General features: G+C 38.2%; 1 protein-coding gene across 2 annotated transcripts; it reads left to right on the top strand.

Annotated features, from left to right (window-relative positions):
- Positions 1-17,170: 17,170 nt before the first annotated feature.
- CRISPLD1 (cysteine rich secretory protein LCCL domain containing 1) lies at positions 17,171-63,357 on the top strand. 2 transcript variants are annotated; one of them, XM_080381104.1, is made up of 15 exons: positions 17,171-17,406; positions 18,306-18,628; positions 40,764-40,882; positions 41,022-41,154; positions 42,655-42,770; positions 43,656-43,756; positions 44,871-45,050; positions 45,143-45,203; positions 45,328-45,394; positions 46,025-46,155; positions 49,103-49,146; positions 49,236-49,308; positions 51,453-51,528; positions 59,743-59,873; positions 61,759-63,357. In XM_080381104.1, exons 2-15 carry the CDS (start codon positions 18,371-18,373, stop codon positions 61,808-61,810), a joined length of 1,542 nt encoding a protein of 513 aa, XP_080237230.1. In that variant the 5' UTR covers positions 17,171-17,406; positions 18,306-18,370; the 3' UTR covers positions 61,811-63,357. The 2 variants fall into 2 exon arrangements, with proteins under 2 accessions (XP_080237230.1, XP_080237231.1); XM_080381105.1 differs by lacking the exon at positions 17,171-17,406 and having other exon boundaries at positions 18,367-18,500.
- The last annotated feature ends 8,732 nt before the right edge of the window (positions 63,358-72,089 follow it).

Raw genomic sequence — 72,089 nt, 5'->3', positions numbered from 1 at the left:
GAAACCATTACTCAGTGAAGGCAAATTTACAAGAAATGTAGCAGTCAGGAAGAAATGTGGACGGAGTTTGCAGGTAACAGAAGTTTGGAGGTATCGCCAGGAAACTGTCCCATGGGGAATCTGGCTAAAACAAGAACTACAGTTAAAATGTCTTTGTGAATACTCTGTTTAAGGAGATCTGGCTATTTGTAGAGACATGAAGAGGTTATTCACGCTGCCTAACTTCAGGCACCTAAACTAGGAGTCTGAGCTCCTGTATAGTCAGTGCAGGCTTCTTTAGAACACTGGTCAAGATGAGGAGGTTAACTTTGATGTTCAAAGTCATCTTCATAATAGATGTATTTGTCATAACTGGTGAAATAGGGAAATTTAGCCTTATTTAGCTACCTGTCTCAAGTGTTCTCAGTTAGTTGTGAATAATCTCTATCAGATGCTGTCACATGAACAGTCAGCCCATTTGCGCATGAAGCAGAAACCACATTCCAGCTGTGACCATTTGACATAGTATTAGCAACATGTGTTCTGAAATTGTCACTTTGATTTGCATAATTAACAAATGGATTATTTGTGTTATTACTGATAACTAAGTCTAAATTAGGTTATTGAAATAAATTGACTCCGCTTTGTGAGGAGAGTGACAACCATGCTTCCCTAATGAAAACATTAATATGTAATGAAAGGATGGAATAAGATTTAATTAAAAAGTTATATAAAGGGAGACAGAAAGACAGAATGAAAAGGCAGAGAAGTAGCACCAACTAATAAATGCAAATGAGGTGTCTTATTCAACACTCCAGGAAGGAACAGTGGCAGACAGTGACAGTGTTCCTTTTATTTTAAACTACAAAGAATTACCAACTATAGTACAGCCCTGACCTGGAGGAAAATATTCTTGAAGGTATGAAAAGAAGATGATGATGCAAAATCAGAGTTCTATGTTAGATTGTTTAAAAGATGGCAAATTATAAATCCAAGTTCTATTAATAGTTTTCTGATAACTACAATTAATTCTCCAAAAACAAGTGTCTCTCTGAAACTATATCTGCATAGATCTAAGATAGTCTTTTAAGTGAGGATTATCTCATTAATGAAATATTATTACAGATTTTCTTTTAATAGGGAAAAAAAAATTGAGATCCATTGAAATCAGTTTCCACACCAGGAGAACTTGGTTTAAAAATAATGACATTTAATTCATCACGGGTTGTTTTCATCAGCCTTTTCTCACCAGTGCATCCATTTACCTGTGAAACATCAACAATTCTTTTAGTGGATTTAAAGGCTAACCAAAGAATTTTCTTCTATCCATCTTGTTTTCCAAGCTTAATAAGAAATCTATGGATTTTCTTCAAAGAAAAATCATCTTTGAAATAGGTACAATTAAATGGCACACCTGGAACTCAAAGCAGTAGAAATATTATAACAACCATACCAGTTTGTTACTATAGATGTAAGATCACTGAAGATGCTTTCAGAGAATGAAAATATCTGAAAAAAAAACCAATGCAGACTAAATTTTTTCCATTCCTTACAGAAGTCTGATGGTGCTTGCTGTTGTTTTTCACTTACTGATATTCCATAGTATGTCTAATAACAGAAATCAAAAGTCAAGAATATCAAAGCCAGGTTCCATATTATATTCTGTAGCCTAGTGAGAAACTGAAGAGATGGGTCTCAGTCAAGCAGGCAAAGAGAATTGGCATGACATGAGAACGTGGTGACACTTGAGAGACACAGTGTTATCTGTCAGAAGCTCCATCCCTTCCCTACATGCTATGCAGCTTCTACTTCTGTTTATTAACTATTTTGTAGCAGTGATATTAAACTGATACTGTACTGCATTGCATCTTCAAGAGTAAAGACAAAAGTAGACATTAAAAAAAAAATACAGGCACTTGCCATTTAACAATTGAACTTTTTGTAAAATTGTCATCTGTGTAACAGGACCCAGCTGTCTTCTGTCTTTGCTATATTTGGCATTTATAACTGGAGAAGACATGTTTTTCTGAGACTCATTCAATGGTATTAGCCTGAATTACCATGTCAGGTTGGTGGAGAAGGAGGGAAGGACAGTGGGGAGAAGATGATAAAGGCAAGGAAAGTGAAAATATAGACAGGGAAAAAAATGCCTGCCCCGTTCCACAAATGAAAGGAAAAGGACAGTGAGAATAAGAAAAGCAACAGGGAAGAAGAGTTCAGGCTCAGAAAAGAACAAGAAAGCTGTGAAATGAAGAGGACTGAGAGAAATCATTCTGGCAGGCAACAAATGGCTGAAACAATATTGTGGTGAGCAAATTGTGGAAAATATATTTAAAGGGCTAACTGAAGAAAAATACAGAATTTGATAAAATGTGATTGTAAGTTCACAAAATATGGGATATAGTATTAAATACTGCACAAAATTCATTTTTTTTCCAATACATTCTAGTTAAACTTCGTGAATTCCTTACACAAGCTCTCTGGAAATGCTTTAAAATGTATCAGTCCCGATTAGACATTTTTTAGACTCTATCAAGAATAGATGGTTGTTCACAAGATGTGAACCGCCAGATGGCCTTCTTGAGGGTTCCCAACTGGATACTTTCCACTCTGACAGGAGATGTACGCATCTTGCCTTGGCTTGTGTTACCAGATATACCATGAAATTAGGGAAATCACTAGAGGTCCCAGGCCTGGTTTGAAGAATATCTGCAGTCCAAGAAAGGATACAGGCTTCCCAAAAACATTTGGGAGTAGCAGCTTATATGGAAGGAAAGACTGGGAGCAGGCATGAAGATACCTCTAAGAACTGACAAAGGCACTGTACCGAGAACAGCAGCCTGGCGACGAATGGAAGTTGGATAAGCAGTTGGATATGGGAATTGTGAAATATAACAGAAATATTTTCACTTGGATATTTTAAATCACCCTTCTACACATTAAATATATATTATAATTAAAGATTCTTATAAAAACGCTTTAAAATTGGAAGGACTTCAACCTTTAGTTTCTTACAGCAGTCTCTATAGATATTACCAATGCCAAACCATCTTTCCTGCTTTTAACACTGTTTCCTTTATGTGCCTTTGTCCCTTAAACTGTCTTAAATGTTGGAAGAAACTGCTTTCCTAGCAGTTTTTAAAGAAATATGCTATTTATTATACATCTGGAAATAATGCATTATATAGCTCCCAAAGACCATTTTTTCCTAATTTATGTTGTGGGAACCTTAGAAATTTCAGTTATTTTTATCATGATAAGTTAAGTATAGATGTGAGTCTTGCTGACAGGTCATTTTTCAAAACCTTATATGACAGTGAACGGGTGGTCCTGATGTCAGGAAGTGATTGTGAAGGGGAAACCTGGCTGAGAGGAGAAAGCACATAGAGTTAAAATTTGCCCAGTGTCAGGTGGGTCACCACATTAATGCTGTGTGGCTTTTTATTATGGTAATATTATTTTGATTATGTAGCATGCTATCATTCATACATAGTGATTCAGTTGTAAATTCATGTGTTATGAAATAGTTACAGAAAAAAATGACACAATACATAAAAAATGTCATCTACAAGTTTTCACCGAAACCACAAGGATCAGGTTTCACAATCTTCCTAAAAAAACTTTCAACCTCTGAAAATTGTCTGAGCATATTTACCCCAGGCATAAGCATCTTTTAATGAACCCCCCCTATTATGCACCCTGACAACTTTGCACATAAGTGGCAGTATTTTGCCATTTCACTGTTTTTCAAAGTGCTATGGTGAGATTATTTAAAAAAAAAACCCAAACCTGCTGCACACTTACCAGATTTGTTATAGAATACAGAATATATTACAAACACCCAAATATTCAACTATTAAAACCTTACTTTCCTAATGCAAGATCAGACAGCAGAAATTATGTGCTACTGACAAGCAACAGCAGAGAACACAAACACAGCAGTATTTTGATTTGCTAACTGCAAAGGACACATGGACTGTCATCAATATTTGAGGAGTAAGTTCTTTTTGCCTCCATTACTGAGTTGATATGATTTGCACAGAGGAAATGAAGGAATCAAAATCTCCCCTTTCTACCCATGCACTCACATGTGGGGAAGTTACAGGTCTAGTTCATTAGTGATAATGGCAGCAGACTGTGACACCTTCCCCATGTAGCACAAGTGTCCATCTCACTGACCCCCAGATATACATCTCAATTGCACCATCACACCATGCCGGCCACAGACTCCTTGGCATCCTCTTTGATGTGGGCCACAAGCCCCTGAGGAAGCCTTCTAAGTATTTGTGCCCTGCAAGATTCAGACTGTGATTCCAGCAGTCCTCCTGCATTTTGAACATTTCACACCTCCTCTGTAGTCAGCGTATTTCTCGCATGGTACAGACCAATTAAAATGAAGCCACATCAAATTTCTTTTCCAAAGGAAGCAAGCTCTGAGTAAACATTGTTACTTCCACTTGCCTGCATTGAATTTATAGCATCCTCAGGAGGACCAGTTGCAAAAGACCACATGGCTCATGAAGTTTATTCTCAGATTGGTCAGGTACTACTGCAAATATGCCAAGACCCCAAGGCTCTCATCTACCCAGTGCCTGTCCCTTTTCCCCTTTTTTTTTTCAAGGCAAGAAGGAACTGTGGTGTGAAAATATTGCAGTCCATACCCTCTGTAACTGTCTTGTTTGCATATATAAATATTGCTTCTTTAAGAAAAAACAGACACTGGCACCAGTGTAAGAATGTATGTTTTAATATTTGTGCACATACAGATAACAGTCTGTTTAGAGCAAGAAGGCTGAAGAACAGGCACACACAACTGGCACAAAAGGGGAGCTGACCTTTCAGTATTTACCCTGGTGGTGTTTTCAATGGCACCTACTCGGCTGACGTTGGCGACGCTGTTTTGGAAAGCGCCAATAGACTTCAAATCCGAAAGCTTCTCTGCAAAACATTTACTATATTGCTTGCTTGAACTTCCTTTTCTGGGGCCCCACATTCTGTAAGCAATTAATTATGTTTTATAACATAAGCATTCAGAGAACAGGTCAGTGTTTTGATGTGTATAACCTGCACCCCTTTAAAGGTGCTATTCCTTCAAAGCAGCAACTCAAATCCTCACATACCCTCCTTTAGCTGTAGCTGTAGCTGTGTGGTTTTGCCATCCACTGCAGCAGCTGTGGATGAAGCATATTCTCCAGACCTTGGCAGCTGTGCTCTGTTTTAACTCTGTTTTTCCTCTGGGTCAGAGCAAAGAGAGATTTGGAATTACTGGATGCAGAACAGCAGAGTGTGGAAGACTGATGATACAGGAGATTCCTAGGAAAAAGGAGTTCTCTATAAACATCGCTTTATATTTTTCAGCCACCTGTATACCCATGCCCATGCTGCTGCCAAATGTAGAATTTTTTGATGCATAACCCATGCTACAGAAGCAAAAAGGTGGTAAATAAATGGTACATCTACTTAGAAATATGTGCTCGGTTTTTCTGAGAGGTAAGGTAGGAAGTTAGGGAATTGTAAAGAGATTGTTCCTGAGGAGGAGTCAGAAGTCTCTATACGAGGCGGGTAAGTAAATGCAATAACAAAGTTGAAGAGACAGAAAATAAAGGGCTGGGTCTTGCTGTGAGAGAGAGGGAGGGGAGGGTCTGGTTGCTTGTTGGTGGAAGGACACAGTAGAAGTGTAGAGGGAGGGGGGAAGTGTGGGACTGGGACAGAAGGAAGCAGAGAGGAGAATTTGGTACTTGCCTGATCTCATTCAATCAACATTTGACACCATTAAGTTTAAAGAAGAAATGGGGGAAGAACAGTGCTTCCTGCACAGCCTGCACTCCAGGCACAGAGCTGGAAGCTGCTGCTGCTGGTGAAGGTGGCAGCCCATCCATATCACATTATCCTTGTGACAGTCTTACTCTTCTATGATCATATCTGTCTCTCCTTGATACAACCAAATGTGCCATATGGATCAATTCCCCAAGCCACCATTGCCTCAAAAAGAGATATGGCATCACAGACCTTTTCCTGATACTGGAAAATAATTTACCCAGTGTGAGGAATGGAGTATTTAGAGGTGCTAACAGTCAAGGCTATGCACTGAATTGTAAATGACTGGCAAATAAGCTATTAATTAAAATAGAAATTGATTCCATCTTATGGGATTTAAGGAGAAATAAGATTCTCACAAGGTCTCTTCTGAGTGCTCTTTTAGTACAGCTAAAGGCAGTATTTTAATTTTCAAATAATCCAACCCTATAATTAAAGTTACATTTTTGCCACAAATTTTAAAATATTAATGAAACTTGAATAAGTCTGGCTGAAGTGCTCCCGGGCAAAATACAGAAATATGCTAATAAGCACCTTCTTCAAAGATCTGCTTATGAAAGAGCCATATTCAAACTGACAAAGTTCATTGCTTTCATTGTCCTTTGTAATTAGAATTAAATCTTCCTTTATGAATCAATTTTTAAAGCATTCCTTTCTTTCATGTGCTTGTGAAATCATATACTTGATTACATTTATCTGGAAATCTACAGGAAATGTAATATAGTAAAAATTTATAATCTTCAAATCTTTGTTTTAAATATTTTGTTGATTCTTGCCATCTAGAACAAGTTGCTATTGAAGACTGAGGTGATATGTAGGGTGACATATAAATAAACTAATAAGTGGATCACAACTGTCCATGCTGGTATAATTTATAAAGACCCTGTTTTGCACAGCAGGGTATGAGTAATTTTTATGGAAGAAAAAAGAATTACTAACAACCTTTAATAGAAGAATTAGCATGCTTAGTCATGCCAACGTAAAATCAGAATTAAATATTCTTGCTGATCCTTGAACAGCGCTGTTTCAGTGTTCCAATTGTACTGTAGGGATGTGGATAAAGGTAATTTCACCTGACCTTTAGGCCATGGTATCACGAGTTATTAAATGACTCCCAGCACCAACTCAGATTTGTAATAGCTAAATAATACAGTTTTCCTGTCTGATCTATATGCCTGTAGTTCAGATTTGTTCTGGAGGGAAAAAAAAACAAAACAAAACCAAAAAAACAACCAAAAAAGAACCCCTGAGGTAACTGTTCAAGATGTTATTCTGTGTTAGCTAAAACTACCCTGTCCTCTAGGTGTACTAGCTGTACCACAGGCATGCTGTCCTCCACTGTTCCTTTGGTTCCTTTGCTTTCTGCTGCTCCTGGGGGCTTCTGCCCCCCAGATCCCTTGAAAGCATCAATCCTTTCTCTAGGGGAATGCAGCCTGTGGTCAGTGGAATTATGATGCCTCTGTCTGATTCTGCCCACATTAAAAAGGCATGGGATTCAGCCCAAGCAAGGCCAGAGACTTGTAAATCATTCTGTATTTCACTGCAGGTTCTGACATCGCACATCTGTACCTAGGCAGAAGTGCTGGATGTACCAGATCTCTAGGAGGAAAGTTGCTGCCACGGAGCTGCTTACTAGGGTGGCATGGATGGTATGAGATAGTACAGATACTGATGCAGATGATTCTGTAGTGGCACAAGACCATGCTTCTCAGATGAAAATTCTGTACCAGTGTCACTGTCATCCTTGTTCTCTTCCAGTCATAAGAAGCTTGGTGTAAGTAAGCAGACCTGTTCTTCTCCTCCACCTCTCATCCTCAGCATGGTGCACAGCTTTTAAGCCCCAGGAGGATGTGGGAAACAGAAGCTAAGTTCAAAATAGGGGTACAATCATGACAGAGGTTGTCCCAGGGTGAAAATGGGTTTCTTAGAGCTAGATTGCTCCAGGCCAGTCAAGACATCTGAAGTCTTCTGGTTATGCTTCAGGAAACTGTGAGTAAAGAAGAAAAGCAGCCTGTGTAGAAGCAGTTCCATAGGTCCCTTTTCATATGTGTTTGATTTAAAAAACAAACAATTGTGTACATAACAGGCACAAACCGGACCCAAGCATTTCTGTCAGCAGGAAAGGCAAACCTTTATGCCTTGCACCATTTCTAGCTCTGAGGTCAGGGCAGTACTACTTCCTATACTTCTCATCCCCGTAACCAGCTGTACATCACTTACAAGAGCTCTGAACCTGCAGGATTTGGACTACTGAATTGCTAACGGTTCAAGGTACATCACAGCACTGGCCATACCAGTGCTATGTAACTCACTGCAGTTCTCAGCTGCTTCTTTTCTCAGAGTTGGGACCTTCTAGTTTTGCAAGGTGATAGTGCTGCTGAAATCTGATGATTTCATTTGAAATTATGGTTTGTCACTATCTGCCTTACTGAAACTGAGAAGGATAAATGCAGCAAACATTAATAGGACATCAAGTCTGATATCAATGCATCTCTGCCTTCCTTCCAGTAAGCAAAATGCATGTTTCATATACAGTCATTCAATAAAGGCTAGTCTGTAATTTAATGGTGATGTAATATATAGAATCCAAAGCTGATGTCTTCTAGATACCAATAGTATCTTCTTCACTGTCAGTGGGACTGCTAGTTTGTTCAGTGGCCAAAGTAGCTCAGCACAGATGCCTGTATCATTTTTCTCAATCAGTAACTATCTCTTCACCATTGTAGAGTGATGTACTGTCACCAGTCATTGCTCTCCTTATGTATCCAAACACTTTTAATAGGGAGTAGAGATGAGGCCCTGCAGATACCATCACTGGTAAAGCGTATTTGCAGACTGCATGTGCCACAGCTGTGCACAGTTTGAACTGCACAAGCCATGCTGGAAACCTACAAAGTCTACAAAACTTTCGCCACCAAATTAATGATTGACCCATCCCTGTGGGTCTGGTGATATAACAGGTGACCAACTGGAGGGAACAAGGTTACCAGTTGTGCCAAGATGTCTCCAGGAGGCAGAAGTAGTCTCTGCTCCCCCACTGTGGCTAAGTTTGGCTGTAGGTTAGAGGCATGGAAACCTCGGTACCTGTGTTGCTAAAACAGCACAGGGGCTGGAAGATCAGGGGTGGAGGTGGTGGGGCCCCATTCTGGCATCACACCCAGGTGCTGTTGTGACCTTGATGCTCTAAGGGAAGATGGGACAGTGCAAACATAGAGGCCCGCTGGAAAGAGTTGTTATCCCTCTGTGTCTTTTGCAGAGCCCCAAGGTGGGGGCCAAGTCTCTCCCTGGCAGACCAGACAGACAGCTGATAGCCAGTCGGTCAGTGCCTCAATGGTGAGTGGAGGTGCTGATGACACAATGGTGAGGGAAGCACCTCTGCAGCCTCCCCAGCCAAGAGCTCCACAACTGGAGGAACAGCAGAGGAGTTGTTCCCTGCAGCACTCTGTGCCTCTGTAGCCAGCTCTGTCTCCTGGGCCATAGCCACTGGCCCACAGGTTACCTTCTCAGGTGCTTCAAGACTTTTCCCACCTTACTGAAGAATGTGCTAGGTCCATGATTTAAACTCGCTGGTCTTGTCCTTTTCCCCAAGATAACTGGCTGGGGGTCTGGACTGAGCCATGTGACAAGGTATAAAGAGAAAGGATCAGAAGGCAGGGGAAGGAAGGAAATGGTGTACCCCCTAGCAATGATCCTCTTCCACGCCAGCCACAGTTTCCCCTAGTTTGCTGTTAAAGAACCCTGTGTGGCTTTGTCATCTCCAGTCTGCTTTACTGGGTGTAATGGGAAGGGCGTAGGTGTTTGATTTCACACCTGGGTGGGCTTTTTGGATAATGTTATAAAGGAAAGGTGACATTCAGCTGAAGTGAGTCAACAGTAATGATGTAGTCAATGCTACCCACAGTCTGGGGCACCAAAGCTGCTCCTTGCCACACCAAAGGGCTGTCCGTCCTGAGGTGCTCTCAACAGCCAGAACAAATACCACCAAGATGCTCTTGCAGAACAGTTCACTGGGTAGAGGGATCTCTCATTGACAAAGAAGGGTGCCAAAGAATGTTTCTATTCCTCTGTCATGCTGTGTGCTGCTACTGGTATTTGGATGATGTTTTGCTGGCAGCAAGTGGGCATGTGGTAGAAGGTATTGTATTTGCACACCTGTGGGAGAGGGCTGGGCAGTGAAACTGGCCTAGTGAGGCTAGAAAAGGGAAGAAGAAAGGCAGCACAAGGGAGAGAGAAAAGGCAGAAGAGGGGGTGAAGACTACCTATAACCACAGAGACTCGAAGGGGATATACTATACACTGAGATTGCCTTCTCCGCTGCTACCAGGGTGTTACTTCCCAATGCAAACAGACCATCTCCTACGTCTTAGAGAATTATCACCATAGCTGCCAGCCCCATCCTTTCTGCAATGTCTGTGTGGGTCTCAGGTTGGGGCAAGACAACACAATCAGTAAGGGTAAAAATTTGCCTTAAAACCACTGGCACATACAAACAAACAAAATTACCTAGATTTGCTCCAGGGGAGCAAAAGAGCAAGGTGAAGCATGGGGGGAGCACGACAGAAGCCAACAGGCAGGACTTTTCTCTGTCCTTCCCCTTTCAAGGTAGGGTAAACTGAGGAGTCTAGGTGTAGCAGGAGATACCGTTCCTGGCAACAGTGACAGTGGCTGCAGCAGTTCAGGTGGTAAATGCTTGACCGTGTCCTCAGCCCGTGTGAGGAAGCAGGGTTTTCCACTTCTGTGCTGCTGTGGCCAGCACGCCCTGCCATGAATGCAGGCAGTGGGGCAGGGCTTGTTCTTCTGCCCTGGCTGGCCTCTGCTGGGCTGCAGCTCCATCTGCCAGGGGAACAGAGAGCAGAAAGCGGCCAGCTCACCTGCACGCCCTGCGCAGCCTCCTCTGGGGCCTACCTTGGAGACAGGGCTCTGGTCTTGATGGACCATTAGTCTCACCCAGCAGGGCACTCTCTATTTCCTTCATTTATTCTTACTATTCAAAGATCTCCTATGCTTTGATTTAGATGTTCAGAAGAAAAAAAAAAAATTGCTTCCAACTGCCTCAACTTTGCATAGCGCCTCTGTGGTACTGTTACTGTGCCAGCCAGCTCAGACAAACAACTGGGATGCCTGGGGAGATGGAATTTACTCCTGGGGCGGGGGCAACCAGACCAAACAATCTCCAGCAGTTTCATTGGAAAGGTCTTGGTTTGGGGACATACTTCTGCATAAATTCTCATTTTCAAATATTTTTCTCCTTTTTTATTTTGACTCCTTACTGTAAATCATATGTTGATAAAGATGTTACTTTTAACAGTGGTGCTGAAAAAATACTAATATTCCTACCTCACTTTAGAAAGGCTGATACGACTAAGTCAAGCCATTTCTTTTCCAGAGAGTAAGCAAGGAACTAATGACTCTCACAAGGTCAAACTGGACAGGACTGCACCATTGCAATTAAACTGTTAAACCATCGAGCCACTGCAATGTTAAATGCTCTGTTCTAACTGGCAAGAAGGGATTCAGACTTTGGTTTGCTCCCTCATACATGCAAAGCAAATGATTCATACATATAAATTTATAATCGTCAGTCACATTTCATAAAAAAAACATAAAAAAAAGACATGTCATTTAGTACTAGGTTTTGTTCAGGAGTTATGATGACAAAATCTACCTATCTTGGAATAAAAGGTGGTTTTGGGGCATAATGCTTCAGTCTTGTCTCTGCTGCAACACTGAGCACAGAACAACATTTAATTAAGTTAATTTTATGGGACAAATAGTTGGAGACAATAAAAACCACCAACAAAGTTCTCAGTCCTATTCCAAATCAATCATCAGCAAAGAGACTTAGAACAAAGTGTTTCTTTGCTTAAGGCTTGAATTTGTTGAAGCCGCCTGTTTATATCTGTTCAGGAAGGAAAAAACAGCATGGTCATAAGTCCCCTATTCCCCCAGAACAGAAAAATGGTGTGAGCTTGGCAGTGAGCAGAAACAGCAGACTAAATCAACAAGAATATATAATGGTACTGTACACCTGCCCCAATTATCACTTTATTTCAAATACATTAAATGTAAATATTGTTCTTCAGTGTGATTTCATTTTTCTAGAAGTGCCCTCATTACTGGGTTACAAAAGTGTTACTACACATCTTCCTGGCTCAAGGTATACTTGATTATTTTGTGAAATAGAAGTGACAAAGAATGCCATCCTGACTTACTGCAATGTACAGGCTGGGGGAACTAATCAAGGACAATCAAGTTCATATTCCTTTAGAGAGCGGTGGAAATGCAAATGTACTCTTTCAGATGCTGACTGTTTATCACTTGTGGTACTGTGTAAAAGAAAGGGGCGTATGTATTTGTCTTTTGTTATATTTTATGAATGGCCATACTGAAACAATGAGTGTATGGACTAATATCTAAATGTCAGAGACTGTTTCTGTGAGAGTCCAATTGTTCTCCATTTCAAGAGGATTTTTTGTTTGGTAAACAAAATACTTTTTGATCTTTGTATGCTTAAGAGTAAAAGGGAGCAAATTCACCAGGTTTGTAACAAAGAACAGTTCAGAAATCAGAATGATTTCCTGTATCTTTATTTTAAAAAGTATCTTCAAAGTATTTAAAATTATTTTTCTGAATGATAACCTGCTTTCCATTCACCTCAGCTCCCCAGTGGCCTGCAGCTCTGACATTTCTCCATTGGTTAAAATCTTTCTTGGTTTTCATATTAGTTGCAGAATGTTAACTGCTGATAACTTTTGTTCATCGTTGATCTTGGACAAAATGAAACTAAATCCCAAACTGTTCTTAATCTCAATTAGAAGCAAAGTAGAAGCTCCCCTTAACAGAAATAATTGCTTCCCATTACTATAAATATAAGAGAATGACTTTTGCAAAGTAATACAATGATAATATAGTTCTGTCCTTATGAAATCATTGTATTTAAATTTTAAAATGAGACTTTTTAAACTAGTAATGTAAAAGTAAAATCTTCATGCCATCTATTCATAACAAGTATAAAAAATTAGGTTCAAGTAATTGTTCTAAAATAATTGCATGACTTTATTTCATATATTTCGTGTATCTTTATAGCCCATTTTATATTTGACTACTTTTACAGACCTTTGTGATTGCTTTTTCAGTCACTTGTGGGAAGTAGCTGCTGAGGATGGTGCAGAAAAACACCTCTGCCAATTTTGCTCTTCATCATAGTGATGGATAATACATGATGATAATGACAGCTTCTTTTTCCAAAGGGCTGGAACTGTGGAGTGCTATGAATACCTTTGTTAAGTACTGTTCTTTCAAATATTTTTCTGAGAGACAGAACGGGAAACCATGAATTTTGTGAACTCTGCTAGTGAAATACCAAAAGCGACGGATATAAAATTTTCTCTTTGATGGTACAGCATCTAAAGATGACCAATGCTTGAATGAACAGCATGTTGCACAAACTGTACTAGAAAATGCATAGTGATGCCTGTTGATAAAAGGAAATGCTTGGAAATGCTATCAGGTTCATGCAAAATGTCCAGGCAGTTGTATAACTTTTGACAGATGATATGGGATCTTTACGCATCTTTGGGAAAGCTATAGCCCGTTGCTTTTTTGTTGAGTTCTGTCTCTGAATTACCAATATAGCTGTGCTGCTCACGAATAAAACAGTTCACAAGGTCCTCAACAATGATGTGGGCAAGATATTTTTGGCTGAAGGAGTCAATCTATCAAAAGATCTTGCAACACTGGGATAATTTTCTTTTGGACAAAGGTTTCCCACTACACCCAGAATAGCATAAATACCAACACCCATCATCTCTTTACTTCAATTGTTGTCCTTTCGAGAAGCCTTTTGTGACAGTTTTTTAAACCTGACTAAGCAGAAAATCAAAAAATTGTAGGGGCACTTTGGGCAAAAACTCAAAGCAAGACTTTGAACACAGTTCCTCCATTTCAGCCACCAACCTGCAGATGGACATATTTACCTTTTCTAGCTCTATGTATATTTAATTGTAAAATGGAACAGATTAAACAGGAGTCACCAAAAGCAAAATCAAATCAGACCACTTAGCAACATGGTGGACATATCAGATCTCAGCAAAAGAGCGTTCAAGAGCCTGCTCCGCAGCAGGAAGATTAAATTTGAAAACTGGTCTCCCACCTTACAGACATGTCTCCTGAAAAGTTTCCTTGGCTGTTTTTGTGGGAGTCTGGACCAATTTGCCACATGGTTAGGACAGATAGGCAGAGGTCTGTCACTGGAGCTTACATGCCTGACAGCAGGTTTGTGAAATGTGCTGTAACATACACCTCCAGCGGTTGAACTTCGGGTATACAGCGGGTTTTTCTGGCCAAAAATATTCCCATGATTATTAGTTGCCTATCAGACCAGGCAACAACTAAACACTAGTTGTAGGTCTAAGTTTTGTAGGAAGGGGGAAAAAAAAGAAGAACAACAAAAAAAAGGCAACAGCATCCTGTAATGGATCAGACTTTTTAATAGTTCATTTTGGTCAGTGCAGTGCTGTGATACTGCAATGTCAAGCAGCAAACCAGCAGGTATATTAACTAGAGATGTGCAAAATCAACAGAAAGATGGCCTGGATTTTTCTTTTTCCTTCTGTTTGCAATTAAAAGCCAAGCACTTGTAGTTTAGCAGATTTGCTAAATATATGTTTATATGTATTAAAGTATTTTTTTCTGTCTTTCTTACTTGGTGATGTCACTCTTTCTTAACCCAATTATCCACACATGGGGGCCCTGTGTATTATTTCTGTTAGGAAAACAAATTGATGATGAAGTAAAATAACTTTCATTCAGACCCTTGTTTATTTACAAAGACTGCTGGAATTCTGTCTCCTCAACCCCAGGAAGACTCAAACAGCAGAAGGTACTCTTTCCCTTAAACTTTAAATCATTTTCTACCCAAAATGTAGGCAAAACATCTTCCTTTCTATGATTTTCTTAGTACCATATTCTCAAGTGTTCATCCAGTTTGCACTTGGTGACCCCTTACTAATTTATTTCAAGTGTTGGGTGCTTTTTTTTCAATTACTGTTGTTGTTGCTCCAGCTATTCAGAAAACAGTTACTGAATCTGTCTTTCTGCATATGCCCTTTCTGCATGTGCCTTTGGGAAGGAAGAACAGTTAGGTTTCATTTCAGGAGATGTAATAGTGCTTAACTGTTTGCTGTAACAATTTTAAATTATGGATGGCAGTTATATCCTCTGTGTCAGAGGACTTAAACCAATCCAGAACAACAAAAAAGGAAAAAAGGGTCTCCTCCAAGCTGATTAAGACAACAGATCAGGGCAATTATGTTTAATTACATACACAAAATGAGCACATAGGTCAAAATATCATTCGTTGAAGTCACAACACTTTTACATGGTCACAAATCATACAGCCATAAACCATACACAAAGGACATGGTCGCAGAGTGTAAAGGATTTATTCACTTGCTGATAAATTAATTGATAACAAAAAACCCTTAATTTCAATGAGGCCTATCTCTTCTCGTGTTAGTAAACCTGCATTACAATACAATAAGGTCTTCAATCTGACAAAGACCAAATACGATCAAGTGCTAAGAAGTATGCTGAATACTCAAAATGAACAATGGAAGGTGACGTTTGATCCATATTCTGTTTGAAGCCCAGCAGATGTCCAGAGCTGACAGAAAAGGGCAGCTACTGTGCTTTCCAGGGATTGACGGGAACCCCATGAATTTCTTCACTCCTGAATTTTTCAGTTTCTTGTGTGCAACCATTAACAGCTATAACAGCAAACCATTTCTGCTGCTGTATAATGGAATAGCACTTGTGCCTGTATACAGAATAAATGGCTCGGTATGACATATATTCTTTACTAGGTGATGATGGTGAAGCTGTGCCTTGATGGTATAGAGCCTACATCTTGGCCTACAGAGGTCTAAAAAGGATGGAAGTCCATGTAGCAAGACAAATGGGATGTGAGTGTTACAAAAATCCAGATCTGTCGTGTAGACTCCAGCAAGTTTCTTTCTTTGTTTCCTTTCCCTTCCTTCAAAATCTTTAGGATGGCCAGACCACACATAAGTAAAGCTCATTCTTCCATACCAAAATTTACAGATGTTAAGGCATCCTGGTGCATAAACCCTGAAAAAAATTGTGTCTAGTCTGTGTATCCAGCTGCAGAGTGGCATTTTACCTCACACAGTTTTGCTAGGAAAAGTTTGGTGCCCAGTACTTGGGTGCAGAAGACTAATTCCCAGCATTGCAAAGCAAAAGTCATAAAGATCAACCAATATAGCACATAACAATTTTTGCATATCACAGTGCGTTAGTAGCAGGGTAGCTAGGTATGGCATCCTGCAAGACAGGTTAGTTTCAAAGTCTTTATGTAAATTACAATAAAACTGAGAAAGAGAGTACAATAAGAAGCAGTGTGTTACTTGCACAGCATTGTTTCTCTTGGGCCCATGAAATTTGGAAGCATTTGTAGAGCCAGTCTGAAGCCAGCTGGATTCTGATGAATTTTAACCTCAGCCTCACAGTTTCTGAAAATGAAAATACAGAAAACCTTTGCAGGCTGGTACAGCAGTCCTGTGAAGACTGGAAGCTGGTCAATCCTGCTGTTACCTCAATGTACCAAATTATACTAAATAAATGAAACATTGTCCCAATCTGCTTGCATTAAAAAAACAAAAAACAAAACAAAAACAACCCACAAACAAAAAACCCGCAAACAACCCAAACTAAAAAAAAAAACAAAAAAACAAACAGGCTAGAGGACTTTGATGGAAATACAGCCAAAAAGTACGTATCTGATGCCTAGTCTTGCTGGAAACAGAAACGAGTGGTTACAAGCTTTTGAATTCTACCTCGTAAAGGAAGTCTCGTGTGGCTGGTCTGCATCCCTAATGGGACTCCTGTCCCGGTACCTCCAGCCACACTCACGTGTCCCGGACTTATGCGGTGCTCGTGTGTGAACACCCAGCTTTTTCTCTTTGCCGTGTCTCAGCAGGGGCGGGCTGGCTTAGCATCCCCTCGCCAGCCACCCACGGACTGGGGCGGCAGGGGACGGGACCCCCTCGGCCTCCTCCGGCCGACGGCTTTTGCCGGACCGAGGCCAGCCTCTGGCGGACGCTGCGGTCCCAGCCGGGCCGCGCTGCCCGCGGGCTCCAGGCACCGCCCGGGGCGCTGGTGCCGACTCCGCCGCCCCCGGGCGAGGACGGGAGTTGCGGCTGCGGGCGGGGGTGCGGGTGCGGGTGCCGGGGCCGGGCGCGGAGCCCGGAGCGCGGCGCGTCCCACCCCGCGGGGGTGCCGGGGAGGGGTGTCCGCCGCACGTCACCGCCGCCCGCGATAAATGCCCGGCGGGGCTGGAGCCAGGAGGAGAAGCGTGGAGCTCCTAGGGGCGGCGGCGCTCTCGGCGGCAGCCCCTTGCCGCGGCTCCGCTGCTGGACACGTCCGCACCCGCCGCGCCGCCCCCAGCGCTCCCGCCCGGCGCAGCGAGCGGGGCGAGGCCGCGCCTGCAACCCCCGGCCCCGGCCCCGGTCGCGGCCCCGACGCGGGCCTGGCGAGGAGGTGGGCGGCGGAGCGGAGCTGGCTCGGAGGGCGGAGGCGGCCGCCGCCGGAGCGGTAAGGGCGTGGGTGGGGGCTCCGCGCAGCATCCTCCTCGCGGCGGGGGCCGGGCGGGGGGCGGCGGCACCCGGGCACCGGGGAGCGGGTCCCCGCGGAGAGCGGGGCCGGGGCCGGGCCGCCGGCTGCGGGCGGCGCGCTGGAGGGCGCCGGTTCTGCCCCCTTGGCCGCTTTGTGCTTCCCGGCCGGCGGCGGGAGTCGCGCCTCTCGCCCGGGGTGAGGCGGTGCCCCCGGCTCCCCGCCTGACGCCCTCGGTCGTGTAACGGGCAGTGTCGGGCTGTTGCATTCTTGCAAGTGGCACTACTTTTCCTGAGAGTTCTCTGTGCTTTCCTTTGTTTGGTGAATACAGTAACCCCACCGCCCCCCATTTTCTTGTCCTGGTTGAATACCTTTAGTTTTATTAGTTTTTTGGAAATCATAAACCAAAAGCTTTAATCAAAGGCGTGGTTTGAAATGCACCAAGAGGGGATATTTCATACCAACTTTACTGTGTCTTTCAGTTCACATTTTGGCAACGACTGCAGGCCTTTTAACTTTTTTTGCTCTTAAATTCCAATACTAATACCGGGAGGTCTTATCTACAGTCTAATCTTCCTCGGTGCCTGGCTCCCTTTAGGCAGATGTGAGCAGCCTGCTTTCTGGCGTGCAGGCAGTGACCTGTGCCTGCCTGTGTGCCATATACAACCACTTGAACAAACTCAAGTTAGTAAGGGTGATGATAAGCTATCATCCCAGATCAATAGCATATACTTGCTGGAGTAAAAAATGTTGCGCCCTGGTTTCTCCCCCTAAAACAACAGTGGCAAACTGTACAGACTACAGGTTTTGTTGCATAATAAGCTCATACAGGCCAATACCTCAACCTCCAAATTACATCGCTCTCTCTTATGCATTTACAGCCAACAAACCTGGAAGACAGACTTTGCCTTGGAGCTAACTCCTGAGCGTTTTGAGATCATTCATCATGAAGTATGTAGTACAGGAATGGCTCAGAGTAACTACCTTGCTATTCATAGCTCAAGCAGTTTCTGCAATGGTTCTTCCCAATGCCACGCGCTTAGAGGAACTTTTGGAAAAGTACATGGATGAAGATGGTGAGTGGTGGATCGCCAAGCAGAGAGGGAAAAGGGCTATCACAGACAGTGATATGCAAAGTATCTTGGATCTTCATAATAAATTACGGGGTCAGGTGTATCCACCAGCTTCCAATATGGAATATATGGTAAGGAAAAACTGATAGTGACATGCAGAAAGAAATGTTCTTAGTATAGTTACTGTCACTTTATAAACAAGCATACATTGAGTCTAGCTTGTTTGTTTTCTCATTTAAAGCACTTGTTACTTGTTTATCTTTTTTTATACAGGGGTGAACTGTGAGATAAAAATGCCTGTTTGTGGTCCAAATCAAGTGTCACGTTCTACTGATATTAACAGGTTTAATCTCTCACAGCTTTTCAGAATTTAAGTGGCAATTCCTTAGTATTGGGGGCCAATTTCCAAAACTGCATTACGCAAAATAGTTGATTATGGCCTAAGGAGTTACCATCTAAGAAGAGTACTGAACTATGAAGTTTTAAAATAACATGGATTGTCTCCCATGCTTCTAGGTTGGATGGAATTTCTCAGCAAAGTGAGGCCTCTCTAACAAGAAAGTCTGTTTAAGTTGGCATGTGTTACTGGAGTCCTGTATGTTTCCTGTGTTTAACAGATTAATAATGTAATACATAATTTCTGTTGGTGTTTTTGCCTTAAGAAGCCTCAATATTTGGTTTGTAATTAGTAGCCTTAAATCTCCCATGGTTTTGAACTTTGATTTTATGCCATAGTTCAAGGTTAACTCTATGTCTCCTTGCTAATTAGATCAAATCAGGTCATTAGAGCTTTTAAGAAGTCTAGAAGTCTGACAAGAATATGCAAGTTTTCTCCTGTATTCTTGTTTCTGCAGAAAAACTCAAACCTTTTTCTTGTGTCCACACTGTATTTTTTGTTTATCTTTCCAAACACCAGAGAAATAGCATTACTGTAGGTTGGGTTATCTATACCAAATATTACACAGTTTTCCTGACACCTTCCATTGTAAGGTCATGACAGAGGATCACATTAATACATTTCAAGATGCAGGTGTCTTTTCCAGTTTGGAGTGATGCCTCTCAGCTTGGAGATCTGATTGAACTGAGCATATGTGTCCTGGAGAAACCATGCTTGTTTAAATCATCAATAAAGGTAGTTTAGCTTAAGTTTACTTATATGAGCATTACTATATTAGACTAAGAGCTATCAGAGAATTAATTACCACATTTCATCTCCAAAAAAAGGGATGATAATGTCTAAAACCCTTTTAACCCTTTCAGTTACAATTTTCTGCACATATCCTTAAACTTTGTTTTGTTGTGACTTTTTCAGACCTTGTTACAATGAGAATAGGGAAGACTATTTTTTTCCTATGTTAAAATACCACAAAACTTTTCCCTGAGATTCTGCAAAAGGGTAGCTTTGTTTCTTAGTTATGTGCCTTTTCCTGTTCCTAATCCCTTCTACATTTGCCTGTGTTATATATCCTGGAAAAAAAGAATCTGGATGTACTCAACAGAGTTAGATTTTTGACATATATATTCTTCAAAGATTCCTCCTGCACTGCACACACTTTGGCTGAGACTTTGTGATAGGTCTACATCTGGAACAAGTTTTGTTGTTGTTGTTCTTTCTGTGCTCTCCAATGACCCCTGACCCAGACTACAAGTAGCATGGAAAAGGGATGCCCTGATTTTAACGTCAAGGAGATATTCTTATGTCCTGTTACTCAGAATGGGACAGCAGCTTTCAAGAGAGTGGGATTCAGTTTTGGCCTAGTATCCAAGTGAATCAGGGATTGGGGTGGGTAAGAGTTTGGGATTTGTGAATGTAAAGGGTCTGGTCAAAGGGGTGGATACATATTCAGAGATGGGGACCCATGAGAAGGGCATGGAGAGATGCTGAGAATCTGGTCAAGAAGGTGTTGAGAAATCAGTCGTGTGGAGGGGAAGGGCGTGTGATGTATAGATGTGGTTAGGGGAAGAACTGTGACTCTCTGGGCAGAGAAATAATTGAGAGCAAGAGTTTATGGAGGGAGGTTAAGAGCACAGAAATTTGCTAAGAGGCTATTTAAAAAGACTAAACCTGGGAGTGAGTGGGAAGGGAGGTTGTACCTGGAGGAAGCAGGCAGGAGTCAGTATTGGGAACCGAGACAAGATGGTTTAGGAGACAGTGGGAGCCCTCCAGCCCTTGGTTGCCTGAACAGAAGGAAGAACTGACTGGATTTCTGATTGTTTGAACATATAGTTTTATGATACAGTTTGTGATTATGTGATTGTCCACCTTCTTTTCTATATGAGGTGTCAATGGAATCAGGGCTGTTTTATTGCTTAATAAGAGTGAAATTTGAGTACAAAATTGTAAATGTGGTGTCGAGCCACAGACTGAATAGCGAAGAAGAAATGATACGTTATTAAGGAAGCATGATTTTTTTTGTGCAAAAGGATTCCTTTTGAAAAACTATTGTCTGGTCATTATCATAAAGCATATGTGCAAGAAATAAAATGCAGAGATAAACATTCTGTCATTTCATAACTTCTAACAGATACAGCTGTGTAACTATTACTGCTAGCTTTTTGACCATAATTAAAACAAACGCCTGTTTTGATACTTACATATTTTTCTAGGTGCATATTAATAATAGGATGGACAAGTTCTGCTTTTGCAGATAAAGAAATAAGAACTCATATATCTGGTTTTCCAAGGGTCTGTGACCTTTGGATCAGTCTTGTGAATGACAAAAAAGTTCAAACACCCAAGTACTGATAAAATTAAAACTGTACTTGACTATGTTTGGTAAAATAAAGGATGGGGATAAATAGAGATGTTGAATTAAAAAAAAAAAAAAGTTTCAGCAGATAGACCCATACCACTAAAAAAAAATCCTTGCAATATGATACCAAAGGTGAGTTCCAGTGCTTCAGAATAGGGAAACAGTCCCTTTAAATATTTGCCTGATGCTTAGTGAGCTAGATAAGTACAGCTGAAATACTTTTGTCTACTTTTGAGGTGCTTTATTAGTATAGACATGCCTGCAAAAAAATCACCTGCTATGGTCACAGTCATGTCACTGTAAGCTGCCCCTTGTACTGGTAAAACCTTCCCTTGTAAACAGAGCTAGCTCTGCTTGTGCAGGTGAAGTTTTATGTCTTACTGAATGTGAATGAAGGTGATCAAGGTCCAGGTGCCTCACTGGTACACCCGTCTCTCTAGAAGTCTGTCATGTAGCTGAGAAGTTTAAGATCTCCAAGAGTGCTTGGAGCTGGGAGAAGGGTGTGTGGGGGCTGCGTGCTCTCATTGCACTGTTGGTGTGCAGCAGCTAAGCTAACCTAACAGGCGGCTGTGGCTGAAATGCCTCTGTCCTGCTCCTGCTGCTAGCAGTATCTGAGTTGATAATGCGAGTCATCCATGTATTTAAAGAATCGGATTTAAATTTTTTAAAATTAATTTAAAAGCTTTTTTCCCAGTCTGAGCCATGAAACTGGCTCCCTACCTGGCTGAATCAGCTGAGTAGCAGTGCTGATAAAAAGAGGGTGGGAATGCATAGCTATGGAATAGGAGGGATGAAGAACCACACTTTGGGTAGGAGATACTGGTTATGTGCCTTCTTTCCAAAGTCCAGACTTCTTTCTTAAAAGAAACCACAGGGCTAATGCCACATTTTGCTTCAAGCTGTGCAGAGGAGAAAAGCTTCTGAGAATGGTCTCCAGCATATAAGATCTTGGAAAATATATAAGGAAAACATATAAGGAAAATTAAAAGGTTGAATTACTGATTTTCTATATGCTGTCCCTCTTTACGCGTTGAAAAAGAAAAAGTGTGCTGGGCTATCACAGTTCAGAGACCTAAATTTACTAGCTGCAGCAAGATTCACAGTAGGCTGGTCTAATGAACAGAATGTTCTCATGGTTGTCTGGCTGAACTTACCAGATGAAAAGTTCATCTTCCCAAGCACTGTGGCTCTGGTGGTGAGCAGTAATGGATTCCTAGGGTAAGAGAGTAAGAATAGAGCATGTGAAAAGAGAAAGTGCTGTAATGAAACTCCCCAGCTTCCAGCAAACAGCAGCTTAGGGATTTCCAAAATAGGCTGTTGTACTTTTTGTGTCCAGTAGTCTCAGATGGAATTTTCTTTTATGAATGTGAATGCTTTTGAGTCCATTTGTATTTTCTGAATCCATGGCATCATTGCAGAGCGCTATAAATTTAATCACGCACTATGTGAAAAAGTACTCTTTTTGATTTTTTAAAAGGATCTGAAAAAAATCCTGTTCTTTTATTTGACATCTTGTTTTTCTTTACTGTGAGAAAAAAACTTCCTCAGTGGTCACATCTTTGAGCTGAAGAGTTCTGCTCCTCTTTCTTGGAAACAGTTCTACCTGAAGAGCTATTTCATTTTGTTTTCCTTCTCTATCTGCTGTGGTTCTACTGTTTTCCTTTTAATTCAAAGGGAACAAACCGAACTGTTGACAGGTATGGCATACTGCAGCACTGCAACTTGATATAGTTGTGGGTTGTTGGGGGGTTTGTTTTGGGTTTTTTTTTGGATTCCTAGTATTTTCCAACATTCTTTTACTTTTTGACTGTGGCTAAACTAAAGCTGACATTTTCATAGAGCTATTCACGATGACTCCAAGATCTTTCCAATGTTCTAAGAGGAGTCCATTTACTACAGTACATTGTATAGTTGGCTGTAATCTCCAGCAATGTCCTCATTATTTTGCATGTGTTCACATTGAATGCTATCTGTTATTTTGTCTTTCAGTTACTTAGTGTTACCGAGTTTCTTATCTCCTGTCTTTTATTTTCCTGTCTTGTTTTTAACTACCTTAAATAGTAAATACCATTTTTCATTCCCTGTTCTTGAGTTATTGTGAAGAAGGTATATAGCAGAGGACCATGGGCACATCTTTCAGAGAGTTTGAAAACTGATTTCATATTCTTAAATCTAGTTTTTGTCTTTCATTTTTTTCTTTATCTCATGATAGCTTAATTTTACTCATTTATTAATTTTAAATAACTTAGGAACTTTGTAGAAAGCTTAATTGTACTTAACCATTTTCCATATGTTGTTGACACCTTCAAAGCCCAATGTATTGGAGGAATTAGTATTATCCATATATTTAATGTTCTTTAATTTGTCCTATGAAATCATACCAATGGAAGTCAGGTTTTAGTCAGCAGTTTCTCAGGATCTACTGGAAACATTTTGAAATATTAACACCCACATGCTGTTTTTTGTTACTGTGGTAACGAGGCCATTTTAAGAGAGGTTTGTACCACACAGTAATTCAGAAGTTTCATGATCAAGTTCATCCAGATCCTTGAAGGCTATTGTCTGGTCCTGGAAATTTGAGACTGTTAATATTTTCAGTTTCATCTAATGTTTCTCAAGTCTGATATAGATCCTTTTACTTGCCTTCTGTCTCTTTCTCCATATAGAAGGATTCTGGTGTGAGAACTTGCATTAAGATTCTCTGTAGGGAGCAGTAGTTCAAGAAATTCAGTTAACTCCACCGTGGCTTTATATGACCTTATGACTGCATGTCAGATCATTCTTTCCTAGACAGCTCCAGTGCTGAGAGAGTTTTTGAATTGTCATCATTATGACTTAAATAGAAAAAATAATCTTCCTTGGGGTTGTGATGAACAGTTTGGTATGAAAATTTATGGCAGATGCAAGCTGTGTGTATGTTTATCCTGCCATATGCTGCACATGGTTGTTTCCTAGAAAAAAAAAAAGGAGTAAGGTACACTTTCATTTTGGTGTGTACAAGAATTTAACAGCATTGGAAAGAAAGCAGAGAGGGATGACGTTTCCCTGCTGCCCTTCCAAAGCACCCAAACAATGCTTATCAGAGCATTGTATAAAATGCCATGTTTTCAACATTTCCCACCCTGGGCCATTGACACCCGTGTGGCCTTCACACCAGGTAAGCACTTGGGGCACATCTGTATGGAAGAGACATCTGAGCTAGTACTGAAAACTGAAGCCAACTGGTGCTGGCATAGTCAGGTCTGACCAGAGCAGTGTGCTGTTGTGGCTCTGCAGCTGCTGTGGTGTCCCTGCGTACTCCTTCGTGATGCTGGAGCTGCCTGTGCCCGCCCAGCCTTGGCAAAGACCTAGTCTTTTAAGACAAAAATGTGAACCATCATGCTTTGTCTTATGCTTCTCCGTGTATGTAATAATCTTGGAATATATAAGGTGTATATATATATATGTATATATATATATATATATATTAGGCAGTACCTTCTTTCTGTGGTTAAAATTGTTATTTGGTGGATTGACTTTGCACAATTTTATGCACTCTACTTGCCATCAGTCCAACCCTTAAAAAGTATCATACAAAAGATTGTGACCAAATCAGGAAATCAGTACATTGGTTTGGTGTGGATTGATGTGGAAGGCCTTATTCTTTGTTATTCCATTAGAAAGCGTTTTATTGCGTTATTAATACATTCTTACCAGATTGTAAAACTTGAAGAACTTGTTTTAGGCACCATAACCCTGCAACTTCCTAACCTCTTGGTCTTTTTTTTTGTAAGCATCATTTGTGTATCATGGACTGAATTTTCAAAAACTTTTTATATCCCCAGTAATTTCATTGGCAGCATTGCACCTTAATAAATGTGAACATATTAATGAAAACTGAGAAACTGAGAATTTTTTTATGATTATCATGGTCAACACTTTAAAAATAGTCATTATTATTTGGATAGTGGAAATTTTTAGTTCCTTTCTATTCCAGACAGTTGTACTCTGCAAAAGTAAAGGACACTGCAAAAGGAAAGGACCCACCAAGAGCAATATTTACAAAAAACATTTTGATTAATGAATTGATAATGGCTTCCATTTTAAACCATTCCTCTAGTGTTCATTCCTTGATTTCATACGTATTTTCCCAAACAAATGAGTAAGTCAAATAGGTCATGTGAGATCCTCATTCCATGCATGTCCCGTTGTTGTACTGAAGGTGTTCAGGTTCCCAGCTTGATAGATAGCGATGCATTTCAACCTGGTATTTCTTGGCACCTAGCCACACACTGCATTTTGTAATTGCTGTAATTGGAGAACATGAGTGTCCTCTAGGGAAAGGAAGTCTTGGCTTATTTATTTTTAGTTTTCCTTTTCACTAGGTCCTGCCAATAAATGCAAACTTGGGATGTCACTGCAAATCACGTGCCTAGCTTATGTCAAGTTTTATTTTGCAAACTTGTGAAGAAAATAGTCTTCTAGAGATCCTCTTTAAAAAGTTCCGATTAGAATAAATTATTTTGTGTATCTGCATGATTGTAAGGGACAATTATGGATGTGTATCTGGCAGCAGTATTAGATCCATATTTTGTTCACAGGGGGGAAAAAAACCCACATCTATTCTTTGTGTTGGTATAATAGCTCTGAAGGTCTTAGTTTGAAAACCTTGATACTGATGTGCTGAAGGTGTTGATAACCATGACTTCTATAGGGCCTTGTATTTTGGGAGGCTTGAAGGTTTCCCACCCCGTTTCAGTAACTTCATGGAGACTTCAGAAGAGGAAAATTAAGAACAACTCTTAAGTATTTATCAATTTCTTAATTTTTCCTCAGGCAAATTCTTGCTGGTTTTAAATACAAATCGTTGGACTTTGCATCATATGAACCCACTAGTGGATAGAGCTTTTTCATGGATAATAGCAAAACATTGTTCATGTCATGATAGAGACTGAATAGGGATTGAAATAAATTTTTGGCTGTTTTGTGATGCTTTTAGATTCTATGATCTGCATAAGTCGGGATGTAGCAGTTTCTCTCTCTATGCATATCTGTCAGCTCCCAGCTGAGGTTTTTTGTCTGTAATATACTTAGGAGAATGGAAACAGCATTAGGAAACATAAAGGAAAGCCTTGTGGTGGACTTACACATTTTGGTGAATTTTACTGTGCTGAATAGAAGTGCCCTGTTAAATTTCCTAGACCTTTCTGACAGAACTTTTTCATGTCTCTGTTTAGTGTATCTTGTCCGTTTTGCCAAAACTCTTCAGGGACTCTTGGTTAAAAACAATTCCCATTCCCTTTGAGCAGAGAACTTCGGTTTGTGGAATCCCTTAAGTGGCTGGAGAGCACTTTGGGTGCCAAGAACAGAGCAGCTCTTTTCAGAGTGAACCTGCCTGCCTTCCCTCTGATTTTCCACTTTTCTGCTCCACTTCAAAGGCTGGTGGAAGTGCTTCAGCTTCTTTGCCTGTGCTCAAAGGCTCCTGACACTGCATCAAAGAACACAGTGACATTGACTTATCCTCTTATTCTCTCTGGCAGTTTTAGCAAAGGATTGTGCAATGTGAAGTGGCCAAGAAAGCAAGTGGATAAGTCTATGGTATGACTTTTATTGATGTAATGCCAACAACAACTAAGCAACTCCAAGTAAAGAAACTGAAAGCGGAAAGTAGCAGAAAGGCTCACTGTCTCAAAATTTAAGGGAGCCTTCCCAAAGTAAAATGATTAACAATACAGGACAGAGAACTTCTCCATCCCCCATATCAAAAAGTTTATTAAAAATTAATCAGTAGTAGCAGAATCAGAGTGTAAATACAAAACAGCAACTAAACACAGAAAGAATCAATGAGATTTATAAAAGTAACTCCATGTAGACTGTCATCTTCATGTCATCCACCTAGGAATCTTCTTTAACTTCAGATATTTTTTTAATTGAGAAGAAAGTATCTATCTTAGCATAATTTCATTGAAATGCTAGATATGAATTTATCCTGTTATCTGTAAATATAGTCCTCAACCTTAGATTTGGCATAAGTAGAGTGACTGTCATGGTTAGAAGAGTGTGATTTCTTTACCTTGAGGTTAACAGAGCACTGACACAGGCTGCCCAGAGAGGCTGTGAAGTATCTTTCCCTGGAGACATTCAAAACCCACCTGGATGTGACTCTGTGCAACCTGCTCAGGTGAACTTGGTCTAGCAGGGATTGGACTAGATGGTCTCCAGAGGTCCCTTCCAACCCTGACCATTCTGTGGCTCTGTGATTCATTGAGATGACAATCTTCTGTTGATACAGAGGACAATTTTTAGTTTATTATGAAGGAAGATAATTTGTTAAAATGAGGCTGTTTCACTCATTAAATCCAGAATTTTGGCTGCCTATATACGTATCACAGTATATATGTCCTTATTTCCTTGTCAGATCTGCAAATGGTCAGGAAATCCTTTAATGCATTTTTCAGCTCTCTTTTTTTAGATTATATTTAAACATGTTTCTAACAGTAGTGCCAAGTCATATATTGTCAGTTGGCAGTCTCCGGCAGTAAGTTCAGTTCACTTGCGTCAAATCAGAGTGGCCGTATTCTAAAAGCATTCACTGTGACATGTATTTGAGATACTGCAGCTAATTCCACTTCAGAGTCCAGGAAATTCTGTAGCATCTCTGAAACTGCTGTATGAAAGCAATCAGTTACAGCTAGTTTATTGTGGTAGTCACTATTAGGATTTGCAGTAAGGACCTGTACTCTGGTTAATTTGTAATTAGCTATAAATATTTATTAATACTATTTGTAATGAATGTGTGTCATTCATAATTTGACAATGGACAAAATGCAGAAATCAAGATCAGCTTTTACACTGTTGCGTCTCTTCCATTCATGTCAGAATATAGAATTGAACACATGATTTTTAGTCATGTTCTAATAGAAAGTCTTTATGCACTGCCTTTAAAAAGTAGCAGAGTAAATACACTGTTTCAGAACACCCTGGCAAGCTGAATATTCCAGCAAGATTTTTTTTAACATGCTTAGAGTACATACAGAATTAAATGTGATTAGTCATGTCTGCTGGTTCCTATTCCTGGTTTTACTTTTTAAACACAAAAAGCTCAAACACATGAAACTGTAATAGGGAGATACTTCCAAATATTGGTGCAATTTGTTCAGCGTCTGGGAACAATATTTTTGGCCTCATACTGCTTTCCTGTTTCCAGGCAAAAGCCACAGTTTTCCTGCTTTTTACTCTTTTCCAAAAGAGTAGCTGAAACCTCGAGCTCTGTTCAGGAATCTCTGCCCAGTTTAAAGCTCTATAAACTCCAGTCTACTGCATGGTAGCATGTAAGGCCCTTACCATTTCATTTCTAGACAGGTAGTGGCTCTCCAATGGAAACTGGATGCCTAACTGTCTTGGTAATGAAAAGTATAACAATTTTAACTATCATCTTTCTTTGTGCTTAAAAGATATATCACTACTAGTTAGTATGGTTGGGTTTGTATTTTCAAGGAGAGTTGTCTGGTTTTTCAGTACTCCTGAGTTTTTGTGGTCACTCTGCTGTATGCTGTGAGGGACCTTGGGCTAGTATGGAGGCCACATTTTTTTCAGACTCAAATAACTGAAGGGAAGCATCTCAGTTGTGTGCAAGTTACTGATTTTTCAGATGTGCTAGTTATCATTATTTTCCATGGACTTCCTTCAGCAGCCTTGGTACAGATGAAAGTGCCTCACCTAAGCGTAACTGAAAGCCAAGCCAATGAAAACTGCCTATGTCTGTTTGTCAGGAAGAGATGATGTCAAACCAATGTATTTTACTTTTTTTTTTTTTTTACGACCCAGTAACTATCCAGCATAATGTATCAGAGGGAAGTAGCTGGTGTGATATTTTTGACTCTGGAAATTTTTTTACACTCTCCACCCCAAGGTTTTTGTGAGTGAAAATTGACAGAAGCTCTCTGTTGAGCTGCCAGAAGACTGAATGTGGTGATGCTGTTGGAGCTCACCCCTTTTTGATTAAGCACTTAGGTTATGACTTGTGTGAGCAAAGAATGCACTTGAAAACTGCAGAATACATTGATGTGGGCACAGGTTGGGGTTGGTTTAGACAACACGATCAAAACAGAAGAACTTGACAGATGGAAGTAATGGCCTGAAATCCACATGATGAACTTGAACTGCAAGGTATGGAATAAATCAAACAGGTAAAATACAAGAAATAAAATGTAGAGGTAACACTGCAATAAAAAAGATGCAGGAGTTGTGCTGAGTTAAAAAATAGTATGAGGCAGCAGCCTTTGAAAGGAGACTTGTCTGTGTGAAAGTGGTGAGACCTTGTCTGAAATGCAATGTCCAGATTCGGTCATTTTTTAAGAATGGTCTAGCCATTCTAGGAGGAATGAAAGAGATTAATGGGATTGATTATAAACACAGAATATGTGATTTATGAGGAGGATTGAAGGAATAAAGCAGCTGAATTTGTTTAATCTGGGAAATAAATAAAGGTTGTTACAGGAAAGAGAGTGATTTCTTTTTTCTTGGCAATAAAACATCATCCAGCATTGCAGGGCCAGTGGTTTAGGTTGCATACCAAGAAAATCCTCTTTACTCTTGCAGTCAGAAAACCGTAAAATGACAGTAAATATTACTATGAAACTACTGTTACTGGTTTTAATTTAAAGAAAAGGTTGATAATGCACATATATTTGATTCTGGCTCAGTTTGGAAGCAGCTAGATACACTACAGTGAAGATCAGTCTCTTTAAGTCATTTTCAGCTGTACCTTTGTTTCATTCTCTGCTGCTGCCATGCAGTGGGTTTCTAGTTCTTAACTGTATTTCTGGCTTATTTGCTTATGGCATTTCTCATTCTGTGTTTCATCTTTCCTTTTTTTTTCCTTCTCCGTGTCATTAGCCTTAAAGAATACAGTGGATTCTATTAAAAAGTAAATAAATACCCATACTGTACTGTGGTATTTACTTTACCACTCTCTCCCTATATTTAGAATGTATACAGCAATGAGGTATTTATACTATGCCATGGTAAATGTTTACTTTCAGTGGTGCCCACTGTACTTACTTTTCCATCCTTACTGAGCTTAAATTTTAGCTTTTTTTTCTTTCCATATAATCCCATTCCATATGATTTTTTTTTCTGCTTTCCTGTGTCTATGAAAATCTCTCCAATCACTGATTTTTTTATTTTATTTTATTTTACGGGAAAATGTTTTTTGAGCTACTGGGCTTACCAGCTCTATTGCAATACCGATTGGTATAATTGTTAAACTCACTTGTGCTGGTCTACCTTGGGTGAGAAGGAACTCTTTTGATTTAACATCCACACAACACAAATAGTTGGATTCAACTCACCAAACTTTTGATGTCTGGGGTGTAGATGTCTGCATTTGGGCCAGTTGCCTTTACAATTAGTAGAGAAAAATGAGAATTTTCAACACACAGTTTATCTCAAAGGTGGGTAGCTAATTTTACCTCCCTCTCTATAGATGCTTATTCGTCTATGTAACTGCAAAGGTAATTTAGGTAATTGGCTCAAATGTAGGTTTCTGCTTTGAGGCTGTTTAAATTCAGGGGAGGCTAATCCCATGCCGTGTGATTAACTGGGCTGTTTAGGAATTGCAGTTTAAGCTGCAGTATTGTCACTGAAACATCAGCTTCTCCATAAGCAGAACACTGGTTTCAGTCTACACAATACTCAAACCCCGTGTTGACAGAGGTTAAATACCACAATTTGTAGTCCAGTCTGTAAAGTTAAACTGGTGTTAGTTGTGGTTTATTTTAATATGATAATTTGTAAACCAGAAGCATTCAGAAGAGTCGTATTACATGCAGCATACCTTCTGCAAATCTTGTAAACTTCTGCGGTAGAAGAAGAGTCAGCATGTGGAGACAATAACTGCTACCACCATTCAGTTTGATCCGTCACCTGGGTTTTAGCTTCAGATGGTCTGGTGTCTGTGGAACATTTGTGAAACACTGATAGTGCCGTTATCTGTGTGAATGTGTTTGATGGTGCGCTAGGTTTTAACAGGATACTGATGAAGGCAATGCCTGTGTTGGCAAGTAGTGTGGTGCAATAGGAGCGGGTTTGTAGAGCAAAAGAACTGGTGCTGAGGATCTGACATTAATGCTTTCTGCTTTTCGGGGTTTTTATTTTGAACTAGGTCTAATCTGTGCGGACTGAGTACCAGTGAACAACTGCAAAGTGTTAGATGCACTCCTGGAGCACAATTCCTGGTATTTTATCTGGGAAGTATCCAGTTTGTACTTCAAGAGTGCGCTGTGATATGCAGTAAGTGGGAGTGATCAGAACTTTCATCATCAAAAGTATATTCCAGATCTAAATTAAAAAAGATCCCTAATCCACTTGAGTTCTCTTATGGTGGTATTGCAACCCAGTCTAAAAGATCAGCATCATTTCCTGACTGCTGGCTTCATGAAAGGGAATGTTTTAGATAGTAGATCTATGTGAACTCTAAGAAATACAGCAGAAATAGCATAAATAATTATCATACTCGGATGATATGCGAGTTGTTTTCCAAAGCTGAAACAGGAAGACACTAAATAAAAGTATACAACCCTACTGAGACTGTAAGGCTGAAGTATGTAGAGTTAAATGTTTTCTTCTCTTACAGTAAAAAATAGATGCTTGCAGGGCTGGAAGTTTAGCCAATGCTCCTGCTGTAAATGGTCGCTCAAATACAAGTTTGAAATAGCAGTTTTACTGTGTAGGTGTACTGTTACGGATAGCAAAAGCATCTGAGCTATAGACCATGCCACCTTGTCAGTAGTAGACTACTCAGAGTAGATGATGAAATAAAAGATAGAGTAGCACTGAGCCTTGAACTAAGGGTTTGTGTGTGTGGGTAAATTATACCAATGGAGGAACATGCTTCACGGTGATGATACATAAGAAGTTAATGTAGACCATTTCTGTCACAGAGGAGGATACGTGAGTAAAAGGGAAGTTGTTATGCCATTAACTTTTTACAGGGAAAGATATGTTTTCTTGGATGGCTACAAAGAAAGATGTGTCCTCTTGGTTGGCTAAGAAGCTAGTTTCCAGTGTCTAGATCTTCTGTTCTGAATGTACATGTTTCATTAGAAGAAAAGATTGTTTGTTGTAGAGGGGGGTATTAGTCGTGTTTGCATAACTTTTAGGAAGGGTATGTTTAGCAAGGTTAAAAGCTTAATCAAGATAATATCTAAAGTATTGAATGAAGCACTTGCTTGAGGAAGTCTACCTTGCAGAATGTTGATCTTGAATGTCAGTAAACTCAATATTAGCTATTCTTCTTTTGTTGTTTTTGGTCCTCTCCTTCTGAATTTGGAAATTCTTATGTCAAAATCTGATGCACAATGAGCATCTCTGAAATTACAATCGGTGTCACTATGCTATCACTCAGCAATCTCTGCCAAACATTTTAGGTTTTCATTTTATTCAACAGAGCACAGATAACCTCTTGTGAACACCACAAAAAACCCCAAACAAACAAACAACAATTAGAATAATAAAAAACCACCATTTGTTTCTATAGAGGAAGGTCTGAATTAATGAATCTTCACCACTTGGAACTAGACCAGTAGGCAATGACGGGTGAGGGAGGAACATCATCCTTTGCCTTCATAAGAACCTAGATGTCTGAAGTCACTTGTTGCTGCAGTTGTCAAGGAGCATGTGTGTACTCAACACTCGAGCTGTAATCTGTCAGCATAATGGCACCCAAACCCCCTTTCCTGTTTGCACCATTTAATGTACCAGACATCTGAATCAGCTGCATCAATGCGAAGAAATATATGCCTGTATGCTCACAGAGGAAATGTAGACTTGTGGTGATACCACCATCTGTAGCTTAATCAAAATAGTAGGGTTTTTTTAATTATAATTCATCCTTAAAGCAGATGTGAAGAAAAGTCTAAGAAAAATGTCAAAGAGATTAAAAACTAGATACAGATTGAAAGATAAGAGATAATGTCTTTCTGGTTAAGGCCAGGTCCATAAACTTGTAAAACTTGGTACATGACTTGTAAAAGCCGTGTATGTGACTTGTAAGATAGTCGAAGTCTGTAGACTGCAGTTGTAAAGAAGGTAATTTGTTAGATACAAACAGTTATCTGTGAAAACTGAAATTAGGAAGGATTCAATGCCTAAGTGTAGTAAAGTCAAATGTTAAAACAGTGGGATCAAGTTTTCACAGACTGAAATTTCACATCTTAAAGGGCAGTCACTCATTTTCTGTAGCTTTGGTGCACAGTTTTTTATGTATGCAGAAGGTTAGAAAGCACTGAACCAAAGGCCACCTTGAAAGTTTCACTCTCGGAAATGTAGTTTATGAGGCAGAAAGCTGTTTTGTTATGATAACCCCGTATTCAGTAGTATCATGGAAGAAGTATGGCACTGAAGACATAATGGCACACAAAATGGTACAGCATATACCATGTTCTTAGACTTGAATATGTGCTGATTTATGCCTGCCTTGCTCTCTTATGTCCAAACCCGAAGAGTACAACATGCATTTCTCAAGCCAGGTGCAGATGTGAACTTGCAGTATGTGAGATGGAGGGAAGGAGAGGTACATAACTTGGTAGCTGCAACCACTTTGATATTATGACTACTGATGGATGAGAGGGCAATAAAACCTCTTTAGTTTCTCCCCATCTCTGCAGTAGTACTGTGTCTTCCCATTGTTAGGTGACATCTTTTGATCTTTATAATTAGCATCACTGAGTGATCTTCTCTTGGAAGTAACATTTAGAAAGTAGAAGGAGATTTTTCAATTTAAGACATACTAGCAGCTCCTTTTGCATTTTTTTGCTACTCAACGGAGTTCTGGAGGCGGTGTGTGTTTGTGTGTGGAATCAAGGAGGTCTGTGTTGCTGAGCAGTTGATGATATGTTCAGTGTCTACCTGTCTGTCTCAGTGTAGGAAGCCAACCCTGATGATGATCCCTTATCCAAAAGGTAGACCACATGTAGTTTTCCCACAATGTGAGCAATACTTTTTCTTGATAGACAGGTTGAATTACCTTGCACATAGTACCACACAATTGCCAGTCAAAATGTTTGTCAGAGCTGGGAATCGGCTGCCTAGTTGCAGCTTCTTGTGCTCCCATCAGCACCCTGTACTTACCAAAGAAACCTGGTAGTGCAAAGTCATTGAAAGCTGGTAATGTCAGCGCATGAAGCAGGGAACTCACAGATGAGGAATCAGGTGCTGCATGTATCTACATTTCAGAAGACCAAATTCACCCTTTTTATGAAAAGAAACAACTTCCTGTTTTTAAGTAATGATGTTTGAAGGGTTTATTTATTATCAGCAAGCAAAAGGATCATTGCCTATAGCTACAGAGATTTCTTTTAAACTTTTTCTGTACCACTTATTTCAAAGAGTTGTTTTAGAAACAACAGTCCTTGGTTTAAATATGTAAAATACAAGCTAATGATGAATGTTGTGGAAGAACATTTTCAGTTAAGTTTAAAGCATCAGAACTATGTCAGCTCAGTGTACATTTCAGTAGCCAGATTTTAATATCAGTAATGATATTGTGGTTAAGGTATGAGAAATGTCTACATTGGTAGGATGTGAAATACCTATGTTGCTGTGACTTCATATTCTTTCATTTTTATTCTGGCTTTTTTTAAAAGAAGCCAAGCACCCTGGCATTTTAAAGATTCACTAATTAGTTCTACATTTGTTTGAAGGTCCTCATTGCATAACTTGCTCTGAGTGGACATTTTAATGTGGTTTTGGAAACCCTTCCTTATACATTTGCTTTCCTGCCGTTATCTTTTTGCTTTACTGTTTTAAGGAGGAAAGGAACACTAGGAGAACAAAAACCTTTAAAATTTTATTGAATGAAACATGAAAACCTGTGTATGTATCTTCCTTTGTATGCGGATGTGCTTTCATTGTTGGAAGCCAAAAGCTTGCCATCATGTAAGTGAAACAAGGGAATGGTATTAAGAGCACAAGAATAAATTCCTATTCTAGTGAGGAGGTAGTTGTTATATACTTACAGAGATTATTTTACGTTTGTTTCATTTACCCTGCTATATGTACAAACACAGAGCAAATATGGTAAAATGCATCATATTTGGAACTAGTCTGACTGTATTGGTAGAAAATACTTTAAAATTAAGTTACTTAATCCTTAAAAATCAGATACACAGTTATTCTTCATATAACTTTAATCAGAACAATTTAGAAGGGAGATTTGGATCACCTATTTTAACTACTGGAAGAGTAAGGATGAAAATCAAGGTGTCATCACTAGTGTAAAGTAGCTTTTTCCTGTTCTTGATGCAGTCTCTGAAGCAATGATTAGGCATGTTGGCAAAGCAGTAGAAAACCTTTTGAATCGTTTAAATTACAACTACATGTAACTGTACAAATGACATTTAAAAGTATCTTCAAGCTAATTTATGTTAACTGTGATAGGGGATTGCAGTCTGTCAGATTTCTTTTACAAGTTTTTCATTTGTTTTCAGAAATTTTATACCTGTTCATAACATTATTAACACGTGTGTAAAATTTTTTTGCATCACTCTGGAGTACTCAGATATAAATTCAAGATAAAATTTTCCAAAGAATTGCATCAGGGATTAGGATATGTTTCCCCTTTTTATTAAACATCATTAGAGTGATTGTGTTGTGTTGCTTCTGCCTTGGTAAGGGCTGGAGACCCAAGTAACTGTGACTTCTAATCCCTTCTACCTCTTTTTTTTTTTTTTTTTTTTTTTTTTTTAACTGGCTCTAGGAGGTTAGCAGTGTTTTACTCCCTTTTTTGCCTTTGGAAGTCACTGGCAATCAAGAAGGTAACTTGGTTCTCTAGGAAATTCTTTACAACTGGGTCATTGGGTAATTTTTTCTAGAATATTTCATAAATTTGATGTAGTTTAAGAGAGGTTTTATTGTAATTCTAACTTCTATTACAGACACTTCAGAAGTGGTGGCTTGGATGAGTAAATGAGACAGTTGGATGATGAATACTGCAATTAAAGAGATTGTGTCCTGTGTGCAATTTACACTTGATGGACTTTTTACATCTGAATATGTATGCTTTTGGTATTTACTCCATCACCCCCCAAAACAATACTTAATTAAAATGAAGAAGAAATTAAGCTATATCCTGGTAATCTGCTTGGTGTGCTTCCATACTGTGGACTGCAGTTTGGCACTGAGACACCTGAAGTAGCTTTGAAATAACTGACTCCATTAGCAACAGTTGTCATTGTATATTTAAGCACATTTGAACTGAAACATAGCCTTGATGAAGAAGCAGCAGTGTTAAGTTGCACTTTAGGCTGATACTTTTTCATGATCTTTTCTCATCCAAAAAAATCCTGGATCAAACTAAATGTTGGGTGTCAGGATAACAGGCAGCATTTTCTGACAACAAACTGTGCTAGGTATGTGCATGATATCCATGCTAGGTAGTTTTTATATTTGGCTTTAAAAATAAAGGGTTTCAGTGTTAGAGGTTGAGGAACAAATGTATGAGTCCTTTCCTCTGTGGCACACAGGGAGAATTTTGTGGACAGCTGGCTGTTCTGGAGTCACTTCATTGTGTGATACATGCATTGAGGAGAAAAGCAAGACATGCCACATCATTTGCTGCAAACCCAATATATACATATATTTATATATGCAGGTGTTTTGACATCCAAATCATGTCTCACAACATGTTGAAGTTGGGATTATCTGTTAATTGATCAGCCTACTGTGTGCTTGGGTGATGCAGTATGATTGGGTGAATTCAATCTTTACGCAGCAGCAAGAAAATAGTTGAGTTTTTTGCTTTGATTTTTTGTAGTGTATTTTTTCTAAAAAGATACCTGTCTCTTAATGTTTGTATCTAAATTCTGATATAGGAGACAATTCCCATGAGATATTATCACAGACATTTTACAAAGGTACTGAAATGTGAATTACTCAGGTTTTAAGTCATATTCTTTCTCTGGTGTCATAAAGATTAGATTGCTAAAGCTGTTATTAGAGAACAGTTGATAACTGAAAAAATGATGTAAAAATATTTTTATATAAAAAATTACCATGGCTAATTAAAGCAATTTATCTCATGATGCTAAAAAATTACTTTCTTAGTACATTTTAAAGATTTCTTATTTCTTTGACACTAATAAACAGTTGTCTAGCCTGTTGGTCCTAACTAGAGTACTTTTAAATTTTGATTAGAGAAAGGAAAATTGAAAAATTTCAATTAAAACAAAATTTTGGTTTAATCCTCTGTTGGAGAATTACATTATTGGCTTTCAATGAAAACTGCCAAAAATTGTGATTAGCTGAGCTCTAACAACCCCATTACTTTATTCCTTCCTCTTCCTCTTTCCTGTATGCCATAAACTGATGACTCTGTGGAGTTTCTGTCATTAGACCTGTCATTATGATTGATATGGAAGGGCAGTGACCAAGGAAGGCTGATGCTGTCACTGTCTTAGAGGACTCCAGAGCAGAATCGTAAATGAATCTGCTCCAAGGAAAGTGCACTATGATGGGGCTCACTTCACTATAAGCAGTAATAAATAAAAACCCTGGAAAGCACCAATGGGGCAGATTTAAACTCTGTAACATAAGAAGAAATAGGGTGATTACCTCATGATGAGCCTTAAGCTATGACCTCTTTCCCTTAACTAATTCTTCAGATTCCTGCCTGAGATAATCTTGGACACATAAACCCTTTCTTAAAGAGAGTGGAGTTGGCTCCCTGGCTTATAAACCAACTTTTCCTGGATTTAGGAGTGACGGTGCAGTGGGCAAAAATATCCAAACACACAAAGCTCCTCATAGCTATAACTGTCTTCTGTGCTATGCTTCCTGCAAAGAGCTGGGCTGCGTCCTATCTGCTCAGCCATGAAGATTATTTCTTTGCTGCAGCTAAGCTTGTGGCCAAGAAACTGGGAATTGTGCTCATCTCTGGCTAGGCAAGCAGTGGGGAGTAAAGACAGTATTTTATACTGTGGATGAAGGCAGAGAAATTGTTAAGGAAGAAGGAATTTTTTGAAGACCATATCCAATCTCAACAGTACCTTGGAGTGTGGGTGTTCATCTGTCAGGAGGATTAATGATGAATTTAAGTTTTTCGTCAAAAAGGATATTTTTTGCAGAGTTCTGGATGGCTCTGTCATGCATAGCTATCATTACTCTTTAAAAGAAAATTTTGTTAAAGATTACGTCATGAGCTTGAGGAATAGATTCAAAGCAGGTACTACTGACGGGCTAGCTCTGATCTTCAAAAAAATCATTATTTCAGTTAAAATAGCTGCATAATGTATTTTGAAACTTGTGTGAAATAAAAACCAACAAAACAACTGTACAATTACTTTAACCATGACAGCTGTTTTAAGAGTTGAAAATGTGGGCAGATCCTTTACAAGAGAATGTATTGTGGGGTTCTGAGGCTCATAGGTTCATAAGAGCTACAAGACATTTTAGCTGGCTTTAGAGGCAGGAAGCTCTAAACGTGATCAGGTGCCCCCATTTTGATCTAGCATAAGTCCAATTTACTCTAAATCTGTATGCCGGAATCCAGTTGGTAAAACCGTTCTTAACAAAAATTATTTGAGAAATATATTAACTTTACAACTTGTTCATATTCAGAGCTAATTCTAAGTATGAGCTGACTTAATGTCGCACACTATATGCAACAAAGACAAACTATGGTGGCTTTTATTTTAAAATGTTATGGTCTCATGATTCCATTGTAGAATGATGAAGCAATTGTATGACAATTTATAAGAACAAAACATACATGTGGAAGAAGTGTGTTAATCTTTGTTTTCTATAATGGGTACAATTGGAAGAAGAGCTGATTATGATAATGTGACAAGAAAATGGAAAAGAAAAAGATTTTACAAACTGTCATATAAAACTTCCTGACTTAAGATTAGAATATTTTCTTATGGCTATTAAAGAATGCTGTGGCTTATGACACTGAAATACTGGCCCAGTAGGGTAAATAGAAAATCCCTACTGTTTCCTAAAGTCAGTGGGGTTTGCATCCATATGAGGGTTAAAAGCTTTATTGTGTCATTATTATATTGTTAGAGTAATTCCGTCAAAATAAATGTTACATTTTGGGAGTCAAAATGTACCCTATAAATTTTTTACTTGCCGATGATATTCATAATAACAGACAAAATGGAATTCAATGCATTAGAGACTTCTGAAGAAGAGAACCAAGAACAGATGTTCTAGGATTAAGTTGATATTAACATCTTTGCATAATCATGGTCTTGCATAACCAAGGACATACTTGTTTTTAATGAGTAATTTGATTAGACGGTGAAAACTCCATGTCAAGATCAATAGAAAAATAAATTCTAGCACGTGGAATTTGTCTGTTATATTTGAGTATTCTTTGGCTGTGTTAAGGAGTTTTTTACGTTTAATCTGTGCCAAAAATTTTTAGACATGATCTCCAGTGTCTGCATGGGAATTTGGGCTTAGAAATACTGGATTACTGTTATTTATATAACACAGTCTCACTCTAAGAAACTTAGTCTGAATTTATGATTAAATAATTGAGGCTCTATCAAGAAATGTGTTTCCTTCCTGGAAATATTTGAGTTTCCCAACCTGAGCCTTGGTATCAGAGAGTCAGGTATCTGGAAACTATTTCTGCAACTATCGGAAGACTGAGAAAGTCAAGCAGCGGTATGGTTACTTTGTACAAGAGGGACCACTTCGAGCAAACCCCAGCTTAGTGCAGTAAAAACTGTGCATACACAGTATGGTATAATTTATTTCAAGAAGAATAGGTTTTACTATGCTTTTGAAAGGAAGAAACTTGCATTTGCATTTCAGGTACAAGCCTATCCTTCCATGTCCCTTAAGAATAAAAAATAAATATAAACAGTTGTGGTAAACAATAATTCACATTCTTTAACTTGTCCTAAGCCTGACTGTTACTTACATGAGTGCCTATTTTTTTGCCAGCCTAGCCATAAAATCAATGAAGGACAACCTTACTCTAAGTTTTCATATTTTGTGTTTTCACTGTGTAAGATTTCAGAAAAAGCTGATTATAGAAAAGGGAAAGAAAATATCTTTCATTTCAGATAAACTATTGGTTTAGAGGAAGTAAAGCCTTATGTTGGAAGTATGTTGGATAATACTCTTTTGGCTAAGAAAAGTGCCTATTACTAAAAGGAAATCTCACAAGACAGAAAATGCACTTAATTTAGCTTGGGCAGTTGAACTAAGCCTTTCAGTTTCATATTTGTGCTTTATTCACTGCAGCATGGCTGCACATGCTTCTAAAGGGAACACTGTGATGGGATTAAAACTTTTTTCCCCCTTGTTGAAAACGTGTTGGTTTTTTCTTGTGTAACACAAATGGAGTATACAATTGTCAAGTTTCACTTTTTTCTTCAGTCTTCTGCCCTGGTAACCGAAGCTTTAAAAATGGGCAATACTTTTTTTTCTTTTCTTTTTTTTTTTTTTCTTTTAAGTAGTATAAGAGAGACACACCAAGTATTTCTAAGAAGATGTCCCTGTATTTTCTTTCAAATTTCAGACATGGGACACAGAACTGGAGAGATCTGCAGAGTCATGGGCCGAAACCTGTCTATGGGAGCATGGGCCTGCAAGCCTTCTTCCATCCATTGGACAGAATTTGGGGGCACACTGGGGAAGGTAGTTTAAGATACTGTTTTATAATATATATGTTTGGGTGGGTTTTTTTAATCTAACAAAATTTGCTTGTTGCTTAAAGGAAGAATGATAGAAGCTACAGCTTTTGAATGACCTAATAGACTACCACTGGCTTTCATAGGTACAGACCTCCAACATTTCATGTCCAAGCATGGTATGATGAAGTGAGAGATTTCACTTATCCCCATCCTCACGAATGCAACCCATATTGTCCTTACAAATGCTCGGGTCCTGTTTGTACGCATTACACACAGGTATGTAGATGGATTTGGTTTTTGTCAGCTATGGAAAAAGACCGGTCAAGACTCCAGTTAGGTTGCTATATGACATGTAGAATGTGTTAATCTTGCAGTTTATACCATAGCACTGAAGGACAAAAGGGGCATGTTGTTGTTAGACCCCATAGTTACAAGCATTGGGTACTGGTGACATAGAGTAGGGTTGTCATGCAAATCTTCAGATTTCATCCTCATATATATCACTTCCTTACCAGGAATAAGGTAAAAACTCAACAAAGCTGAGTGTAAAACTTCAGTATTACTGCTCAGTGTACTTTGAATAATCCAGTCTCTGTGCTGGCATGCTGAAGAAACAGCACATTTTTTTTTAAAAAAAGTTTTCTTAAGAGAATTCCTCGGATCAAAAAACAGTTTTTAACATGTTGTTTGAAGTTCAGTGAGATTTTGAAATTGCATAAGAATTAATTTATTTGGTACTTCTGAAATCTGTGTATCTAGCCTGAATTTTTCCAGGGGGAAACCAGTCCACATTTCAGTGAAACCATGTTCCACGTATAAAAATCCAAAATCCACATATAATTTTCTATATAATATTAGAAAACTTCAAAATGATTGATATTTAAACATTTATTTTCTGTTTACTAGCATACTTTACAATTGTATCTAATGTTAAGACAGAATTAACTCCATATTCTTATTTACCATTTCTGTAAAAATACCTGTAATTACACTTGCCTATTACACGCGAGATCCACAATACATGTAAGTATTGTGGTGCTGATTTTTCACAGTACATCTCTTGTTCAACTCTGAAATCCTGCTGGAACTAGACAGTTGGCTTATCTTGAATTAGTATAAGTTTACCACCTGTCATATTTTCTAATTTGAATGTTCCAGCCTTTGTCATTCAGTTTATTTTGAGATCTGCAATGAAATTTTTTTCAACAGATGAATAAAGGAACACAGGCACCTTAGACTACGATGACATGGAAGCATATTCATTTAAAATCCATTACTTGAGTCTTCTCGGTATATCAGGTTTTTGTGAAGTTTTATAGTTTATGTTACCTCCTTTCACTGCTGACAAATATCTGTCCTCTCAGTCTAACCTAGCTAAACCCTCTGCGTCCTTAGGTTGTGCTGAGAAGTAGGAACCGATGCACAGGAACCTAACTGCTTCTAACTCATGATTATCTGTTAATTGTAATCCCAAGAATCTGTTCTTCAGGCCACGTTTTGTAAATCTTTTACTACACTGTCAAATACATGCTTAGACCATTTATATAAAATTAAAGCCGTATCTTTCGTATTAAGGTAAAGCTTTTCTTTCTAATAGGAGTATGACCGCATGGCCTTTTGACAGTTGTGATTAGGTCACTTCAACCCATTTATAATGGAGGGGAATATAACATCACTTTTGTTACTTGAGTTTTGTATGTTGAAATTTGGAGACAGTTTTGATTTCATGTTAATCAGCTTTGGTTTTCTCACATCTTTTTCTTTCCTTTTCCATAGGTTGTTTGGGCTACAAGTAGCAGAATTGGTTGTGCAATTAATTTGTGTCATAACATGAACATTTGGGGGCAGATTTGGCCGAAAGCAGTCTATCTTGTATGCAATTATTCTCCTAAGTAAGTAGGCTGACACCCAAAAATGTCTTGAGGGGGTAAGATACTTTATAATAATACAGGAAATAATCTGAAAGGTAATCAGTCTGGGTTTTCTACTTTGTACTGTTACAAAGTAAAGCATTGTTCCCAGGGCAGCCTTGGCTGCACAAATACTCTTGTGATTTTCTAGAGCTTCAGTTTTCTCACTTGTGTTTTAGAATACAACATCAGAGATCTTTGTTGTAGTGTGGTATTTGCCCCCAAAATAAATGCATCTCCCCATTGTGGCTTTAAGGAATGTGTGACACTGAAGCCCACGGTTAAGATCAAATTCTATAGTATACTCCATTTAGGAGAGCAGAGCCTGCTCTCGTATAATGGAAAAATTTAGTCTTAGATTTTGCAGCAGCTTACAGCTGTACTTCAATTTTTGCTTCATGGACTTTTCAATTACTTCTTGTGCATTTGGTATAGCATCATTGGATCATTCAGGTTGGAAAAGACCTTTAAGATCATTGAGTCCAGCCACTAACCCAGCACTGCCAAGTCCACCACTAAACCATGTCCCTAAGTGCCATGTCTATGCGTCTTTTAAATAGTTCTAGGGACGGTGACTCAACCACTTCCCTGGGCAGCCAGTTCCAATGCTTGATAACCCTTCTGGTGAAATTTTTCCCAAAATCTAATATAAAAGAAATTTCCTGATACCTAATCTAAACCTCCCCTGGTGCAACTTGAGGTCATTTCCTCTCATCACTTCTTACTTGGAATATCAAAATAAAGTTACAGAATAAGTGTCTGCTAGTTTTCAACATTTATTTGTCCACATGTTAAATGCTGTTTAATGTTTATATGTTCATTTATTAAGGGGTATTTCACTAATTTATTCATTTATTTTGTGTAAAGGGGGAACTGGTGGGGTCATGCTCCTTATAAACCCGGCCGCCCATGTTCCGCATGTCCTCCTAGTTTTGGAGGAGGTTGCAGAGAAAATCTTTGTTACAGAGGTATGTACTATTTCAACAGTACATATATAAATGGGAAATGTAACCTTTCTTTTGCTTTCTTTCTGCATTATGCTTCAACATAGTGGGATAGAATATATTATGCATGTGCCCAAAGACCTGGTAGGGGCCCACTTTGCTGTGATGAAGGAGATCGTGTACCTGTGATACATGAGACTGAGCCTCACCAGAGGGAGTGGAGCGTACTGAACTCCTGCTGATTTGAGTGCTGTTTGAGGGCTTTTGGTACACAAAGATGTAGACTGTTGCCGTGTGCTATTTGTATGTCTTTCTGTAACTAGTGGACATCTACACAGTCATTTGTTTGTTGGGAAACATCTCAGTGACATATTCATGTGCTTTACTATAGGAACAATCAAGAACAAGACTAGAAGACATTATTAATTAAACAAAATGTCAGCTAGGATAATTATTAACTTATTACAATTTTTGTAATGCTATTCATGCTTCCAGCATTGACACACAGCATGTTATGAAGCTGCTATTTCTTTGTAGTTTTCTTTGTGTACAAGTAATTTTGCAATTTTTTTTAATAACTTTAGAAAGTTCATATGGACTGTAAAAGCGGCACGAGTGTGCCCAAATACCTTCCTTGTGGTTCTCGGTTAAGTAAGAAATGTAGATTCAGTCATGAATATTTCAAAATTATTTTCATTATGTTTGTATAAAAGGACCTCATTTTCAGATATGTTTTTCTGAAATCAGCTTCCTTAATTACCAGTTATCTGTGAACTTGGTAAAACACTTCCAGTGTATAATAGAAGTATCAGCTTTCTTCTGTTGGTTTTCTGATGTCATAAAGATACGAAACCAGGAATGTTAAGAGCAGTTTCATACCTCAGTTGCACTGCCTGTGCTAGAAAAAAAAAATCTACCTTTTGTCAGCATCAGAAACATACTTGAGATGTATTATTAATCTTGAAGTCTTCATCTCATGAAGTACTGGAAAGTTTCCCTTGCTTTCTTGCTTTTATTCATCCACTATTTTATGAGAACGAAGCCATGTTACCAAAACATGGTAAAGGATTTACAGTCCACCAACACTGATTTTTTTTTTTTTCTGAGATATTATATTTTTGCCCATTTTCTGAAACAGAGGATTCAGAAAGGCCTTATTCTCCCCACGAACCAGAAGAGGAAACCAATGAGATTGAACGGCAGCGATCCAAAGCCCAGGATGCAACGTCACAAAGTCGGCCAAGAACTCATTCACCTTCAGGCTCCACAGGCAGTGATGACAGTGAGAAAAATGAAGTAATAAGCACACAGCAAATGTGTAAGGAATTTACGTGATTTGCAAGTGGTCAACAAATTTTAATTATATAGTATCAAATTCATTGCAGTGAAATTGCTTTTTGCTTGTTTTAGCTCAGATTGTTTCATGTGAAGTAAGGCTAAGAGATCAGTGCAAAGGAACAACTTGCAATAGGTATGGTAAATTTTACAGTTGTCATTCTGAGATTATTCTAAAAGGATATATTTGTATGTGAGCTGGAATTTTTCTCTTTTTGTAATCCCAGGATTTAAAACCAAGTTGTATTTTATTTTCTTAGGTATGAATGTCCTGCTGGCTGTTTGGATAGTAAAGCCAAAGTTATTGGCAGTGTACATTATGAAATGGTAAATGTTTTAAAATCAGATTTTATACCAAGAGAATGTTCAATAAAATGTCTTTTCCATTGGAATACTAGTTAAAATCGTATTAAGAAGAGATTTTGAAGAAATCAGTATTCACCAAAAATAAAAGCTTACCCCAAATGTTTAAGATAGCATCAGATGATCTACATTTGAATCTGCTGTTCTGCATGTACTGTCTGAATGGACTTCATACTTCTTACATATGCAGAGCAGTAGAATTTTCATGTTCACATGTGAAGGTGTGTCTTAAGGAGAAATACTGCAATTTGTGGGTACACTCAGAAATTGTTTCAAGTAAGGTAGGCCTACTTGTGTGAGCTTAATGCTAACTGAAAATATATTATTTTTTCTGTAGAACTGAAAAACAGTATAGGAAGTAACAGCTACTGTAAACAAATAAACTGTAAATGAGTATAGTTTTATCTCTGAGCAAGGCAAAGTGGCGTTTTCTTTATTTGAAATAATACTTATATAGACCACATCATACTTAATAGACTACCAAGTTTTTGATGACACATTGTAATTAAAACCTATTTTTTTCCACAAATAGATTATAATGTAAAATTGTGACTTTGTCTAACATGGAATTGCTTTTCCTGCTCTTCTTTTCAGCAATCCAGTATTTGTAAAGCTGCCATACATTATGGCATCCTAGACAATGAAGGTGGTTGGGTTGATGTCACTAGGCAAGGAAGGAAAAATTACTTTATCAAGTCTTACAGAAATGGTGTTCAGTCAATTGGGTAAGTTTTCTTAAGATTAAAATTAATGGAATGTTTTTCACTTGATTCTTTTTATTTCACACAAAATATACCACAGAAATAACATTTTATTCATACTTCTGATCATAAAGAATATCAAAATGCTGTAACAATGCATGTGCATATACAGGTATTGTATCCATTCTGAAACTTTACCCAGTGTTTAATGATGGACAGAAGAGTGGCACAGTAATGATTTGAAAGAAGGGGAAATAATTTACAAAATCACTTGGGCTTAATAAGTAAAATTAAAAAAAATAATAAAATAAGTAAATTAGTATTTTTAGTTAAATAATCTCAATATTTGGAGTATTCAATTAATTAATTTTTCAGTGTATATATTTATTGTGGAAAACTAGTGAATACTGGCACTGAAGTAGATTGTTGTACATGTTTTCAACAAAACTGGTAATATTTCCAGGATTGAGCCATGGACACAGCAATCTATGACAGGTGACAGGGCAATAATCTTAGTTTGTGTTTGGAAGTGACCCACTTGTACTGTGCATACGAACAATATGAACCAAGTAGAAAATACACCTCTTCCTATACGTTTGATAGTTTCATCACAATTACACAATTTACATTATAATATTCTACGCCAATATTTTGTACAATTTCTGCATTGGCCAGTGATGGAATAATAGTGCATATTGTGGAAACTTCATGTGAAGGTTTGGATGCTTGCCCTAAGATTGGTATGTGATAACAGATCCAAATACCTGTTGACATGCTAAAAGAAAAAAAAACATCAAAACAGTGCATAAAAGTGGAGAATACTTGACTGTTTCCATATGTAATTATCCAGTGATAGAGCAACATCAATATTAATATGTTTGAATATAAGACCATATTAGTATTTTCAAATAAATGTGTTTTGCGGAGCTGTATGTTGCTGTCCTTATTTCTGTCTATATTTAGTATATTTGTAATAGTAGTATGTGTGTAACAGTTAATGTAGGAGTAATACTGAACTGAAAGAACATAGAATTTTGCTGAGTGATGTATTTGGCTCAGGTGTGAACCCAAGGATAAAGAGATAGGTAATTGGTACAGGCTGTGTTCTCACTCTCTGCTGTGCATGCCACCTGCTACACCACTTGTCATAATTTCTCTTTTCAGCAGATTTACCTAACCCAGAACAGAGAGAAACACTGACCAGGTAGACTAAATTCAATGAATCTGGGTAGCACTTAAGGCATTGATACCAATTTGTTTCTTTGGGTCATCTGATGATCTGACTGTGGTTTAAGTTACCCCTCGTAAAAATGAAGATGCAGACAAATATCTCTTTTAATGCTTTGAGGCAAAGAGAGAAATAAATCTTGATTATATCAATACTAACACGTTAGGAGCCAGCTTTCTAACAAACGTAGGAGTAGTTAAACTGTTCAGACTAGAGGGAACTGATTTCCTGTCACTTGAAATCTCTGTGTTTCTGTGCCATATGAGACATGAGTGTCCAGTCTACAGAGTGTGTTTAGGACCTGTCTTCTGAGAATTGGAATTCAGAGTGAGGTATTAACACTTGGTTTTCTTACTATGGGCATGGGTAACTGTATCATTGCTGAACAGTAATGGCCAATGGGTTTGGTTTTGTGATTCAGAGGTTGTAAAAAAAAAAAAAAAAAAAGTTATGTTATAGATAAAAGACTTAAAGGACCAAATCTATACCTTCCAATCTACAACCAATATTTGAAGAAACTCCTGTCAACTATGTGTGTGTGCAGGTGACATAATTGTTCATTAACATCGTATAGTATTTCAGACATCACCTTTCAGAATGAATTTACAACATATTGTGATCAGACATCAGCTTCATAAGTCAGTCTATAAAAATCAAAGTCTTTGGGCTAAATAAAGATGATTTACCAAAGTTTCAATCTTCATAAGGTCCATCAATAAGGCTAAGGATACCTTGCAGCTACCTGACTCACCAGTGTCTAGATGGAGCCTTGCATAAACTACGTACCTATTGAATGAACAGATGAAATGCAGCGCATCTCACTCAAGTGCATATTGCAAAACAGAAAGACAGAAAATGGAATGTCAGTGCAACATACAGCAAAATTTCTAATCTTCAGCTCCTTTGATTTATAATCAAAATTGCTAATACAGATGTTTTTTCATCTGGTGCATTTTTGTCATGAGTAGGGAATAGGGAATAATTTCCTTGGATTTTTTTAAAATAGTAAATAACTTCATGAGTGCCAAAAGGATCATTGGCCTCTTTGTTACAGATGAAAAATGCTAGTCTCAGAGGCATATCCAATGAATTAAAAGAGGAGGAAAATAGGCGATAGAGAGGAATAAAATAGAAGAGTTGATCAATTGCAATGTAACAACAGAATGCATATACCTGACTTCATATAATAAGAAATGGATACATCTGGGTACCGTATGATTACCAAGAAACGCAGACTTTTACATGTTATACTGGCTTTTTAGTGATACTGGTCATAATTTAACATGGATACAAGATCCAAAAGTGAAATAAATGAAATTTTTCAAAAAGGCTGCCAGGAGAAACTCTTTTCAGTGTTGGAGCTGTTTGTAGGAAGGAATCTTTAGGGGGAAGTGGATGATCTCTTCTGGTATGTGGATGCTTCTGAGCAAGCACAGGTTTTGGTTGCTGCATTTTGAGGGACAAATTGCATGATTTGTTCCTAACACACTTACTCCGTAGTGAATTTAATTACTGAAAGAGTTTACCACGCACACCTGTTTCTCAAACAGGTTCACTGGGACTGCAAAGTAAATGTGTCATTGCAATAGATTCACAACTGGGGAGAGGGGATGCCGTGAGTAAAAATTTGATTGGGGATAACGCCTTGAGTTTATTTCTAGATTCTCTAATAAAAACTCGTGTAGCTAAAAGAAATCGCTGGGAGATGTTATTTACTGATTATTTCTATTGTTTCTTCTTCAGAAAATACCAGTCTGCTAACTCCTTCACTGTGTCTAAAGTAACAGGTTAGCATTTGTTTCTTATAAACCCACTACTACTTTGAGTTGTTTCTTCTCAATAGCACACATTTATTTGTTTCTGTTTTACTTTTCAGTTCAAGCTATCACCTGTGAAACAACAGTGGAACAACTTTGCCCATTTAAAAAACCAGCCTCACACTGTCCAAGGTAAAATTCTTTGACTTTTATTAATCTAAAGTGCTGCCATATTTCCTGTCAGTTACTAATTATCTATAGTTGTCATTGATGAAGGTGACAGCAGTAGCTGGAAAAGTGAAGTGAGAAATGTTTTACTGGTATTTCAGTCTTTGATCTAAGTAGAAGGCCAGGTAGGTAAAGATGATCTACAGGCTTTTTCATTATGAGAATCTCACTTTCTTTTACCCATACAGATAGATCCCTTGGCAAATCTTAGTGAAATCATTGTTAGTTAGACTATAGACTGTGAAGAAAAATGCATTTTTATTTTTCATTGTCCACTACTGTATGTATGCATCTTGGGCAAAATACACTTTATTTAAGTTTATTTACTAGTAAAACAGATATAATAAAAGAATATGGTACAGATAATTTTCATAGAAGTTATTGACTTGTTTTTTCTGGAGTTTTCTGGAATTCTGGAGGACAGAGTGAGCAAATACGTTTGCAAAAAAATTGAAGTATGTATGGTTAAGGTAAGGTAGGGTGTGGTCCGCAGGTCAGTTAACAGCTTTAAATATATGGGCCATTTCTCTGAAGCCTGCATTTTAACCCTTTGAAAGGAGCCTGTGCCACAATATTTTGAGGAAGGAAATTGGTAACAGTTCTTAAAACCATAGATGAGTCAAAGGTAAATACACTGCAGCATGATTTACCGCAAACTGAGCTGGAGATATCCACAAGATTACTTTCATAGCAATCCTACAGCCAATGCAGGAAGCAAGTACAAAGCCAGAACTGTTAGGAAAACATCCCTTCATGTAGCACTTGGGTCTGTGGACTTGTTTGGTGTTAGGTTATAACTTCTGGCTTTCTAGCTGGAAGATGTGAAGTAAGCGAAGGAGTGGAATGCAGAAATGGATGGGAACAATCTCATACTTCTTTTTTTTCTCTCTTCATTACGAAAAAATAAAACTAGCTGTATTAAGAGAAAAAAAGGGTCTGTCTTTAAGAAAATTTAAAAATGAAAATACGGTTAAAAATGACTGATTAATTCTGATGCAGCAACATAACATCACAACAGTAGTGATTCATTCAAGATACTGTGCATGCTTTTAATTCTGAAAATGTAGTCTCGGGAGTTACAAGCAGTAGTCAGCTATGGTATTGATTGCACAACCTCATTTTTTCCTCTCATGCCCTAATCATAAATCAGCAGGTCTTCAAAAGGTCTCTTTGACATCTTGCTTCCTTCAGACAAAAGTCTCTTTCCTAGCTGCATCAGCCTGTTTGAATTACCCATCTGGTACAACTGTAGCATGCCCAAGTGGTGTGACATGCTGAGTATTGATTGGAACATGGATAGCATCCCGGACAAGAACACTTGCCCAGGGCTGCCCCGTGTAGGGTGTCTTCAAAGCCATTAGGGCATGACCCATTTTATAAATGAAACGGCCCAGAGTAGACCTAGAGGTGACTGACACTTCTTCCTTGTAGCATATTGCAATTACCAAATAAGATGCTTGACACCTTCTATACTACTGTTAGCTTCCCACATGGTTTTCTGTGCATCTTGGAGCTGTAGCAGGCATGAATCACAGAGAGAGTTTTTCTCAAAGGTTAACAAAAAGCAGTTGAATAAAGACAATCTGTTTCAGTGGCTTTCTGATCTCCTAGTATCAGCTAGGAATCTCATTACTTTCCAGAGTCTTTCATTTCAGCCACAGATGCCAAGTGCTGACCCTCACTGTAAGTTTCTAAATTGGCTTGCATCACCAGGTCATCAGGTTCATAGCAGGTCCTCATTCAGATCTGCCTCCTGAGAAGGCATTCAGCTGTATGGTTTGTTCAGGGTGGTGTAGAAACAGATAATAATATGAGAGTAAAGAGTCTTTCTCACTGGCTTTTCCAGTGGTCTCACATTCGTTGAACAAGAATACCATCTGCTTATCCGAAGGGAAGAAGACCAGACCTGTTGCAACAACTTACATCAGTAATGCTTTCACTCATATTGTCAAAGCCTTAAAAACTGACAGCCTTTTAGTATCAGTATAGACTCATATGTATGCATCATCTACTTGATTTATACTCGATAATGCTGATGCTGAATATGATATAGTAATACTCTGATACCGTTTTTCCTAACTGTGTGTGATTTATTTTTGATATTCCAGGGTGTATTGTCCTCACAACTGTATGCAGGCAAATCCGCACTATGCTCGTGTAATTGGAACACGAATTTATTCTGATGTAAGTATGGTAATTTACTTTGCATTATATCATGAAATATAAATTCTGTGAAAACCTATAACATATAGTAAGATATAATATAGATATCCAGTGTTTCTCTATATGCTGATGTTTTACAGTCTTTTGAAAAGTTCTTTTTCAGAGGCTCCCATTTAAATTAGTAGTACTCGGCTGCTGAAGATACAGAAAGTTATTTGAAAACTTGGTGAAAACTTCAATAGGCTCAGGGCCCATATTTTCAATTTTTTATCAAAATTCCCACAGATTTCTTCTGTATTCACAGTGTATTCTCATTTAAACCCTTGCTCTTTAGATCCTGATGCCACCATAACTTGCAACAGATTAAACTAAACAGAAAAAATTATTCTGAAAATAAATGTCCACAGTCTCTTTATTTTTGATATTTCTTATCTGTGTAGATAGCTAAATTTTTGCAGCAGGATTTTGATACATTTGTGTAAAGTATCTCACATTGTCATATTATTTTAACAGACTGCTGTTGGGGTGGGGGGTGGTGTTGCTTTGTTTCCTAGTCAGCTTTCTTTTCCTGTCTTTTCTACATCATATTTAGTTCTGAAGTGGGTAAAAAGGATGAAGAGAGAGTTCTTGTTTGTCCTCTCCTTTGTCATCTCTCTATGGAGAAGCTAGGATGCTGGCAACCAGCTGGGTCAGATGACTGTTTTTACTACTTATCAGCACGTGGAAATGTGTGAAAATAATATGCAAATATTTACTCATCATTATTTTGAAACTAACTAATACCCATCAGGACAGTTCCCTGAGTAACCTGTCCTGAAAATACTCTTGTCTGTAAGTAGTGTTGCATGTGTGAGAGGTACTTCCAGTTCAGGCAGGTAATTGATTTGTGCATGTGGAACTGAGTTCTTCATGTGTCTAAGAAGGGCAGTGAAAATAGGTTCAATGAAAGTCCGTTTGGTGGAAGACAATTTTCTTTCAGTTCTACGATTGCAAGCAAAACCAACATTTCTCAGTGAGTTAGAAAAGACTTTTCTGTAGGAGAAAGAACAATTTCTGTTTAACTCACACAGGAGATCATCCCAGAATATGTATTTGCTTTGATTGGAGAAGTCCCAGATAACTTTAATTAATATTATAGGGCTATGCTTTAAAATTATTTCAGTTGTACCATCTCATTATTCATCTCCATTGTATAGAAATGTGTGCAGCCATACTGCTTTTAGGAAAAAATGGACATAAATACAGGTAAGAAACCAGGGATGGGAGTCTTCTTAGCAACTTCAGGTGCTGTCAGGGTAGGTATCTACTATCTACAACAGCATATAGTTGTAAAGGAGATAAATAGGCATCTGCAGAGTGGAATTCATTTGACCTTTTCAGTGTCCACCTCAGTATGAGATGAATTGCCTATACAGAGATGTCTATTCCTCTCCATTTCCTGCAGAAGGGTCCTAGGGCATCTAGCTCAGATGTAGACAGATATGTCCTACCTATATTTGTACAGATGTTCCCATCAATGGTATCAGCATTATGCGATTTTCTACAGTGTTCCTTTGATGCTAACCTTTAAGTTATTTTATAACTAAGATACTTTAAATTGATATTTTCACTAAATAATAGGATTGGTTATTTTGTGCATTATAGTGTAGTTTCAGGTGAAGTATTTATAGAGAATAACCCCTTTTGCAATTTTTCATGTATTCACAGGCAATTTTTTTCATAGATACAGATAATTAATTTGGCTACTTCTCATAGCAAATGTATTTGAAATTGCAGTTCATGATCTACTTGACTGATTCCACAAATCAGATGGGGCTTTTGTGACATTGTGCAAATTCTTTCGTTTCCAGAATGCATATATATGTATATGGATGTATGCATATATGCACATGACTGTTTACTTGCACTATGGCTTAGGCCACTTCCATTCAGTAAATTAAGAAGTTTTTGTAGAAATATTAAGAAGAAAAAGCAAATAGCATTAATAGATGCCACTAATGCAAAAAATACATGTTTACAAAACCATTTTTGTAGTATTCATGAGAATCTCGTTAAACCGTTCCTCTTCTGGCTTTGATCTGATCAGACGTTCATTCTTAAACTCATTTCATATTTTACGGTGGTATCTTTTCCTCCCTGATCCTGAGAAAGGTTATTCTCTGGTTTATCAGTAGTGCCTCCAGAATTCTTACTTTTTTTTCTTCCCATTCTTTTTTTCCTTTGATGTTGCAATGACTATCCCTAACTCAATTGAAACAAAACTCCCCATTATTTCATCCACCGTTCCTCCAGTCTGCTAGCTATTGTCTCTTTGTCTGTGGCAGATAAATCACAGCCATGGTTCATACAGCCAACATCTATAAACTTGTGTTTGTGTTCATGTAATACCCATCCCTCTGTGCTCTATACCTTCTGTTTTTCAGTTGATCTCCTTTTGTTTCACTTGTCTTGTTGATGTCCTTTTGTTTCACTTGTCTTGAGGTAGATTGCAACAAAAGCATCTCTTATTCTGAGTTTATGGTACAATTAGTTTCTTTTCTGAAGAGAGCTATTATGGTGTGAATAAGAACTATAGTATGTGGTGTTCTCAGCAGAGAGAAGTATAAATTACTCATTCTTCATATGGACCAAACACATTGCTACCTTTATGCTTTGTCTCCCTGGTGGCCCCACTGCTGAGAGTTTCCACCTGGCAATGCTTTGTCTTCTTGGCAGACCAGGAAAAAAAGAAAGTTTCCTCCTACCTCGTGCTGAAGAGTTGGTTCCACCTTTCAACTTTGGTTTTGTCTAAAACTTTTTGAGTCTTATTTCTGGAATTTCAGAATCATGTGATATTGACAAAGCATTTTAACAATATATGTATTTTTAAAACACTTTCCAATATGACCTCATTTATGAAATAAAAATCTTCCCAAGTACTGAACCATGTCAGGACCAATGTGATTGTCTGAACTCTGTTGGAGATGATGTTGCAGTACCAGCCTGGACAGAGATTGTCCTTTGTTGTTGCTGTTAGTCCCTGGCTTATCAAGGTACCAAAATAACAAACATTTTCGTAGAAGGAGAAGCTACGATAGTTCAGCTGAAAATTCGTTCATCTGCAGATTTTTTGGTAACATTTTATTTTAATGGACACGCATTAGATGTGTATATGATAGAAGTTCTTAACCACATTCCAGTTGTCTTATAAGAATTTCTGAAGAGTTTAAGGTTTATATTTATCCTGTTGTTTTCACAGTAGGCAGCATTTTGCCAAAGACAATCTCTTACCAGTAGTAACTACATTATGTGTGTAGATTGAGCAACTCTAGAAAAAAACTGAGACTCCTTTTGGGGGCTAGAATGGAACAAAGGTCTTTTATCTAAAGAATTTGATGGAGTTGTATAATTTCATGCCATCTGAGGACTTTGGCCATATTAATTTTTCCTTTAAGTAACCATATATGGAAATATATCCCTAATACTATAATATAATAATATAACCTAATATAATATATCCCTAATATCCCTAATACAATTCTGCAAAATTATTCATAATTCTCTGCTGTGGTAAAATATAAACAATGCAATGTAAAAAAGCTATTAAATAGTTCTATAGTCCTGTGATGGTGAGGGAGAGACATTTGTGGTTAAAATGCCTTTGTAGAGTACTGCTGTGCTGTGGTAGATACTTGGTATTTTTCCGAGTAGCTGAAAAAAGAAAATAATTAAGCAACCTGGTATTCAGATTCTATGACCTGTTAAATAGTAATGAATTTCGGAGGGTTCAAAGCACAGCAAAAAGCAGGGTCATATAATGCTGTATGAAATGTTTATGTTAACTTAAAAATACTGCCTTATATATCCTTTGGAATGAGTTCATGAAAATTAAGAAACAAACACAAATCCCTGATGAAGACTTCCAGAAAGTGGCATAAGTCTGCTAATGTAAAATACTGATAATATGCTGAAATTTGTGATAGACCTGAGTGTTAAATCCTGTTCTGCTTAAATCAACAGGACGTTCACCTTAGCAGTTCAAGGAAGTGTGGTCAGAATGGCATAATATTATTAAGTATAGGAAATATTGTGGTATCAGTACTGGAATCTGATTTCATTTAGGTGAAGATTGCCAAGCCACTGAGAAGTTCTTGAAAGCTTGAAGCAGATAATACTTTATCAAAAAAATTATATTCCACATATATTGATAAAACTATATGCTTTTATTCATCTCTATTCTTACAAGCTAGTTCATAGTTAGGATTTTATACTCCTTTAATTGTTCATATATTTAAAAAGTATGCACATTTGTTCTCCAGTCTCATCTGGAAAACAGCATTAGAATATCAGGTTATTTTTCATCTGACAATAGCCTCTGGGTTGGCCTCATCAACCCCATTCTTCTGACCTCACCTTTTTCACATCTCCCGTATAAGCTTCTTGCCTTTAGCTTTAAAAACGTTTTGTGTTAGCCTAGCTGTACTTCATTGATCCAGAAACCAACTGTGGTATCAACCCTGTCAATGAACCCATCCTTTACTGGAGATAGTTTCCAACAAGTAGTTAGCCTCCTCTGACAAAGTTTTCATCTTTTGACTTTTTCTTCCTTTTAAACTTGACTAGAAACTTCCAAATGACATTGGAACAACTAGTAATAGCTACCTTCAAATGTAATTATGAAGGTACCTACCTATCTCATGACGTACACAAAATGTAGCATTTTGTTTACTATTACAGAGGTGAAAAGCTTTGATATTTGATATTCTTTTCCCCAATTATACTTACAGCTTTTTTTATGTCTCCAATGTGAACTGAAACAAAGTTGCTATATTATGTTACTAATAATTGATAGCGTTCATCTAGTTCTTCACTGTAGTTAATTGCTTGTAAACCTCATCTTTTGTTTCTTTAGACTGTTATCCTGTATTGCAGAAGGTATTTTTCCCCCTGTATGTTTGAAATTGCACATGATGAGTCTGTTCTTGAGTTACTCTCATAGTGTGAGTACATAAAGGATGCTATAATTCTAAAAATAAGGGAACTGCTGGTGTTCAGGATATAATAAAAGTCTTTCAGCCTTGGAAGGAGGAGAAAAAGTACAGATGAACATAAATGACATCCCTTCTGGCATGTTCAAAAACTGCAGCCAGCAGTTTGAAAAAAACAAAAAAAAACCTAAACCATCTTTGCAAAAGATTCTTTGCATAAACAATTTCAAATCTTTACTCCTAGGAATATTGTAACATTAAAAGACAAACTATAAACAGTGAAACTGGCAAGTTCTGTGCTTGGAATGAGAGTAGGAAAATCATTGCTATTTTAAATTTGTGATTTTATAATATTGAGATTACAGAATAACTATGGTAACAGATATAAATTATTCCCATTATAACTGGAAGAAATGCAATTCTTGTTTAAATAGTGGTCTGTGTGACCAGCTATTGATATTTCTGTTGGCTATGTCTTTAAGATTGGATGTGGAGAGACCTATTTCAGCGAAGACTTTTTCCACAAAACAAGTTGGCTGTAAGTGGAGATTCACTGTAGCTGGAAGTACATTTTGCTGTGCTGTGTATTGAAGATAAGGACCTACATTCTTGAGTGTCTAAGAAGTTTCATTCTTTTGGCGATTAATTTTTTAAATGCTGAAAGAATATTAGATGACTGCAAGTTTACATCAATTATTTAGAAGAACATTATCAAGATTGTCACTGAGCAATCCTTCTGTGGATATTATTTATGCTACATAGGTTCATGAGAGCAATTAGTGGCCAGAGAATGTAGGTTTCGGTCAGATGAAACTGCTCTTAACTTCAGAGAGAATTTTCACAGGATCACAGAGTCATAGAATACTACGTTGAAAGGGACCTCAAGGATCATCTGGTCCAACCTTTCTAGGCAAAAGCATGGTCTAGACTAGATGGCCCAGCACCTTGTCCAGCTGAATCTTAAAAGTGTCCAGTGTTGGAGAATCCACTACTTCCCTGGGGAAATTATTTTAGTGGCTGATTGTTAGTGTGAAAAATTTTCCTCTTGTGTTCTGTCGAAATCTCCCCAGCAGTAACTTGTACCCATTATCCCTCATCTTTCCTATGTGACTCCTTGTAAAAAGAGAGTCTCCATCTTTTTTGTAGCCACCCTTTAAATACGTAATTGTGGTAAGAGCTCCCCTAAGCCTTCTTTTCTCAAAGCTGAACAAGTTCTCTCAGCCTTTCCTCATATGGCAGGTTCCCAGTCTTTTGATCATCTTTGTGGCCCTTCCCTGGACCCTCTTCAGCCTGTCTATGTCTTTTTTGTATATTGGGGACCAAAACTGAATACAGTATTCCAGCTGTGGCCTGACGACTGCTGAGTGGGATAACGACTTCTTTATCTCTACTGGTGATGTCCTTGTTGATGAAACCCAGCATCCTGTCTTTTCTTCGCTGCAGCAGCACGCTTCACTCCTGTTAAGATTGTTGTCCACCAGGACCCCCAGGTCTCTATTCCAGAAAGCTGCATTGCATCCCAGCCGGGGAGATCCCAGTCAGTGCTGCACTCCTGGATTATGTTTTCCCAGGTGCAAGACCTTACACTTGTCCTTGTTGAACGTCATAAGGTTCTTGTTAGCTCACTCTTTCAGCCTTCCGGCAGGGTGGCTCTCCTTTCCAAAGTGTCTAATTCCTCACTCATTTTGATATCATCAGCAAACTTCATCAGGGTACACTTGATCCCATCATCCAGATCACTTACAAAGATATTAAACAGCATTGGATTCAATATCAATCCCTGGGGGTCCCCACTTGTGGCAAGTTTCCAGTTTGAAGAGGAGCTGTTTACCACCACCCTCTGGGTGCAGGCAGCCATCCAGTTCCCCACCTGCTGCACAGACCACTTGTCTAGACCGTAATGCGGCAGTTTCTCTAGGAGGAGGCTGTGGGAAACTGTTAGCGAAAGCCTTGGAGAAATCCAGGTAGACAATGTCCACCCCTCACCCTACATCAACTGAGCAGGTTACTTTGTCATAGAAGGTGGTCAGGTTTGTCAAGCATGATTTGCCCTTGGTGAATCCATGCTGACTTTTCCCAATCACACGCTGCATTTGATTTGTGATAGCCCCCAAGAGGATTTGTTGCGTAACTTTCCCAGGGACTGAAGTAAGACTGATGGTTCTGTAATTTCCTGGATCCTCCATTAAGCCTTTCTTGTAGACGGGAGCGATATTAGCCTTCTTCCTGTCATCTGGTATGTCCCCCTGATCTTTGTGACTTCTCAAAGATTATGGAGAGCGGTCTCACGATGATAGCGGTTAGCTCTCTTAACACCCTCTGGTGGATATTGTCAGGGCTCATCGATTTGTAGGGATCAAACTCCTTTAATATTTCACATGCCAACTCCTCCTTCATTGACAGTGAGTCTGTGTTTGTGTCTGCCTGGATTTTTGTTCTTTAAGGCCTGGGGTCTAACAGTGCTGTGTAATTTTGGCTGTGTAAAGTCTATGGAATTAGATCTTGATTTAAAAATTCTTCTTTTGAAGCAATTGGAGAGTCTTCACCTTCTGACTCTATTTCCTCACTCAGAGTGGAGGAGCTAAAGCCATTAGTCTGCCATTAATCAACTGTCATAGCCAGGGAATGATTTTAGACCTCTGTCTCCTGTTTGATGCTCACATTATGCCTTTAATCTAATTAGCTTTTAGTATTTGCCATGCCTGGATAGGAAATTGTGATGTTCCCTTTGAACGTGGATCATTTCACTGCTGTTTGAGGTCTTGCACCTAGAGATGGAAGTACTGCATCTATCCCTCATCTTTGGGGTAGGACATCATCCTAGAAATGTATGAGTGCATGTGCCTTTGCTGTTCTACAGTTCCCCTGTTTGGCTCTGGCTGGAGATTGAACTGAATCTCCTGATCTATAATTGACTAAGGTTTGGGTTTTACTACCTCTGCTTTTGAAGTGAAGGCTGATAGAGCCTTTCATTTTGAAAGACTCAAGAATTCAAACAGGTTCTTTGACCTGAAATAACCTGAAATAAATAATTTTGGGGTCATGGCGCAGGAGATCTTTGAAGAGGTGGTGTCTGTATTCCTATAGAGTGGCCTAATTCCTATGAAAAGAATTCAAATACTGTAAGATTAATAAAACTAGTCATGCATTAAATATAATTACTGTATGTTTTCTAGAACTTGGTTCAAATGTCTGTATTAGTTTTCTTTTAAACAATTTTGAAATGAAAGGATGAATGAAAACTAATCTTTTCCTTGTTCTTTCTTAGATATCCAGTATCTGCCGGGCAGCAGTACATGCTGGTGTAGTCCGCAACCAGGGTGGTTATGTTGATGTCATGCCAGTAGACAAAAGGAAGGTGTACATTGCTTCCTTTCAAAATGGGATATACTCAGAAAGGTACAGAGCCCAATTTCAAAGATTACACCCTTCACCTCTAATAAGATTTACAGTGCCTTGCACTGTGTCTGTTTGTACCTGGGGCAGTGCTAGAAGCCAAACAAATAGACCAATATATATGGGTGATTTACAGAGCTTGTGTAACAGCTGTGGTGACTTTGGAGAAGCTGTGGTACCAGAGCTGCCTGCCTCCTCTAAGCTCATAAATCATTACTCTAAAAAGCTGCTTATGAAATAAAATAACCCTCTTGTTTACTTTGCTGGTTCTGTTGCAACTAACACAATATTTGATAAGAAAATTCCCTTTGCTTTCTTTGGGATTTTTTAAAAATTACATTATTGATTCATTCTGTCCAAGTGAGAGGTTCTGCAATACGCGGGTACTTGTAGCTGATGCAGGTTCATTGGTTCACGATGAAATGTTCATTACTGATTGACAAGATATCAAGCCAGTGAACCTGGATCATAAATAGTGTTCACAAACTTCAAAATTCACAACTGTTAAAACATATTTTTAAAATTTTTTTAATGGTTTGATTTTTTTAAACTTTTTCTGAAAGACATGGATATGCTTTGAAATTTCATTTAGCTGTATTCAGTGTATTCATGTGTTCTATGATGATAGCAAATGGCTGAATGTTGCAGATTAAATTTAATCCCTGAAAGAATTCTCCAGGTTCTAAAGGAAGAAGGAAAAATTACCTTAAAAAACTCTTGTTCCAGTCTTTTAGTCCTGCAAATGTTTGTTACCTCTAAAACCATAGGCTTTTCAATAAATTTGTCTGGGAAAAACCTCCAAAAGTTTCTGTAGAGAACTTGGAAGTAGGAAAAGTTAGAGTATTTTTTTCTTATTTTTAATTAGGAGTGGGGGTATGTCTTGCCTCTTTCCTTCAAACCTTTCAGCATACCTGGAAACTTGTAAAATACAGATTTCCTTTGCTTAGTGGATGGATTAATTTACATATTCTTTGGCCTTTCCCCATGACCACCCAGTTTCTTCAGAAAGAGTGCTTCCTGACTGATACTTTTGTTCCCCATATAGATCTCCTCACTGACTAGAGATAGAACCAGGAAGAGTGTTGAAAATGTAATCATTATTTCTCTTTTACTGTGGTAAAGTATGGAAGGACAGCAGTCTGGAAAAGAGTCCCATGCAAGTTATCTGTGAAGCAGATGATCAGTTGTAGCGCCATCGTAGGCAACCTGCTTCATTGTGCCCACCCTTAATTTCACCTCCACTTCCCTTTCCTTCCCAGATACGCCTCAGGCAGGGTTTGCAAAAGAGAAGACAATGGGGCCATTAAATATGACATCCCAGTGCAGTTTATAAGACAAAAATATTTATTCTAACAAAATTTCATTGCAGTTGGGTATTTTTGTTTCATTTCTTTTGAAGCCAGATATTGATCCATTCAGAAAGCATTTCCTCTGTTTTTGTAAAATATGAATTCTCTTTAGAAATCTGTTCATTAGCATACAAGCAACTAACAAACAAGTGATCTGCTGTGTGTGCGAGTTCTGTCCAAATATAGTTATTAGAAGAGTGAGCATAAGATGCATGCTTTCTCTTTTTCCTAAAAACTTTTTCTACTATTTTGCTTCAACAGAGCTTTCTTCTTTAAACCAGAATCCCTCATCAAAAAGGATTACTTGATTTTTTTTATTGTATGATATGTTCCTAATAAGCTGCTTGGAAGAAAAATTGATCTGAAATTTTATGTAATTTTTATTTCTAACAGGTTTTTTTTAAAAAAAATGTCTAGTTAGTTATGAGTAGACACAAGAAATGTTGCAGGATCCTAGAATCGTGTTTAACAGTTCAAAGAAGTTGTCATTGGACTGTTGCAGCCTTAAAAATAACATCAAGAATGTTTTTATGTTTCAGTTTACAGAATCCTCCAGGAAGCAAGGCATTCAGAGTATTTGCTGTTGTTTGAGTCTAGCAAGTAAAATGTAAAACAGGCAAGTGAAACGATAGTGCTTGGAAGAGAATAATAAAGGCCATTTCTTATAATTCCTAAAATGTGTATAAAGCTGTAACATTACTGTACAGAAGATGTATACTGCTTTCCACCAAAAAGTTTAAATTACATATATATCTTAATGAAAAAATCTGTAAAAGTAAACATGGGAGAAAAATTCGTTTGAAAATCTATAATGATATATAACAGTATTTTGAATCCTGTGTTAAATATTGCTATATTTTCTTAGCAGTTACTCCTATACAGTTAATTCAAAGCTCATAAATGTTCTTTGTTTTCTTCATCTGAATATATTATTGTATGGTGCTTTATATATGCCACTAACAGTAACCTTAAAACTAGACCATAGGGAGGCCTGGATTTTTATTTCCAATGTACATAAAAGAAGCCATCCTAATAATTCAATAAAATAAATCATGCCTTAAAGTGAAATTACAATAGATATAACTTCTTGATGATTTGCAGTAGCATTAGCCATGCAAGCATAAATTAAGAGCTAGACTGTTTTTAATTTCATACTAATCATAACACATACAAATACATATTTTGAAATAAAACAGAAAATTTAAAATATAGGGAAGTCCTGGGTCATATTAGCATGTTTTCCTCTAATTTAAGAGACTGGGCCATTTATGTTTATTATTTCTTAAATATTTTGATGAAATGTTTATTGGATGCTGCTAAGCTCTTTAGTTTGAATAACCAATTCATTATGGCCTAGTCCTTCACAGATATCCAGCTGTCTTGGGATGGGTGGGTGAGAGATAGACATATGTAACTTTGAAGGGTCTGATAAAATTTTTGTATTGAGTAGTGGAGTAACCTGAAATAAAGGAATAAGCCATCAGTTCTGCAATGTAATTCTGCACATACTCATGCTTTATTTTTGCCATGTGACTCCTTCAATTTACCTAAATTGGTTTTCAGCAAAAGTGTAGACTTGAAAACATACATAAAAATTTGCAAGCTTGAGACCTTAAGCTGTACATGGTATCCATATACTATACATCAATTACATTAATATGAGGGTAAATGTTTAAAAAAAACCTTAAAGAAAATGGTAACAAAGGTTAACTTTGCTCCTCATGACCTGGCAAATACTCCTGCAGGCCAGGAAGTATAGTGGTACGGAGCCCAGTGACAAGTATGTCATTTGTTGCTTCACTATTTTTAAAAATTCATTTATGGTGAACAGCCTTGTGCATTAATTTTACCATATTATGGTATATGAAGAACATGTAGTGGTGATACTATGTTTCTTTCTATGAAAAGTGTATTGGTGCTTTAAGACTGAAAAGCTGTTAAAACTTTATTTTTGGTATATTTTGTTTCTGTTGTTGAATTTATTTCCTTCCAACTTGTAAACTTACTTGTATTCTTCATATTTCAGAATACTCTATTCTTCCTTCCATTTTGCTACATGTACTACCTCATGTAGTTAGGCAAGCTTTGTTAGTTTTTTTAATCTGTTTTGAATAAAATTAATTTACATCGTAAGAGTACCTTTGACAGCCTTTATTTTTTAATTGTTTGCCCTGCCTCAAGAAGAAAAAAATAACAGCCACACAAAATTTCCGTTTGTTTTGTTTTTTTTTTTTCTTACTGACCTAAACATTGCAAGTGTAGAACCAAGCAGTAGACAATAGTCTGAGGTCTAAAAGCTGTAAAGGCAATTAAAGCACACGGCTTCCATTAATTGCTTTGGGAGTTTTATGAGTAAATCTTATGGTCTTTTTTTTAAGTTCTGACCAGGGTCTTTGGGAATAGATTGCTGCCTCATTTTAATGGGGCATTCTGTGTCAGGAAGTGATTGCAAAACAGCCACTACCTTTTTATTCAGTACAACTCTTTGCTGTTGTGATAAATGTGTTCTAGTGTGAACGTTCCTAGCTACATTTGTTGGAAACAAGCAGATTTTTGTATTACACATTCTTTTTTTCACTCATAAGACTAATGGCCAACTTGGGAGTGCCATTTGGGAAATCTTTTTAATTGATGAGGGAGACAAAGAGTCTTTGATGTACAACCCCTTTTTTTGCAGGTGGTGGCAGGGGCCATTGAAAGAAGCTTTATATAGATTTTGCAAATACCAGCATTAACCATTTTTCAGAGTTGAAACCAAAGTGCAAATAGAATTTGACTGTGATGCGTCTCCAAGTCACTTAAAGGCTTGAGATGGACTTGCACCGCCTTTCCTTAAAAGCACCAAAACAGCAGCACTTTCTGTGTTTCTAGCCTGGCAATACCTACAGCTGGGGTTATCAGAACATATAGCGGAACTGCTGAGGGAGACATTTGAAACAAAACAGTGTGAATGCAACAGTAGTGTTCCTTTGCATACAGGTGAGATGTTTTCATGCAGCCTGGCCTTGCCATCCAGCAGCTATGTCCCCTGCCAGGCCCATGGTCCCCAGCAGTGGTGTCAGGAGCCCATGGGAAGCCTACTGGGTGCTGCACAGGCTGGGTGGTGAGCTAGCTCCCTGTTGTGCTGAGCAGGCAGTAGGGCGCACCCCTTCCCTTGGGCAGTGCAGAGCCTGGGGTGAGGGGGAGAACAAGACGGTTGCACCTTCAGCCATAACCACAGCTTCCTCACTTTGAGTAGATGGGTGACTGAGGTCCCATGTGGAAACAGCTGCCACACCAAATTTCTGTCTTTTTCTTCCATTTGTTCGTGATGACTTTTTTGTTCTTCTGTGTATCTTTGCTTCCTCTCCTCACTTTCATCTGTAAAATCCAGCCTACATTTGCTGGGAGTTCCTGTGGAAGGGGGCAAGGGTGGACCCTTGGTTTCATAACAACAACATTAGTCCTTGGTGGAAGAAGTGGGGGCTATCTCCAGGGTGTGTGAATGGTTGCTGTGAGCAGCTCTACTAACCAACAAGTTAGCAGGCAAGAAGAAAGGGAGGTAAGTAACTTTCTCCTCATCTTCTGTTGGACAAATTTTGGAGTCCTGTTGCTTTTCCACATGCAATGATTCTGTCATGTTATAAATATTCCAGCTAACATCGGCTTTTTAAGAAATTATCTTCTGTATTTACTGTAAGTAATTAGTCAGTGAGTAGGCATTTCCAAGCATCTGTGGAGTGGGAGCTACACATCGGTATTTTTGTCCGCACCAGAGGCAACTCTATGTCAGATGGTCACAACTAATTAACGGAAAGCCCAAATGAGTAACTAGCAATATCAGAGAACTCTTTATAGCCTCATGAAAAAAAATATAAAAGAGAGTCAGCTTTTAAATGCTGAAGAATTGTTTGGTTAACGGAACAGTTACAAAACTATGCTCTCAACTTGAAATAAAAAAGAAAAAAGGGATAATCCATTAGAAAGTAAAGCTTAATTCATGCTAGTCATAATATTTAGCTTGCTTCCAGGAAAGACCTATAAGTAGCCAACAAGAATTATTACAACTGATACACCACAATCTTCTGCCAAAAAAAAAAAAAAAAAGAGCTGTTTTAGGACTTTGATACATGCCATTTATAATTTTGAAAGGGTTAAAATATCAAGAAATGTAAACCCACTAAATACAGAAAGGCCCTTAAAAGCATGTGTGAAGCAGGGTAGAGTACATTTGAACCTTTTTGCATAGTGCTGTGGTATTTCCCTTGCTCCATGAGGAATCTTTTTAAAAGAAAAGCATAGGGATCATTTGGAGAGAAGTCAAGTGTTTGTCAAGCATAGTTCACTTGCCTGGTGAGCTTTTTAGTAAGGATCAATTAAGGCATTTCTCTGCAACACTGCATCCCTTCCATCTGGAGTAGCTAATTTCATAACTAAACAAGAGCTGGTACAAAAGAAATTGGCCAGACTCAAACAGATAATTCTTTAACAGTCTCTTGTGATTTTGATAGCTTTATAAGGATACTTTAGTTACAGGGAACTGGGGACACATACTCATGTCAGCAGACAGCTCGTAGTACTAGCTGGACATAAACTAAGGAAACTAAAAAATCCTAAATTTTGTGGATACTGAGGTATTTTAGACAGTTTACAGACTTCCTTGTGTCTGATTTCTGCATAGGGGACAGTCTGATCTAGAAATTATACATGAAGTATTTTTAGAGCCAAGCCTGATACACATGTTGGGGTAATGTATGTCAGTTTACAGGTTTTTGACTGATGAAGTACTTGGTTTCAAGTTTTATGTAAATGTCAGAGTGTCAGCTGTGTAGGGATGCTCAGTGGATTTAAAAGAAGAAAAGTAACATCACTTTTCTGTATGTATTGATACATGTGCTTAGGGAAATGCACTGCACTTCACTTCATATGGCAGCTATGTAACCAAGTTACTCACATAAACAGTGTCTTCTGTGTGGCAATTGCTTTTGAAGTGTGTTTTGAATTTGGCTGAAAACTCAGATAACCCATTTTCCTGTGAATACACAAGGGAAGGTTTATTTCCTGCAGTTTCTGTAGTCATACAAAGGGTCAGGTTTAGTAACATAAATATTTGGATGTTACAAAGATTTTTCATACAGTGCAATATTCTGTTTGGAAATTTATATAAATACTGTATGAAATACTGTACTGTCACACTTCTATGTCTTAAGGCTTTTTATAGCATCTGTGGAACTCTAGGGAATTATACAAGGAATGAAGAGCCTGAAGAGTTTTGTTTCATTCAATGTATAATATGCATCTTAGAGAGCTTTAGATATACAAATGATACCATATTTCAGTATTCAGAAAATTGCTATATAAAGACATGCATTGTGCATATGGGAAAAGAAGCCATGCTGTCAGCCTTAGCTTGAGCATGTCTTTGCTTTCAGGAATAAATGATTGGAATAGTATTTTATATATGGTCACTATTGATATTACTGATATCATTGTTATTAAGTTAGAAGTCCTTGTAATGTACTAGGTGGCTGTGAAGATACAATAAAATGTGATTCCTGCTTCATAGGATGATACCAACATAGGATGATAATGTGACACCTGAAATTTGCCATCAGCTGTTCAATGACCTGTGTTACATGTCTTGTTTATCTTAGCCTGTTTGCTAGGAGGCAGATGCCTACATCATTGAACCATCATAGCACTTTGCAAAAAGTACTAATAATGAGTCTTAAATTTTCAGAAGCTAGCAAAATCCCCCCAGTCAGATGAGCTCAATATAGTAAGGCACAGGAAAATACAAGATCAAAAGAGGGAAGTAAAGAACATGAAAGCAAAACGGCCAGTCATGATGCTCCATATCTTACTATCTCACATTGTTTTCTGTAATAATTACCCTAATTATTCAATTCAGTATGTGCCCCCAGTGCTGTATCTATTTTATTTTTTTTTTTTGGCTTTGCTAACAATGGGGTAAGGCTAGAAGCAAAGTTACTGGTTAAGAACTGAGATACACTGGCCAAGCAACAGGAATACCGTATCTTTTAATATACACACAAAAGACTTCAGTTGCCAATGGCAAGAACTCTTGGACTTTTGGATGCCCTAATTTTATTTAAAGCATAGGCATTATAACAAAATCAGAATGTCAGCACACACTGTTTCACAAGAAATTTAGTTGTTCAAAGAATTCACGTAGATTTCAGCTGAACAGAAATTGCCATAGCTAAACCCAGCAATATTAACAGTAATCTCTTTGAAACTGTATTTAATATAAAGACTGCTTATGCAGTTTAACAAACTTTAATTAGTGTGTTTGCAGTTATTTCTGAATGAATGTTGTTTATAAGACAATATCCTTATTAGGAATATCATCTTAGAATAAGTACAAGAACTTGCATTAGATTTGCTTGCATATCTTTTTGGAATTACTTCCAAAGGCTGAGAGACTCCTAAGAATTTGTAGTAATAGTAATTACTTTTAGGATGCTCAAGAAATAAAAAGTGCTGGGAGGTAGTAAGACTTCCAAACTTAAACTACAGTTTGAAAAATGAGTACTTCAGTTGCTTAATTATTCACTTAGGCTTGTTTATATGCAATGTAAATAGCAAGCTGGCATTGAATTCTCATAAATTGCTGCTACTGTAAATCTCAAAGATAAATTAGAAACAGTTGTTAAATAAATCTCCCTGTAGTCCATTCAATCTTCATTCCTTATTTATCTGTTGAAATCCATGTTTCTTGTTGATAGTGGGTGGTTTTTTTCCTAATGAAAGATCATGTCTTCTGAATAAGCATTTCTTTTATTGTGTCAGAACGACTCCCAAGACCTTTGGGGCTGCAGGCTGCTCTAAGCACAGAAACAGAGCAATCATTTTATGGAAAAGGACTTAGGCTCAGATTTTGGATTTAGCCCAGTTCAGTACACAAAGAAGTACATTGTATGAACTGATTTAGTGCTTGCTGTACTGGAGGTGATAGTCCTACTCTGGCACAGCTGTAACCGAGCCAAGGAATTGTGTTTGAAATGCTCCGAGACCCTTTCTCTTAACCAGTAATAATTGTGGGGTAAATTAGATTGGTTTGCAATTTTAAATAAAAGAAATAACTAAACATTGTTTTGGTGGCTTGCTCATAAAGACTTGCCCTCCTTCTGATTGAGAGTTTAAGCATGTTACACCAAATATGTGCAGATCATGCAGATCATACAGTTGCAGTGATTTTTTTTTTTTTTTTTTTTTTTTGCTTGGCACTGTTGAAACAATTCATATGTAGAAGCTTCTGCTCCAGCAGCTTCAAAGCCCACATAATTTTAGAGCAGTTTTCTAAAAGTTGTAAGGCAATTCTCTTTGTAATTTGTTACTATTTTTTAGTTTGTTTTTGTCATATGTAAAGATTTGTCCTAGAAGTGAGGAAGTCACACCTTGAATGAGATGCACTGTTACTTCTACTACACAATAAAAATAGCAAACTTTGATTTAGGATTCTATTCTGCTAATGCTTCAGTTCAATTTGTAGTTTTCATTACAGTCCCTGGAGAAGCACAGTATAATCAAAACACCTAAAATATACTTTAGGAAAACCACCATCTCTACCATGGTCTCTCAGAAGACATTCAGCTCTTACTTCTCTCACATCAGTACAGCACATAAACAGCAACTCAGAACCACTCCTATAAAAATTGCAGTCTATGACTCCCCAGAAGGCTGAGTTTCCAACCCAACTTCTTATTTAACACTAGTCAAAAGCATAGGTAAAGGACTCGATGTCTCTTGTAGCATACTGAATAACTTAACATCTGTAGTCTGTGAAAGAATCAGGCTTTAACAAGAAAGGTGAGAGTAATTTGCAGCTGAATGCTAGAATGGCTGAAGTCTCGGAGAATATGAGAAATGCCTCTTACAGGAAAGTAGGGCACTTTGATGTATTAGAGACTTACATCTTACAACTTATGTGCCTGTATCATATGACCCACGAATAGAACTGGTACATGCTGCCACAATACAAAGAATAAATCTTAATAAAGGTTGATCTGAGTACTTTAAAACTGGTTACTATCCCAAACCAAATAGCCTTCAAATAACATTTCAAAGCTCATTGTTTTTCTTCAGTGTGTAAAAATAGGCAAATACCAAGATCAATGGGGCTGAAAAGGAAAATGTGTCTGTAATTTGACTGGTAGATGAATAAGATCTTGCTGAGGTATACTGATGCACGAAAATCTGATGCAGATTTTAAGGTTCATTCACAAGCACCCAAACTTTCTGTAAACAATTTTCCAACAAGTTTTGTTCTTTGTGCAAACAAATCAATTAAATGCACATCCATTTGAGTTAATTTACCTATTTTGTAGGACTGGCAGAGGATGCTGATTTGAGTTTTTGCAAATATGGCTCCAAAGTTATTTAGTGGTTTAGTTAATTAGTGTATTAATGATAACTGTAAGGTGAAACAAGAAATATTCCTCATGGTGTTTCAGAAATACCTCTTTATGCCTTGAAACTGCTTGTAATACAGAGCTACACCTCTCAGTATCCTCTAAGGAAATAAAAACTGTTGGGGAACTGTTACCTTGTGGAACTGCTCTGAGTCTGGAGGTGATAGATCACGAAGGTCCAATTCTTCAGAAAAGTATCCACTAAACAGATTAGTTAACAAGTATGTCTTATGATGTCTTCTGAACAGAACAATCATCAATTTTCTCTTAATTTCTAGAGCTAGATATTTAATCATTTAAATTTGTAGATATAAAGTTTCTAACCCATAATTTTATTTTGAATGAATTACCAATAACTTAAAAATGAACTTACATTCCTGTAGTCTGTTCAACTCAAAAATCTGTTTGCTTGTTTCTTCCAGTCTTTAGTTCACTGCATATCTCTACCAATTCATTGTCTCCAGACATATGTATTCCTGGACAGCAATGAGTTAGGAGTGAAAATCTAGAGAATATGCATTGGTAAAAAGTCATAAACGAGGCAGTAATATGTGAGTTATCCTCACAGTGCAAGGAAGATAACCTGCTCATCAGGAATGCAGTTTGTGTCTCCAAAAAGCCCATGTAAAGCAAATAGCTTCCCTTCAACCTACTGACTCAATTGTATGTGTAAGCTGAAAGACTTATTCAGTACAACTTCTGGGTTTGACCCTGGAGTTACTAAAAGTATCTGCACAGTTGAAGTTGCTACCCAACTCTCACTCTCATAACTTATGCCTAGTGACAGAAGTGACTGTGAAATAGAGTTAGTATCTCTCCTCCCACCTAACCCAGCTGCTTTGAGTCTCAGCAAGAGCATAAATGCCTCTTTTCCTTCCTAGTCAAAGGTGGGAGTTACAAAGAAAGAGAAAATCTTGAGAGGATGTCTGTGGTGATACTGCACTGCACAGCGGGGCTGGAGGGATGGCAGACGCCTTGCAGGGCTCTGTCACTGGAAATGCTCATGTGAAATCACAGAGAGGAGAGGGAGGGAGGGAATCCTGCCATACCATGAGCATGTGCAAGGAAGTGTGATAACAAAAGCATCTTCAACACAGTAACAATATTGACAACAGACGGGTTTTGTGCACCAGGAAATTTAGCAAACTCTATTATGAAGCAGGCATGCTGTTTAGTGTTAGATATAATGCTGCAAATTTGATAAATGAAAGGTTGAGTTATCTTTTTCAGTTAAACTGGTGTAAATCATTTGACAGAATAATCCCACCAATATCTGTGATGTTCCTCAAAAACTGGAATAAGGATAGCTTTGATATTCCTAATCATTAAAATGCTTCTGAAAGAAACAAGTTGTTCGCCAACTTATGACATCATAAAAAAATGTTAGCTGTGTCAGTGTTTTGAATGTTTTTAGTGGAAAAAGGATCAGCATTGCCTGTTCTGAATAATGTCTTATGTTGGTACTAGGCGCTTTAATAAGAAGAGAGCTTTATAAAAAGGTATCTATAAAAAGATGTCCCCATTTCATTGGGGCATTGAAATGTAGCGTGATCACAGAATGGCTGAGGTTGGACGGGACCTCTGGAGGTCTTCTGGTCTAACCTCCCTGCTCAAGCAGGTTCACCTATAGCAGGCTGCTCAGGACCATGTCCAGACAGTCTTCTAGTATCTCCAAGGATGGAGACTCCACAACCTCCCTGGGCAACCTGTGCCAGTGCTCAGTCACCCTTACAGTGAAGTGTGTTTCCTGATTTTCAACGGATCTGTCTTTGTCCCGGTTTGTGCCCATTGTTTCTTGTCCTGTCTCTGGGCACCACTGAAAAGATCCTGGCCCCATCCTCTTTGCACCCTATTAATGCTAATAGACATTAATAAGATCCCCCGAGCCTTCTCTTTTCCAGGCTGAACAGACCCAGCTCTCTCAGCCTTTCCTCACAGGAGAGATGCTCCAGTCCCTTCATCATCTTGTGGCCCTTTGTTGGACTCTCTTCAGTATGTCCATGTCTGTCCTATACTGGGGAGCCTTGAGCTGGACATGGTGCTCCAGGTGTGGCCTCAACAGTGCTGAGTAGAGGGGAAGGATACCTCCTTCAACCTGCTGGCAATGCAATCTCTGCCTAATGCAGCCCAGGGTACAACAAGCCTTCTTTGCCACAGGTGCACTGCTGGTGCATGTTCAACTTGATGTCCACCAAGACCCCTAGGTCCTTTTCTTCAAAGCTGCTTTCCAGCTGTGTGGCACCCAGCATATACTGGTGCACAGACTTGTTCCTCTTCAGTTGCAGGGCTTTGCACTTTTTGTTGAACTTCATAGGATTCCTGTAAGCCCATTTGTTCAGCCTGTTGAGGTCCCTCTGGATGGAAGCACAACCTTCTGGCACCTCAGCCACTCCTCCCAGTTTTGTGTCATAGCAAATGCCAAGGGTATACTCTCCTCCTTCATGCAGATCATTAAT

Source organism: Falco punctatus (assembly GCF_963210335.1).
Source record: "Falco punctatus genome assembly, chromosome: 3".
Taxonomy (NCBI): Eukaryota; Metazoa; Chordata; class Aves; order Falconiformes; family Falconidae; genus Falco; species Falco punctatus.
The sequence above is the reverse complement of the archived record's forward strand: the minus strand, read 5'-3'. Positions and strand labels throughout refer to the sequence as shown.

Bases quoted from the DNA above. Each gene is read 5' to 3' on its own strand.
- CRISPLD1 (XM_080381104.1), top strand. From the start codon at position 18,371: ATGAAGTATGTAGTACAGGAATGGCTCAGAGTAACTACCTTGCTATTC. The intron at 45,051-45,142 runs GTAAGGAATTTA...TGCTTGTTTTAG, and splicing joins AATAAGCACACAGCAAATGT to CTCAGATTGTTTCATGTGAA. The intron at 49,309-51,452 runs GTAAAATTCTTT...TTGATATTCCAG, and splicing joins CCAGCCTCACACTGTCCAAG to GGTGTATTGTCCTCACAACT.